The 72,089-nt window shown below is 36.5% G+C and overlaps 2 protein-coding genes and 1 long non-coding RNA gene across 3 annotated transcripts; 2 read left to right on the forward strand and 1 right to left on the reverse strand.

Moving 5' to 3' along the window:
- Positions 1-3,387: 3,387 nt before the first annotated feature.
- On the reverse strand, positions 3,388-4,441 carry LOC149668541 (uncharacterized). Its single transcript, XR_016367893.1, has 2 exons — positions 3,721-4,441; positions 3,388-3,630 (listed from the first exon to the last, which is right to left on the reverse strand). It is a non-coding gene; the product is annotated as an uncharacterized LOC149668541 (long non-coding RNA).
- Positions 4,442-25,953: 21,512 nt separating this feature from the next.
- LOC149668542 (uncharacterized protein F54H12.2-like) lies at positions 25,954-27,264 on the forward strand. Its single transcript, XM_089840812.1, has 2 exons — positions 25,954-26,532; positions 26,647-27,264. The coding sequence occupies exons 1-2, from the start codon at positions 25,954-25,956 to the stop codon at positions 27,262-27,264; spliced, it is 1,197 nt and encodes a 398-aa protein (XP_089696938.1).
- Positions 27,265-37,914: 10,650 nt separating this feature from the next.
- LOC149668543 (actin, alpha skeletal muscle-like) lies at positions 37,915-38,127 on the forward strand. The gene is given in 1 exon segment (XM_089840825.1): positions 37,915-38,127. A coding segment is annotated over 1 exon segment (192 nt). The 5' UTR covers positions 37,915-37,931; the 3' UTR covers positions 38,124-38,127.
- The last annotated feature ends 33,962 nt before the right edge of the window (positions 38,128-72,089 follow it).

A 72,089-nucleotide genomic window follows, 5' to 3' on the forward strand; every position in this document is an offset into this window, starting at 1 on the left:
CAAGAGTTGTAAGTCAACCGAGTCAACAGTCAAGACATAATCATCGCCCTCAAGGACTACCATTACGGTGTTATAATTGTAATCGACGAGGACATCGCGCCAGCGAATGTTGCGTATCGCGCCGAGAAGAAACACCTCGGTATGAATCGAGAAACAAGTGGAAGTCAAACTACTACGTATCAGCGTCTTGTTCAACACTGTCCGACGACTGGATCATTGATACAGCCGCGACCCACCATTCTTGTCATCGTCGAGAATATTTCACAAAATTTGCACCTGCGTCAGAGTAAGCAGCCTGTGGAGAAGGTAAATCGAAAATTGAAGGAAGGGGAAATGTAGAGATGCAAATTGGGGGACGCAATGGAGCACTAGTAACTCTAAGGGATGTTCTCTTTACTCCGGGAATGAAGCGGAACTTAATATCAGGACGGTTGATAGATCAGGCTGGCCATAAAGGGGTAGTTTACAAGTCAAGATACGTCGTTTACGATCAGTTTGGACGGTATCACTTTGCAGCCCCATTATCAGCGGCTAATTTGTACACTGTTAAGGACGTGAAATTGTTATTACACGAGAGAGGTTCATTGAAGTGAACGGAAGGCACCTACAAAGATTACTTTATGGCGTCAAAGACTAGGACATCTAAACGAGAATGATTTGAAATACATGGTTTATCACAACATGTTGGAAGGTATGGGAACAATCACTGGATCATTAGAACCATGCATACTATGCAATCTTAGTAAATGCACCCGAGCAGCGCACAAGAACTGTATAGGCATCCAAAGTCAAGAGTTATTGGAATTAGTCCATTCGGATGTTTGGGGGCCTGCGCCTGTTATGTCTTTGGGTGGTGCCAGGTATTACGTGTCCTTTATTGATGATTTTAGTAGGCATATTTGGATTTACCCCATGGCACATAAAGATCAAGGCCTACAAAAATTTAAGCTATTCAAGCAAGAAGCGGAAGTTCGTTCAGGCAAGAAAATAAAATCTATTAGAACGGACAATGGGCTAGAGTATTGTAACAAGGATTTTACCCAATGTTGCGAGACATTTGGGATTAGGCATCAACGCACGAACATTTACTCCCCGCAAATGAATGGGATCACGGAACGTATTAATCGGACTATTCTCAATACGACTCGTACACTTTTAGAAGCAAAATTGCCTATGAATCTATGGTCAGAAATAGTATTAACAGCCGTGTACCTCAAGAATAGATCTCGACATGCCCTTCTTGGTGACAAGGTTCCAGTGGAGTTTTGAGTCAAACACAAGCCCAGCGCCAGACATCTTAGAAAGATAGGCAGCCTCTCGTTTTCGTATATTCCCGGACCAAAGCGAAGAAGCAAATTACATAATAGAGCCGAATTGGGGGTTCTTATTGGATATGCCCGTACGACCAGAGGTTACAGGATTTACTATCCAAATGAAAGAAGGGTGCAGGAGACGAAACACGTCAGGGTTGAGGAAAATATATTGGGAATGAGCTATATTAAGCAACCAAATAATAACAAAGATTACGAAGATTTACCTCAATTTGCTTGGCCAGAAGAGTCCGACCCCGGTAGTGATGATGAAGATGAAATTAACATAAGGAAAACACCAGTAGTAACGGCGGCGTCACCGATAGAGGGGGAAAGACCACTTCCACAAACGCCACCAAAACCAATTGTCCCAGTGCTGGAGGCGACCAAAGAGGGCAAGGAGGTTGCCATAGGGGGAGCGGAGAAAGAGAAAGACGAGACAGGGGGAGCGGAGATACCAGAGGAGCCACTATTACAAGAAGCTAAGCCACAGTTACCAGATGGATGGGAAAGAAAAGTTAGACCAAGGCAGAAAGGACCGCGCAAGGACGTATATATATTAATCAAAAATGTCTTGATTAGAATCAAGTCCTAAAAAGTATCGATAAGACTGAGGTTATCACTTGACTGAAGGATCAGATATTAACTTTTCTTTTTAATTGAAACTTAAAGGCATGCTTAAGAAAAACAACGTTCCATTACCGTTTTCCGTTGAAATAACTTATTTTACAGGTAATCAATTTCAAAAATTTACTTATCTCGGGTTTTCGGGCACAATTCCATTCCCCCAAAACATTTTATCATTACATTAATCACTTTTGAGAGAGTACGTGTATGACATTCCCTCATTTGTGCCCGGCATGCTTCGCAGTGGATACGTTTTAAAACAATGGCGGAAAATTAAGTAGGGACAGTTAGATTTTTACTCGTGGTTATGAAAAATGATGTAATGTCTAGTGTACTTCAGTCAACAGTCATACTGTTCATTCTCATAGCTCAGGACATGATTAATGCTGCTCACTATTTCTCTCTCTAGTTTCAAAAAATGGTTAGAGACCATTCAGTGCCGCGGGTCGCACATGAATATATTTCAACTAGAGTTTACATCAATTCTCCGTGGTCGTACTATTAGCGGGTTAAGCACTAATTTGTTCAGAACATGTCTCGAAAGTGTGCTTGTTGTAAGTTTTTAAAGCAGTGTTGCCAATGTGTGGGTAATTTCCCACATCGTGGGAGATTTAGGTTTGGTTTTAGGCTCTGTGGGGAAAAAGTAATATTTTTCCGAAATCAATCAAATGTCGGAATTTTCCTGTTCAAGGGTTAATAGTGCGAAATTTTCAAAATTTTATCCGGTTTAATAATTTCAAGCGACATTTTGAAATAAATTCGGTGATTTTAAGTTTGGCACTGAAAAAAAAGAAATCATATTTTGAGAATTTTAAAGCTTTATAGCATTTGTACATATTGTCAAAGCCATGCGGAGTGATATTCCATATTAAACTTAGTATGATAAAATAGTCCAGATAAATATGACTGTAAAAAAGGGGGTGTGGGAAATGCGGCAAATTTTTAAAATGGAAGTGGGAAAATCCACTTTCTAACATTAGCAACACTGATTTGAAGGTTTTGGTCATGGCTAAACAGACCGCTCATTCAGTTTTCTATTGTTTTAAAGCTTATTTTGACACATTATCTCTCAAAAGTGATAAATGTAATGATAAAATGTTTTGGGGAATGGAATTGTGCCCGAAAACCCGAGATAAGTAAATTTTTGAAATTGATTACCTGTAAAATAAGTTATTTCAACGGAAAACGGTAATGGAACGTTGTTTTTTCTTAAGCATGCCTTTAAGTTTCAATTAAAAAGAAAAGTTAATATCTGATCCTTCAGTCAAGTGATAACCTCAGTCTTATCGATACTTTTTAGGACTTGATTCTAATCAAGACATTTTTGATTAATATCTGCTCCTTCAGTCTTCATTTTAATTAAGATTGTTAAGAAACTGTTTTACATTTTCAAAATCTACACTAAGCAGAAACATATAAAAATGGGACCGTAACTTTTTCTCAATCAGTCATTTATTTATAATGATACTCCAAAAAATAAAAACGTAACTCATTGAAAGTTTGTATTCTTATTGTAATTAACATAATACAATTTTTTACAACCCTTTATTGAAACGCGAGGCGCTCCCCTAAAAATTCCACAAATAGGACCAAATTGACAGTTTTACACAATTTTTTAAAACGCTGATTTAGCCTATGTCTGTTTAACCTTTAGCTCAAACTTTTCATAAGCCCAATATGAAATTCGGATGTCCTTAAAACTTCTCAACGACGATCCGAGATTTTCAATTTCGAACTTTTTTGTAGCATTAACTAACGTCTGTTTGATATTAAGCTTATAAACCTTAAACACAATATAGTCAGGGCAATGCCGACTCAATTTTTAAGGGCTACCCTAAAAGTCCACAAAGGTGATCCAAGATTGTTAATAAATACGCCTAAAAAGTGCCCTCTTCAAAATATGTAGCCGGGGAAAAGAGAGCGTGATCGAGTGGGCTATGCTAGTGGGTATTTTGGTAGTAAGTAACGGGGGTTGGGACTCCAGGCATAGCCCGCTCCATCACGCACTCGACAACGCAAAGCAGCTCGTGCCAGCGTGGGAAATAAGGCGGTAACACAGGGCAAATGACGAGTTTAAAGATCGCCTGGTACAGTTCAAAAATTAAATCGGAGGGGGGGGGGGGTCAGTGGTCCACGAGACTACTAAAAAATTCAAGGGTAACCAGAGTCCACACATTAAAATTCTAATATTTTAATTATCCACTTCCTTAGCTTAGCAGACGACGTGCTCTGGCCAATGGTCACGGACCAGTTTATTTATTCCAAGTCAGGAGGGTCTCTGGCCTAATGTCCAGTTTAAAAAAATCCTTATTTCCCACCCTGACTCGCGCTATAGGGCAAGCAGCTTGCGACGTGTTGCGCGTGATCGAGTAGGCTATGGTCCGGTCAAAAGAAATCTTCAGTTCAGCCAAGAAGTTATATCAGTATCTCAGAGAGAAGATATAAGGTGCCTTTGTATTCGCGCGCCATAGTCCCAGTCCCCATTTCAAAATACAAGGGGGGACGTAAAAGGAGGCGCCGGGCTATTTCGCTCTAGTCAGTCGGAAATTTTCCTCTCTCGCGTCGTCGCGCTGACGTGAGTTTTCAAGAACCAATGAGATGCTGGTTGTAATTTAGAGACGGGGATTGACTGCGGACCTACGTTAGGACTGGAAATAAAGCTGGAAATCTGGCGAATTTATATCTTCTCTCTGAGATACTGATATAACTTCTTGGTTCAGCGTTGTAAATAAGGCGGTGGCACAGGGAAAATGACCAGTTTAAAAATTAAATCGGAGGGGGAGCAGTGGACCACAGGACCACTAAGGAAATTCTAGGGTAACCAGGGTCCAGACATTATCTCAACTATTTTAATTACCCACTTCTTTAGTTTAGCAAACGCCGCGCCCTGGTCAATGGTCATGGACCAGTTCATTTATTCCTGGGCAGGGGGGTCGCTGGCCCAATGTCTAGTTTTAAAAAAATCCCTATTTCCCACCCTGCTTCAGTTGGGAGTCTGACTCCTGGAGCTCCTAAAGTCTAGAGATGCATATGACAAGGATTCATTTCTCAAAAGCGAGAATGGCCAACTCTGTTGTGTTAGAGACAGCCTGGCAGCCTGGTATTTTTTTACTTCTAAACAGGCTGGGAAATAAGGATATTTTTTAAACTAGTCCTTTGGACCAGTGACCCCCTAGTGTCTGAAATTATTTACTGGTCTCCGGACTGGTCCCAGCCTTTGCTCTCCAATAGATTTGCAATTAATAAACTGGTCCCGAGGACCAGTAACCCCCACTTCTTGAATTAAAAAACTAGTCCAAGCAATTAATAAACTGGTTTTGGACCAGAGGAAGTGTGCTATTTCCCAGCCTGCTTCTAAAGTTCTAAGTCAGCTGGGTTTTCACCTTTAAAAGTTAATACATCCCTTTAAAAATGTTATTAAATGAATGAATCTATACGGTTGCAGTTATGTCGAAATGAGAGCAATTAAATATGTGTCTTTGATATTTAGCTCTGATAATTTCAGAAAATTAATAAAAAGTAGTGTTATGTATTTAACCAGAATTTATTTTATTAAAATTTATTAATAATTATTTAATTAAAAAAATTGTAATACTATTTTATGTTTTAAATTTTACAAATAAAATTCAAAACAGTAAACATAGGGCAAAGGTTATATTGTATTATAAATAGCCAGTGGGATTGATTTTAGCTATATCGCAATTAGAGCTCGACATTTTCTATCCATTATCCACAAATTAGTAATTAATTTGAATGAAAATAGGTGGATATCTTTTATTAATTGGGAAATAATGCACACACTTTACATTTAAATTTTAGAAGTTAATTTATTATTTACTTTTTGTATGTAATATTCAGCATTAATTTGGCTAAGACAATTAACTAATTACCTACGAGGAATTAACTAGTATATATGTTTAAAATTATAATTTAATCGTTTCAAAACTAATATGGTTTTGAACCGGTTTTAATAATTTAGTTATTAAAATTTGTGATTATCGATTGGTCAATATTGAAAATTAACCAATGGTGGAACTAATTTTTTTTAAACTCAATGAAACTGAAATATCAATGAATCATCTACTGAAAGAGGTATCAACCTATAATTTTTTTTTCAAAAGAAGGTAAATAAGGATTAGATGGCTTGCTGCTTCAAACAAGATTTTTAACCTTGAATAGAATATTTTGTTAATTTTAGTCAAATTTAGATATTCGGTAATCGAGTTGATATGAATAAAGCCGTTTTTGCTCATGTCTATTTTAAACTTTAATCACAGATTTCGCTATCCATTTCACAAGCATAATAAACACTACTGAAGGGCGCAAATCTATCTGTGATCGGTAATGGTGACCAATATAGCAATTTGCCCAATTAATCAGTTTGAACTTCATTTGCACATTTCTATTCGTTAATTTGAAATGTTGCGAGAAATTTGAATGGAATATAAGTAGATATCTCTTTCAGAAGATAATTTTTGATGTTGATATTAAAGATTCATTGAGTTAAAAAAACTGGTATTGGTATTTCAAGTAAGCTTTGATATCAACATCGTTTAATTTACGATATGGGCTTATGATGGTAGTCTGTTTATAAGATTAAATCGTTACTTTAAGTGTCACTAGACAGTATCTACCTCCAAAATCGAGGGTTAGTAACTTTATAACCATCTCCAAGTCACAGGATATCCGAGGGTCAATTTCTTATATCATAGCTATAGCTATAGCTCAGTCACTTTTGGCAAGGCCTAATACCATTTTGCTTAACTGGCGCTGTCAAATTCCTTTTAAAGCATAGATCATATAGTATCCACCCTTGATTTTCATTTCGCAACACACATTGGATTCGTAAACCTCGACACGCATCACGATTAGAAGCATTAAAAGGCAAAAACAACACACTGACCGCATACATTTTTAGTAAATAACATGTCTGACTACAGCTGTTTTCGGCCCTGAAGCGACCAAGGCTTAGCGCAATTTCACGCGTTTCACCGCCTTAAAAAAAGTGGCAAGTTTAGGAATAGATTGTGGGACAATAAAAAGGTGGAAAATTATGAAATTAGGCTTATATTAAAGCTTGAAACCTACTTTATATTATATTTAAAATACATCCATCAGCAAATCCTCAAAAAATATGAAAATGACAACGAAAAAGGACCCACTCTCAAATTTTTTCCCATTAAAAAAATGGCGGCCGCCACAAACTTGGTAATATTGTCACGGCGACAATATTAAAGCAGTCTTTTCTCACTACCGATAGGCCATTTCAACCAAAAGGCATTAAGAAAAAACAATCGGATTAATATGACGCAACTATACGTAAAAAAGGCCAATATTGGTCGCGCTGATAATTACTAGTAAATCAGTCTATCCATGCTTAAATAACGCAGATTGGGGTAATTTTGAAAACTTAAAATTAAACATACTTAAACTTAAAATTAATCAATGAAAGCTGGAAAGCACAAACACTAAATATGAGGCTTTCGTTTAAAACCGTTTTCAAATCAAACAAACGTATAGTTATATCATGACGGCTACAACAAGATGGTCATCTGTAAAATATTTTCCAATGTTATTTCTATGGGAAAATTTCGAGGTTTTCGTCAAAATCTATGATTATTTTTATGGAAATGAAAACCACCCTTAGCAACTTTATTTTTTATAAGAAAAACTAATGGATGGATCTTTTTGAACTTTTAACCACATATTTAGGGCCCGAATTGTAGTTCTGTGGAATTTTTTCAAAGCAGTTAATACGATACAAAAAAAGTTATAACCAATCAAAAAACCATCCTTATACATTAAAGTCGGTATGAAGTCTTATCTAAGAGAGCTATCGCTCTCCTAGAATACAATCCACAGGGAGACCGTTTCCGATCAAAACAAGAGTTGGAAAAATATCTAAAGGAACAAGGCCTACCCTACGATATAAGAGCGTTTGATTTCTCAACGAAAAAGGCACCTACTACCTTGGTATCGATGATATTGGAGAAGGGTTTGAGGCTAACGTTACAGATTATCAAGTCTCAAAAACTTATCAGGAAGCATTGGCGTCGCCGCAACGAAGCAAATAGCAAGAGGCTATGGATGAGGAGATGGCGGTGTTGGACGAGAGGCAAGTGATGGTGTTAACTGATAAACCCAAGAATAAGAACATAGTACGATGCAGATGGGTGTACGCTATCAAACGCAATCACAAAGGTGAAATCAGCTGGTAGAGGGCCCGAGTAGTGGCACAGGGGTTTAGTCAACAAGAAGGAATTGATTACGATGAGACCTTCTCTCCAGTGGTCAACTTTTCATTAATAAGACTATTCTTCGCTATTTTCGTTATGACGCTCAACTGGGTCCACGCGCACATGGATGTAAAAAAAGCTTATTTATACGGTACATTGGACCGAGATATCTTCATGAAGCAAATTCCGGGCTATGAACGCGGCAGTACGACAACGCATTGTTTACGGCTAATAAAAGCACTGTACGGACTTCAACAGAGTGGTAGACATTGGTACATGACTTTGGATAATACGTTTAAAGAATTGGGTTTTCAGAAATTCATTGGGGCAAATTGTATTTACTACATACCCTATAAAGCCGTATTATTAGTTTATGTAGATGACCTAATTGTTCTCCCGTTAAACAATGATATGTTAGACAAGGTGTTCCAATTGTTATCTAAAAAATATGATCTAAAAATGTTGGGTCCGATTAGTAGCTTACTCGGGGTACAATTTGAGCAGAAAAAGGATGGTTCACTCAAGTTAGTTCAACAGAGGTATATAGAGAACATTGGTAAACGGTTTAATATAGTTGCGGACGAGCCAGTTAGCTTACCGATCAGTTATGGAATCGTATTAAGTAGGAAAGATTGTCCTATCACTAGTGAAGATAAAGACAGAACGCAGGATATCCCTTATAGACAGCTAATTGGCTGCTTGCTATTTATCGCGCAAGGTACAAGACCGGACATTTTGTTCACAGTCATCGCTCTATCGCAATATAATTCCAATCCAGGTTATACACACTGGCAGCGCCTACGCCAACTAACAAGATACGTGTATACTTGTGTATACTAAAAATATGAACATAGCTTTGAACGTGTATTGCGATAGTGATTGGGCTTCTGACCGAGACACGAGAAGATCAAGATGCGGCTACGTAGCGTTTATAGGGTCAGCCCCCATAATTTGGAGATCACTGAAACAAAAGTCCGTTTCCCTCTCAACAATGGAAGCGGAATACGTGGCCATGGCGGAAGCTGTGAAGGAACTATTATGGTTAAACCCTATTTTGAAAGAAATCGAACAATTTATGCCTAATTTTAAAGTAGAAAAACCTAATTAGTACTGCGATAATCAGTCAGCACTTAGTTTTGCTCGTAATTCAATTGAAAACCAGAAATCTAAACATATAGATATTAGGTATCATTTCGTCAGAGAGGCCATAGATAATGGTGTGTTCAATGCAAAGTATGTTAGATCAAAGGAAAATGTTGCCGATGTGTTAACTAAGATCTTAGCAAAGAATATTTTTATTAATTGTTTTAATATGTTACAATTAAGTTCCTAGTGTGTGTCGAAGAAGGGGGAGTGTTGGCATAGTAGGCCAATAATAGGCTTTGACACAAACGAAGAAAAAAAACAAATAACAGCGATAAGGGTGTAAAGAAAAAGAAATCGGGGTGGTCAAATGATTGTTAGATCTTTCGTTAATTTTTCTAGTCAGTTCTTTTGTAGCCGCTGTACTCACTCTTTAGTCATGTTATCCATTATTAATTAATATGTTATTTTACCTTAATAAATTGAGTTGTTTTATCAAACACGCTTGTTATGATTCGTCCACCAAGAGCGTTTAAAGCTCTTTCATTTAGCAAGGATAATGTGACTACCGGTTTACCGTAGCCTCTTAGATCAGGCGCTCGCTCTTACAATGCCCAACCAATCAGTGCATTAAAGGCGAAACGTGAGCAGCGGGTATTGGAACGCGCGCGAACAAGAAGGCTTAACCAAAGGCTCAAGGGTCAATTTGTGGCAATATCCTCACCCTTTTATTTATTTTCTTTTTTTAATTCCATCCCATTTGTTTGAATTATAATCATTGTTCAATCTATTTCCATCTCTCAATGTATCCGATGTTCGTAAAAAAGCCACGAACAGCAGTCATTCAATAAATAAATTAATTTTTGGCCTATTGACGCTATTAGGCCTATTTTTTCCTTTGTGGACAACTTTGCCCCCTGGCGGCCGATTCCTACACCCTCTTAGAAAATACGTTATGAAAAGTTTAGTCTCTCTCGAACGGTCCTAGTGGTTGGTAAGCTTTCGTTCTCGCAATATTTCATAATCGTAATTAGGGTAATTTTTGTTTGTAATTAGTATTTAAAGCATGATTTAGGTGAACTTAATTGGTTTATTAGTTGATAAAATACGGAATTTTGAACGTTTTATCGGTATTTATTATGGGAAGGGTTCTATCGTAATTGTAGTGGCAAGTTTTCCTTGCGGCATATAAATATAAATTATAATTTCATCGGCTCCCCCCCCCAAAGCTCAATTTTCTTGTGTACCCGGGGCTCCCAAGTGGAAAATTTTTGAGTCTTGAACTCTTGATCCTGGAAGCCGCGTCATACTCACCATGCCCTCACCTAAAGGGAGGGAAGGAGGTCCGAAGCCACGGGGGGGGGGGTGGAATGCCCCCTCAAAAATATATCCAGCCCCCTCAAATAGGATTTCGGTTTGCCCCTAAACGCCCCCTCAAAATTTTACAATGTCCCCCCCACTGAGGTGAGACCTAGCTTTGCGCGTGCTGACAACCGATGCTGTAACAGAGTATATACAGAACAAGCTGTCGTTCGAGATAGGTAGTTGTCTATCCTATAGAATGAAAACAAATTTCAAGCTCACACGCATTCTTTATCCATGGGTTGAACTTGAACACCACCCAAACACCTTAGTTCTTTTCTTAGATCATAACAATGCCTAATAAAAGAGGAACCAAATCAGCGCCTTCCAAAAGTATTGGCATAATTGAATTTAAGGCGTTCCTCGAAGCAAATGGTTCGACTAATTTGAAATAGACCAATATCACACATTTGGAAGCTTGCAAGAGGTCACTCGCTAATCACTATTCAATAGGTTTATTTTAATTGTTCCTAACGCGAAATTTTGTCTGTTCAAATCAACACTAGGCTTATAAATGAATCCAAACCGTTACGATGTTTTGATAATGTAACGGATAAAGTAGTCCTAATGATTTTGAACAACGACTGCAGTCCCATCCGAGAAGTTCGTAATTTGGCCAATGACTTGTTTAAAACGGTCATGAAACAGTTGAAAGACTCCAGGGAGACTTTAATATCAGCATTAACTAGGGTTGTAAATTTTCCGGAAAAATAAAACGCGGAAAATTTTCCGCTAATCGGAAAAAAATAAAACTAGCAATTAAGTGAGCTTTGAGTCAATTTATCAAACTTTTAAAGATTAAATTTTAATTTATAAACAAAACTACTTGTTTGTTGCATGCATTTGAATAAGTCTCTTCTCCTAGGACTAGTCAAATTCATGAGGACTTAGTTTGCCTTTCTCTGTGTTTAACCAAATGAATTTAATGCTTCTGATTCACTATCAAAGTCAGTTTCTTCATCTGATAACTTTTAGTTTCATTTGGGTCTCTTAACGGTTAGGTCTCTCTAACGCCAACCCCAGGCAGGCAAGCGATAGCCAATGAGTGAGCTTTTGCTATAGAGAACAGGGGTCACTAGACTCTTTGCCCTCGGACAATTTTTTCCCCTCCGAATTCACCGAAAACATTATAATGAATGTTTTGAAAAGAAAGTCAATTGAAAAATTTTAAAGTTTTAACGTTTTAACTTTTTAATTGAGAAACCGGTAGCGGAAAAATACGGAAAATTTTCCGGAAAAGTATAGCTCGGTCATTGTCCGGAAAAGTACAGCTCGGTCATTTTCCGGAAAATTTTCCGAGCCGCGGAAACTTTTCCGACTTACAACCCTAGCATTAACCAATCCTTCATGCGTTAGTTAAGTATATTTCTACTAATTTGAAACTATCTGACTCCTTCAAGTTCGTTTTTATTATCTAATCTTTTATCAACGGTTGATATTTAAGGAATGTTGTAAATGAAGATGAAATTGTTATTCTCTCTTTTTCTTTCATTTAGAAAAGTCTTGGCCAAGTCCGTCCCTCCGTTAGTAATGGACGTTGATATTTCAAGTCCCAAGGGTGCTTGTAACGATATTTTTGAATTGGAAGACTCGTTTACTGATTTGGGGGAAATTGGCCAAACTTGATCAAGCGCTGGATCTTTCTTGAACATGTCCGATAGCGCGATAGTTCCTACTGATAGGTCAACTCCGATAAAAACTGCGGAAGCGATAAAGAAAACTCCTGAAAAGGACATTTTTAAAGTACCATTTGACGAATTAAGTGACGAGGAATTTGTTAAAATTGATTCGTATAAAAATGGAGTGCCTAAACTATTGACTAAACATCGGAAAGAAACCAAGAAAGAGAAAAGGTACGCCGCCCTATTTCAGATTTGACCCTTTATTAACTTTAATTGATTTTCTTTTAGCTTCATTCATACTCGTACTGAACCTTTGGACTTTCCATCTTCGAACAGCGAAAATGAATTGTCACAAATAGAGTAGGGAATAAGAATTAGGCAAATATTTTTCTTTAATTAGGTCGTAATCTCGCTTAATTTGCAGGCCAGTTGAGTCTCCGATCAAAGTGCCAGGCATCCAGTCCAATGTAGGTGATGAAATTGCTGAGGAAAGGGACGCGAACGTGTCTTTACAAAGCAGCGTAGAAATTGAAAACGAAGGTACTACCCTCGATGACGGGAAACTTATCGTTCCTGCCGAATCTGATCTTAATACTGCCTTAGCGACACCACCCAAACCCGAAGATGTCCAACCTTATAAATTTGACGTTTTTCAAGTACCCCAATCCATGGAGTTCAGTGAAATCCCCGTTAAGTTCATCTCAAAGTCAATTGTCTCCAAAAGTTCAAGCGTACTTTCGTTTCCATACAAAGAAGGTGGGCTTTTAGAAACGATACCTTTAGAGCCGATTAAATAAATATGTTTTCATTTGTTTCGCAAAGAAAAACGCGTTAAATACAGGATTTTTCGGCTTGGTGCGACCAATTTTTTAACCGACCGTGGTAGACTAGAAATTTTCTATCAAAGTTTCCCCTCTTATCCTGTGTCGGGGGAAACCACGAAGAGAAAAATTTATTTAAAGAGCTGTTTAATGGTCGCGCTGCACCTAGAACAAAGAAAGAACTTTATATAAAATAAGACAAACTATGGTGATACAATAACACAAAATCTTTAAAATGTTACACAACCATTTTGGAATATTATATGTTTCGTTTGATGTGACATTTTCAGTTAATTTATTTTTTTTTAATAACGGATATATCAAGCTCCAATAAGACACAAAAACGTTTTAAAATTTGCTTAGCAGGTTTTCCATATATATCAATATAGTTTAGAATATGTTTCGAATTGCTAGGACAATCCTCGTATCCAATAAGTAACATTTACTCGCTTTACCGCGTTTAACGGTCGGTGACCCAATTTGTGACAAAACTTATGACTTCTATAGATAAAAAGATGGCGGAGACCCATATTAAGCCATACTCGAGTTCAAATGGTTCAGTTCCATTGCGCCGAATCCCAATCAAACGAACCCAATCCCATTCGACCTAAAAACCCGCACTTTGGCGGATTTATTACTCGTTTCAATGGGACAACCCTATTGCACCGAAAAACCCGCACTTCGGGTTTTTCCCGATGTAATTTAAATAAATATATTCCCGGGAATGCAAAGATTTTATCTTTGCTAGCAAAAATTAAATTAACTTAAAACAATTTAAGCCCTATGTAAAATTAACACTAGATCCAAACATTTTCTAAATAATTATTTTAAAATAAGGATTGTAAGAACAAATTAATAATAAATCAGCAAAATATGCCACAATAAAACCAATTGCTAATATTTATTTATTTTGTATGTTATATTCATCACGAAAATACTTTAAAATAGCCGTTTTAATATACTCGAAGTGTATAACCGTTCCAAAGAGGAAGAGACGTCCTCCTAACCAAACATAACCGAACAGTAATATTTTGGAAAAGGCATATTATTTGAGAAGTCAATGAAGATAAACATCAATATTTTGGAAAAGGCGTTTCCAAGTCAGTAAAAATGTATTTAAAACGCTTTCATTAAAAAACGACATTAATAGAAATTAAACTACATAGCATTTTTGGGGTCGCTGTTATCAACAAATAGAGTCGTTTGAATTGTAAATACCAAACCCGCCGTTGGGCTAAATTCATTAAAAACATTGGCGGGATTCGGTCTAATGGGAATTCGGTCTAATGGAATTCTGCTCAATGGAAAGATACCCTCCAGGTGGCGGTAACTTTTTTGGTTTATTTTTGGGCGGAATTACTCTTAGCATTAGCAGTTTAACAACTCTTTCTCTTATAATTCTGAAGACTTGTAAGACAATTCAATTGCCACGAATCTTAAATATTAAGATTTTCAAGGTTTTATATAATCTAGAAATTAAGTACCTTATTGTAACAATAACTTTTATTCTCATTCCAGATTGTGAAACTATTCACTCTTAGCCTTAATTCTTAGCGTTAACTTTTTCTTGTAATTACATTTTTTATCATTATTATTATTCTTCAAACTGTATTTTTTTCTTTTTACGATTTGCAATTCCGTCAGAGTTTTTTGTTGACACTGGGATCTTCCTGTGCGCCCAAAAGGTTTTCTGTGCCTTTTATTTTGCCAATTCTTTGTGTTTGGCAAGTGGGTTCTCTGTATTCCCAATAATTGGATTTCTTTGTGTATCCAAATTGCAAGTTCCAGTGTGGAATTAAGGTATCTTTGTGACCTATTGCAATCTGTGTCAAATATAGTACTACTTGTACTGTTTGAAAATTTACAAAAATTGAAAAGAATTTGCTCTTTTGCGTCCATTAAGAAATTTTGAAATGGTTTCTCAGGAGAGACTTAGGAAAAAAATGGCGTGAATTAAACCAAAAGAAAAATAGCTGTAGCTAAGTTAAAATTACTTGTTCAAAGAAAAGCTTCGCAAAAAAAGCAAGCTAAACGACTTAGTAACAAGAAGTACTATTTGAAAAACAAAGATAATTTTCTTAGAAAAAGTAAATAAACCCTATGTATACAAAAATGTGGTAAAAGGGCTATGGCACCAGGTGGCACCACTAATGTTGGTTTTTGCTCAAAAAAATAAAACCCAAACCTAAACCAACTAAACAAGATAAATTTGGTTTTGCGAAAAAGCTCCTCAATGCCGGGATTTTCAAAACGAAGGCATTTATATTCGGCTTACCACGCCCAACTAACGGGGGTTGTTAGTGTATTTAAGGATTTTGTTGAGAAAATCAAACAAATTGGGTCCATTGATCTTGGCAATTTGTCAGAAGTTGTGGGTGGGAAAAGGCTTCACAGTAGCATGAAAGAGGCCTATTTTCATGAAACTTCCTATTATCTGATTGGATATAATGGTAAAATATTGAAAAATGACGATGAGTCACATTACGGCAAAATTTTTCAATTGGATTCTGATGGTCGTGTACGAAAGGTTCTGAGAGACCGTGCTACCAGTTCGACTAAAGAATTGTTTGTTGACGAAATGGGAAATTTCGTTGACATAAAAAACAATAACGATACTAGTAACGTAGAACGAGTTTTACAAGTTAATGAGTCGGGAGCTGTAACGAATCTTTTTAACATTGTTGAAACTGAAGAGAAGAATCCGAAAGCAAATTTTGTGATCAATGAAGGGGGTTTATTGAAACCCAAAACAAAACTGTATATTGGGAATGCAGTGATATTTGTAAAGTTCGAACTCGAGCTATTGCAAAAGTACTAGCTTTCGTAAACACAGTTGCCAATGCTAATGAAAAATCTTTGACTAAAATTTTTGAGTCTGATTTGGACCTTTGCGAATTAAGAAAATAATTTTGCAAAAAATCAAACGTGTTTATACCACCAGATGGGGACGAAATAGTGGTGAGAATTGTTCCGTTCCTAGGACACACCTCTTACTGCGCTGATAGAGAAGAATGCCAAAGTCATTTGCGTTCTTTCGCTGAATTGGCTCCACATTATTCGGGAATTAGAACTATTCTGAATAAGATCTATCAAGTCAAAGCGTTTCTCTACGCGTTAACTAAAATTTCAACTGAAATTGAAAGTGGTGATTACGATTCTCTGACGAATGTCATGGTGCAATCGAGAAAAATCCTAGCCACACGTGGGAAAAATTTAAATAACGAAGAAAATAATGCTCCCACAGGAAGCATTAACGCTCCTCGGCCGACTCTCGATGAAAGTGAAATCTTGAGTCTTTACGAGAATCAATTCGCTCGGGCAATGCTAAACACCAACGAGTTTCACGACACGCCTTGCGACTGCTGTTTTAGATTACTAAAAAAAACTGATTTAAGAGCTGTAGAAAAACTAGTAAATAGTGCTGTTTTTGATAACGAGGCCTATCTGATTTTAAGAGCTGGCTGGATAATGAATAATTCCGACACGAGAGAAGCAGACATGGTTCTATGTCGTTATTGCGCTACGGATTTGGGAAAGGGTAATGTTCCCATCAGAAGTTTTCTGAACAACTTGGCGGTTGACAATCCTCCGCCAGATGTCACCAATTTAAACATGTTCGAGAAAGTTTTAATTCAGCTTGTGAAGCCGTTCCACACTGTGGTGCGGTTAGGCACTAAAACCAATTCCAACGTGAAGTTTGGTACGGTTAAAGCTTTAAAGGGAAGAGTAATTTATCTTCCAATTCCAGTGGAAAAAAATTTGAAGATGATTCCTAAGACGTTGCGAAAAAATCACGAACTGCATATCTTGGTTAATGGCGTTCCCACTGCGGACAAAAAGGTTTGGCAGCAGATTGTTTGCCTCGAAAAAGTGTTGAAAGCTTTCAGTGTGCTGAAAAAAATTAATCCTTTTTACAAACACATTGATATTTCGACAATGAACGAGGATTATATTTGTGGGACGCAAAATATTGATGGCGGGGAACATTCATTGATTCCCGATGAATTACTGAGCGTACCAGATCCACTTGCGCTGATCAACGATGGCTGTGATGCGGTGCCACGTGGTTCCACTGCGCTTCCAGTGGATTGCAGTCATGGCATGCAAGTTGACCAAAACGCGTCAAATATGAGCGTTCAGGGTGAAAATCAGTTGACCTATGCAGCAGATGACTACGCAATTATAACACAACCCGAGGCTTTGTTGCGAAAACGTTCTGAAGGCGAAGCCAATGATCTGTACGATCATTACTCTATTCATCCGGTGAACGTCCAATCACCGACAGATTTACTGGGCGCTTACCAAATGAAGCGCGTCGAGGCGGAGCCGGTTAGCACTTGGGACAAAAAACTGGAACACATGAGCTTCGTTCATTTGTTCCCTCGGGGTCGCTTTGGCAAGCACGATGATAGACCATTTGGGAAAATAACGGAAACCGAGTATCGTTTATCCCGTATTTTGAACAAAAGTCCAATTTTTAGACGAGATTACGCCTATTTGTTCCATTCTTATCAAGAATGCGAAATGAAAGCGATTTCTAGCAGTTTGAACTACGTTCTTCGTGATAAAAAACCCATGCCAATTGGAGTTGGAACTTTGCTCAGTCGGGTTGAATCTGGCGATAAAGAACTTGAGAGTAATTTAGCTACTTTCTTGGGTCATATCCGAGGAACGAAGGACTACTGGTATAAAGTTCTTAGCTATGATTCGGGAATTTGGTCCTCCCACCTGGCTTCTAACTTTTAATCTGGCCGAGTACGATGATATGGAACTGCACGATCACTTGAGAAAAGTGAATTTAGACGTTCCAGGAGTAGAGTCGATGACGGTGTCTGAATTGTTGAATTTAGACCCACTTAGCGTCAATTTGCACTTTTACAACAAAGTGCGCTCGGTGTTAAACAACTTTTCTTGTGTAAGCAAAATCCAGTTCTTGGCATGATAGAACATCATTTTTGGAGGGTTGAATACCAATCTCGAGGTTTACCTCACTACCATATGCTTTTGTGGGCCAAGGACGCTAAAGATTGGAACTTCTTCGACCGAGACTAATTTGGATTACGTGCAAAAACACGTCACGTGTTCGATGCCAAGAGCATCGGTAAGTCCGGAACTACACCGGCTGGTAAAAAAATTCCAAACTCACAAATGCACCTCCAGTTGTTATAAGAAGGTGAAAAATTCTAAAAAAGGATTGAAAGTGTGTCGTTACGCTTTCCCTCGAAACGTAACAAACATTGCCACAATGAATTCTGTTAGATCAGTTACTCGTCACCGTAAAATGAAAAAGGTGCAGAAACGACTGTACGACTTGCCGAGAAAACAGCACGAAGTTTTAATCAATGATTACAATCCCGCGCTACTTTTGGCTTCCAAAGCCAACATGGATTGCAATTTATCGCTGACAAATCGGAAATAGTGCCTAACTATGTCACGGCTTACGTGACAAAAGGAGACCGGGCTGCCTCGGATCAAAAGAGAATTTATGATCAGATAATGAATCACTTCTCCCAAGAGGGAGAAAAATCTAGAAACAAGTGCCTTTTTGTGTCGGGACCTGGTGGAACTGGCAAATCGTTTCTTATCGACACTCTCGCCAGCGCTGTAAGGCGACGCTTTCAAAATCCTGCTAGCGTTGCCATTGCCGCGCCAACGGGTTTGGCGTAACGTTACACAGATTACTAATGTTGCCGGTAGATCATGGGCGTATCGCCGAATACCATTCCCTGAGTTCTGAGAATATAAGCAATATCAAAGAAACTTTGGGTAATTTAAAACTGTTAATTATTGATGAAATTTCTATGGTCTCATCAGTTTTACTGACTCACGTTCACTTGAGGCTGAACGAATTTTGGGAAATGTACCAACCATTTGGTGGAGTTGTATTTATTCTTATATTGGGAGACTTTTTCCAATTGTTCAAGGAAATCCCGCGTTTATCAAAATCACTTCCGAAGAAGCCAGACTTAGATTCAATTGCATCGGAGGAAGTGATCTTTGGAACTTTTTTAAATACGATGAACTAACGCAAAATGTTAGACAAGCCAACGACCAAAGTTACGGCGACAATCGAAGCAGAGTTAGAATTGGAAATATTTTCTCATGTCGTTGTCGGGAACAGTAGCCGTCGTCACAACAGAAAATATCTTCTATTAAATAACACGAACTCGTAAAATTAAATACGTCACCGCAACAAATCTAAATTTCTCACTTATGCACAATTTTTGAATTTATTTCGAAATGTACAGTTCACGATCGAAATCACTGCGTGTTGGAATCTACTCTTAAACTTATTGGGTGTAATTATCCACTTACTCTCGTGCGAATTGAAAAAAAAATTTAACTTGACAAAAACGGTTTTAGTTTCATTAAAAAACTTGCCGATAGAATAGCTTTTCGTCATCTTTATGACAGTTTTAACTAAAGTCGAAAAAAATACAGATGTGGGCGTATTTTGCAATTGAAACTTGAAATTATACCGAAAATTAAATTGGATTTCTTGTAAATTGGCGATAAAATGTTAATTTTAAAATATAAAATTGTATTTTCTCCGAAAGTTGAATGGTTTAATTGTAATTACGGCTTGAAAGCGTTCAATAAAACCTAACTTATAATATGTCGCCTTAATATGAAATGAGTGAAAGGGGTAAGTCTCATTTAAAGTGAATCTTTTAGATACAATTTACTGAGGTAGGGGTTATTTTAAAGTTTAAACTATAACAAATTCCATTAAAATAGGTTAACATCTCACCAAAATTCTAATTTTTGAAATAATGTAAATAAATCACCCAAAAATCGGTTGTGATATTCGAAATGGGCGGGGAATTATTTTCATTCCCCTTCCACATTATAATTACGTAAGAGTTTGGTCCACGAGCCAGTTCACGCGAAGAGCGCGCTTCAATTCCTCAGAAATCTTGGCGCCACAAGATGTATTCGAAGAAAACTAACTTCTGAACATGGGGAAGATTTTGCTAATACGTATGATACAAACACGCTTCCGTTTTATTGATATAGAATTTTCTCCCCAAAATTTTGTAAGAAAGGCTTAACTAAAGCTAAATACCTATTATTTTCCACAAACTCTATTACGAGAATAACTACCTTGTTGAAAACCCGACCAAACGTAATATTTTAAAAAGATATGTAACGCGAGCCCGTATATAGCAGAATTCAGGCTTAGAAAGGGTAAAAATTCCCCTACAAAACCCTTTCCCTTCCACTCTTTAAAATTTAAAAGTACAACTCTTCTAGTCTGGATTTTATTTTTAATTAAAAATATTGATTAAAAAATGCATTACTCATCAATTTCATTTCAGTTACCCTGGCAACAGAAACATTAGCGTGAGTGTTTGGTTAACAAAATTAGCTATTAAAATGATATTTTAAATTCATTATGCAAACTCGATCTGTTCGGTCCGAAACTTGACATACTTAAACGTAAAACGGTACTCGAAGGAGCATAGTAAATTGTCTTGAAATTTATTAAAATTATTATAATCGGTAATTTTACTCTCGATGAAAAAGAAATTAATTTGAAGCGAGATATTTTTGCAGCTGCCAATAATTATTTATTAAACCTTTTTGTCTATTAAAAATGTATGGAAAAGGCGTCAGTTCAAAACGTATTTCGCGATAGTTGGCATTTTTAAAACCTTGGTGATATCGAATTTTCTTCTCAAAGTTTTGTACGAAACACTTAAAAGGTAGGGTGAAAGGTAAAATCAAGTGCTTTTTACTGATTTTTCTACTAATTATAAGACCGATCTGCATAGGAAATATCTCGGAATGATTTTGAAATTCAAATTAGTTTGAGACTTCATTATAGATAATTGGAAATTAGCACCTTCGACCAATCGCGTAACGCCCCTCCCTGCCTTCTTGTAAACAAATAGCCAAGGCTTAGTGTTCAAAATGGTGGTATGCATGGTACCAGGTTGTACTAGAAGCGAGAAGACAAGGAAAAGAAAGGCAATAGAAAACGATGAAAACCCTATTAGCTTTAATGTATTACCGAGAGATGAAATATTGAAAAGAAAATGTATAAGTGCAATATTTCAAAAGTGTGACTGTGATGAAAATATGAGAAAATTTAATGTTTCACTTATAAAAGTTACACACTTAAGAAATAGGCCTAGGCACAGTAAAAATATCACAAATTTTTCGTGTTATTATTTTATATTTACTTAACTAAAATATCACAAACTCTTTTTGTGGCACTTTTTGACTTTTGACTTAATTTCCTATAATTTCATGAAAGGTCCAATAATATCCTATAATTTCATGAAAGGTCCAATAATATCCTATAATTTCATGAAAGGTCCAATTATATCCTATAATTTCATGGACGGCCCTATAATAGCCTATGATTTCATGGACGGCCCTATAATAGTCTATGATTTCATGGAAGATTCTTTAATGCCCTATAATTACATGAAAGGTCCTATAATATTCTATAATTTCAAGAAAGGTCCTATAATATCCTATAATTTCATAAAAGGTCCTATAATATCGCATAATTTCATGAAAGGTCCTATAATGTCCCATAATTTCATGAATGGTCCAATATTATCCTATAATTTCATGAATGGTCCAATATTATCCTATAATTTCGTGAATGGTCCAATATTATCCTATAATTTCATGGAACGTCTTATAATATCCTATCATTTCGTGAAAACTTCTTTAATATCCTATAATTTCATGAAAGGTCCTACAATATCCTATAATTTCATGATAGGTCCTATAATATACTATAATTTCATGATAGGTCCTATAATATACTATAATTTCATGAATGGTCCTATATTATCCTATAATTTCATGAATGGTCCTACAATATCCCATAATTTCATGAATGGTCCTATAATACCCTATAATTTCATGAATGGTCTTATAATACTCCAGGGAAAGCACTCGAAAATAGTATTTCGATTTAGCGGGCAGACCCGCTTAATGTGGTCCTGCTTCTTGCAATGATAGCAATGGCGAATAAATGGCCATTGCCTACCGCCGGGTTTTTTTGCCCTCTGCCACTGCCTATGCCACCGCGACCGCGTCCTCTATTGCCACGAACGCCACAAAAATAACGTTTGTAATGTTAATGTTTTGGCCTTCCATGCTAGTCTAAAATGGCAAACAAGGAATTTCATTGAATCATTTACCATCTATTGCTCACTATCTTGTTTAAAATTTGACAATAAATTTAAACATTTTACCCTTTATTTTTTATGACTTAGCTTCAAAAACCGTTAATTAATAATACTAACCATTAAAAATACAATTCGAAACATACTTACAAGGTGTCAAAACATGGTTGTTAGAGAGAGAAAACACAGTAAATTTCCGCCAAAAATTAACGCCTAAGAACAGAAGCATGGAGCAATCAAACTAAGGGGAGTGGAAACAATGATTTAAAACGGTATTCACAGCGACCTTTCCAGTCGCAAATTTTGTTAATCCCGGGAATTACCCCTTTCCTATTACTAGTTTACCACTTCGTTATCTTACAATCCTGACGACTTGTAAGGCAATTTTAATTGCCACGAATCTTAATTTTTAAGATTTAAAAGGTTTTGAATAATTTAGAAATGAATTACCTTTGATTTTTATTCTACCTATTGTAACAATAATTTTTTATTCATTTCAGATTGTAAAACTCTGTTCACTCTTAGCCTTAATTCTTAGGTTTTTCTTTCACTTGTAATTACATTTTTTATTATTATTATTTTAAACTGTTTTTTTTTCTTTTTACGATTTGCAATTCTGTCAGAGGTTTTTTGACACTGGGTTCTTTCTGTGCTCCCATTAGGTGCTCTGTATACCTATTATTTGGCAAATTCTTTGTGTTTGGCAAGTGGGTTCTCTGTGCTCCCATTAATTGGATTTCTTTGTGTCAAAGTTGCAACTTCCAGTGTGTAATTAAGGTTTCTTTGTGAGTAGTATAGACCCACACTTCGTACCTCCGTAGGTGTAGAATGTAGGTGTAGAGTGTTGGTGTAGAATGTCAAGGTCACTGTGTCAACGACCCATGACGTCATTATGCCACGCCCACTTGGTAAACCCCGCGCGCCCCCTGGCGGCAGCTCGCCCCCTCGCGGGAAAGCACTGCGCGGGAATCTGGCAGTCCTGTCTCTTCTACAACTGTATCTGTGACGTCATTGGCGGGAAAACACCGCGCGCCGTCTATTGGGAAATTCCTATCTTCTACAACTGTATCTGTGACGTCATTGATAAGATACGAGAATGGATAGCTTTAAACGTACATTGACAAGGGTTAAATCTTCTACAACTGTATCTGTGACGTCATTGATAAGAGACGAGGATGATTGGATAGCTTTAAACGTACATTGACAAGGGTTAAATAGAAAATATCTCATTGAGAAAGTGTAATTATGGAAAATAAGTTAAGCCGAGTGTATTATAACAGTGAAAGTCCTCTCAGTTACGGAAGCGTAAAGAAATTGAAACAAGGAGTGAAAAATGTTTCGAAGAAAAAAATTAAGGCTTGGCTTCAGTCTCAGCCAACATATACCATTCACAAATCAAGGAGGATATACTTTCCAAGAAATCGTACTTACGTTACAACAGCCAATGAAGTATTTCAGTGCGACTTAATCGATCTACGAAATCTTAAAAAATATAATAAAGGGTTTCAATATATTCTAACTATTATTGATATCCTCTCAAAGTATGCTTGGAGTCTTCCTTTGAAAAATAAAACTAGTAAAGAGGTTTGGAAAGCTTTGCGGAGAGTTATTAAAGAAAGAAAGCCGTTACGAATTAATGTTGATCAAGGTAGTGAATTTTTATCAAAATTGTTTAAAGATTATTTAAGAAAAGAGGGGATAAGTCTTTATACTAGTGTAGGTGCGATTAAATGCGGAGTAATTGAAAGGTTTAATAGAACTTTAAAGGATAAAATCTTCAAGTTATTAACTAGAACGAAGAAACTAAATTACATTGATGCCTTACCCAAAATAATGAAAGCCTACAATTCAACTGTACATTCAAGTACTGGTTTCGCTCCTGTTGATGTCAATATGCAAAATGAGCATTTAGTGTGGAAATGTCTGAATGGTAAACAATCTAGGGCAAAACCACCAATGTTAAAGGTCGGTGATCTTGTTAGGCTATCAAAAAGCAAACCTTTGTTCGAAAAGGGTTACAAAGGGTACTGGACCAAGGAAATATTTATCATTTCAAAAATTCTGTACAGAAACCCCGTTTGTTATATTGTAAAGGACTTTGATGATGAAGAAATAAGGGGAGCCTTTTACAAATACGAACTTCAAAAAGTTATCTTGTAAAATATAAAGAATAGTAATTGAAGAATAAAAAACATTTAAAGTTAGCGAGTCATGTCGAACGATTCAATTTACGTAACTCTCGTGAGTACGGCTTCTATGAACGTGTTTCCGGGAAACACGCAATCTCATTTTAAAGTTCAATTACCAGCTCCATTGAATTTGAATGGAAACTGGCATGTGGGTTTAGCCGAAGCATTTTTTCCTAAAGCTTGGGATAATGTGTCTGCAGACTATCTATATTTTAGGGCTGGAGTCTACGATTATACGGATAATATTTGGGATCAGTCAAAGGTGCAATTTACCGGCGGAACTTTACGCGGAGATGGTTAAGACGCGTACAAAAATTTATTAAAAACTATGAACAATGCCATACCACCGGAAATACGATCTTCGGTATACATGTTTGTAACATATAGTGACGATAATGAAAAAGCTTTTTGCGCCCTGAGGGCTAAAAATGGGTATGAAATTCAAATACCTGAGGAGATGGGTAAAATCCTAGGTCTGAGTTCCATGGAATGGATAAAAGAAAGATTTACGTTTCCCGAAGAACTCGTTAAAAGAAAGAAAGAGGACCCTCTCGTCCTAGATAGTTCCAATAATTTTTTCTATATCAGGAAGAGAAAAGGTCATAAAAATGCTCGAGAGCTGATATTACAAATTCAACCGGGGCAATATACAAGCATTGAAAACGTCATCGAAGCTATGACCAATGAAATTCCTACGGAACATAGATCTAAGATTACAATAAACCTGAATCCCGACTGAAAAGTAAATATCAAATGTGTAAATGATTATTATCTACTGTTCACGAAAGAAAAGTCTGGTCTTGGAAGATTGTTAGGGTTTCACGAGGATCAAATGGACTCTCCTCTTAGAAATTCAACTAGTAAGAGTATAGCGGATATTGACAAGGGAACTGCAAGTTTATATATTTATACAAATTTAATACTGCCTCAAGTAGTTGGTGATGTCTATGCTCCGTTACTAAGGGTTATACCTATAGTCAATGATAAATCAACAACGTTAGCCGTCCATCGGTTTCAAAACATTGACTTTACCCCTTAAGATGTCCGTCATTTGAAATGATAGAAATAGACATGAGAACTGATTATGGAGAGAATATTATGTTTAAGTTAAACAAATCAGTCATAAAACTTCATTTCATACTCAAACATGACACGAAGTAACATATACCTAAATTACTACTTGAACCAAACCGGAAGTGGTCTTAGTCACTTCCGGGGACCAGTATTTCAGAGAGGAAATGGTCTTGGAAGCATTTTTAAAAGCTTAATAAGATTTATAACACCAGTTTTTAAGCCCGTTGGAAAAGCATTAGGAAGAGAAGCCCTAAGAACTGGGTCCAAAATAGCTGGTGATTACATTGCGGGTAGAAACCTAAAAGAGTCTCTGAAATCTAATTTGAGTGAAGCTGGAGCAAATTTATTACAAAAAGCGAGTCAACACTTGTCACAACCGCAAACTGGTTCGGGTCGCCGTAGAAAGCTGAAGACTAGAAATCGAAGCATAAAGAAAAAACGAACCAAGACTGACTTTTTGGACTAAAAAAAACAATAAACATGGTTGAGGGTATGATGTCAGAACTGGATTTATTCGCGGTACCACTGGCGAATTACAATGTAGAAAATAGTGACTACGTAATTTACAAACCTTTGGCATCAATTTCGGATCAAGGCCCTATTGAGTTCTTTGTTCCAGGATCTAATGATCTCTATACGGACTTGGCTAAAACATTGCTACAAGTTAGAGTAAAATTACTCAAAGATGATGGTTCTGCTTTAACTGCTCTAGAAACGGACGTGAGTCCTGTAAATTTGTTACACGCCGCTCTGTTTAATCAAGTAGATGTGTTTTTCGGAGATACTCAAGTTAATACTTCGACAAACGCTTATCCGTATTTGGCATTCTTTGAAACGCATCTAAATTACGGTGACAGTGCAAAAAATTCCTATCTGTCTGCAAAAATGTACTACAAAGATAATCCAGTAGATGCCGCAAAAATGTTTTTAGCTGCGAATAACAATGATAACAATGGTATGTTGAAAAGGAAAAATCGCGTAGCCTTCTCAAACCCCGTTGATATGATCGGTGATTTACATCTTGATGTGTGTCGAATGGACAAGTTTCTTTTAAATAACGTAGATGTTAGGTTTCGATTCATAAAGTCAGTAAACGAATTTGCTATTATCTCAACAATAGCAAATCAAAAATTTAATTTTAAAATATTAGACGTAACTTTACTAATTAAAAAGGTTAAGGTAAATGCGGAAATAATGTTGGCTCACGCTATGGTTCATGAAAAACTTAACGTTATTTACCCTATTAACCCGACCGTGTTAAAATACTTTTCTATTAGCAGTGGTTTAACGGATATTACACGCGAAAATGTATTTATGAATAAAATGCCAGCCCGGGTAATTATTGGTTTAGTTAGAACTGCAGCCTTTAACGGTGATCTGAGTTTAAATGGTTTCGAATTTGCTCATTTCAATTTAAACTACTTGGCCTTAACAATAGGGAACCAAACATTTCCCAACCCTCCGTTTACGCCAAACTATAACGTTAACGAGTATTCCCGAGAGTATCTTTCAAATTATACGGCTTTGGACTTGTTTAAAAGAAATAAAGGAAACTGTGTTTCTTACGAAGAATATAAAGAAGGTAACGTTCTCTACGGATTTGATTTAACCCCGGAAGAACAAGCTAGTGCTGACCATCTATCACGGAATAAACAAGGAAACTTGAGAATATCAATGAAATTTAAGTCTCCGTTGATACATAATGTAACGGCTGTTGTTTACGCGGAATTTGAATCGGAAATAATAATTTCAAAAGATCGTACCGTGATTTACAATCCCTCCGGAGAATGAACACTGTAGAAATAAACGAATTTTTAAAGTGTGAATCCGTCACAAAACCATTTTCTCTCGGTGTTTTTGCCTTTGACCAAAAACCATTACCACCCAGACAGAAAAAATATTGTTTTTGTTTGAATACGGAACCAAAATCAAGCCGAGGCGTTCACTGGTTAGCAATCTACGTAGATAATGGAATAGATACCTTTTTTGATTCTTACGGAAATGATCCTTTTTACTACAATCTTGTAGACCTTAACCTTTACGCTAGTAAATGGTATTTTAACCAAGTACCTATACAATATCCTTTGTCCGAAACGTGTGGACTACATTGTATTTTCTATTTATTTAACATGTGTAAAGGCTATACCCTAGATATGATTATTCACGACTTATATAATCCTCATGATTTAATGTATAACGAAGCAATGGTACTTTTGTTTATGTGTAATCATTTATTAAATCATAAAGACATGTATTGTAATCAATAAACTTTATTCGTATAAATCGATCCATTTATTTTCCGTCTTTCGTTTTTTGTTTTGTCGTCTTACAGTTATGTTTGATTCTTCTTCTTTTGGTTTGGAATTTTATTTAGGTTTCCTTCTTAGTTCAAGCGGCGAGTTCAATTTTTTCAGTTCTTGATATTCGTGAATTACTTGGGCCATACTGTTTTTCCTATTCTTTTTAAGCCTTTCAGGATTTGGTAATACAGTAGGTATTGGAGCAGTAAATGTAAATGCCGGAGTTGCTGCTGCTGTTGCTGCTGGTGACATCACATTTGTAGGTGTTGATGGCATTATATTTGGAGGCATTGTAGGTATTAGATTAGGTGTCGATGTGGGGACCATGGAACTGACAATGGTTGTACAATAGGGGGTTGACTTAATTTTACGGTCGGTGGTTCAACTAATTTCTTAACGTTTAGAAACTTTTGTAACGTTGTCAAATATTCTCTCAATTTTGTTTCGGATGTTCCTGGTTTTTCAAGAATTTCACTCATTTCTTTGTCTAAATCAGATAATTCTCTGTCTACGGCCGACACAACTGTCGAAGCCGGAACTGTTATCATTTTTTCATTGTGCAGCGTTAATCGCCGAAATTACACTAGGTACCAATGTTCCTAGTAGTAAAGGCCAGAATCCTCCTGTTTGATTCGTCATCAAACGACGTTTCTTTTTTAATGACAAAGATTTCAGAGCTAATCTTCTTATAACCCTTCTATGACTCCTAAGTTTTGCCTTTTGTGCCTTGGTGATTGGCAAGCCTCCAGTTGTAATATTATGACAAATATTGCAAATAGCTTTTATCTGAGCATTGCTACTATTTTTAAGAATTTTTTTTCTTTGTTTACTATGTTTTAAAACGTGTAAGAATGGATAGTGTGGACGAAGTGATCGGGGTACCATCGTTATGGTAAATAATTTATTTTGGCAAGTTTGCGTTAATTTAATCCTCGACAAAAACTATCATAGGACCATCAGAAGGAAGGGCATTGCTCCTTAAACGTAGTTTATCACCTTGGTCCTGTTTACAATCAATTAATATATAACTATGCGGTTTCTCCGTAGCCATTTCATAGGCTTTAGCTAAAAAATGTTTCTTTTTGGGAAACGTTTGCCGTCCTAGGTATTCAACAGCGGACGAATCTCTTGGAGACTTATAGATAATTATATAAGAACAATTAAGACTTATTGTCCTGGCCTCTTTCCCCTTAGCGAAGAGGTTCTGAGTAATTAAAATCAACGAGGTATTGAGATGATGAGACCCCTTGACAAACCAATCAGAAATTTGACTACTACTATTACACTCGGATGATAGATCGTCGAAAATCAACAGATTATTTTTAGTCCTATCGAAGAATTCTTCGTCATTAGGCGGTAAACCTTTTATAAAATCGATATTTCCAGGAGCAGATGACAAAGGAGTCTCGGACGCTAGCTTCCACAATATAGAGGGCAATGGCACCCGCGTACGTCACAGCTGTAGCGGTATCGTTTGCCATAGACGCGCTATCAGACATTATAGCAGACGATGCTTTTGGTGGATTATATCTGGCACCAAAGTCTGCTGGGAATTTGTTTTGTAATAACGGACTAATGGTGGCTACTGAAGTTCGTCTTATCCGATCGCGACATAAATATACACAATATAATTATACTTTATTCAAACAGCTGTAACCGTTGGTATTAAGATAAAAGATAAGACTAGGCCTACATTTTGTGACTTTAAACCTACTAAATAGTAAATTAAGTCCAAACTAGCAGAGAAACCCAGGTAAGCCAAGGCTTAATTAACAATTTGTGCCCACTGGAATGATTGGGCTCGGGTTTTCAAATTATAAAGCAAGGTTTTAAAAGATGCCGAAACACAATCTTATATATGTGTTTTAGGGCCAAAATATTCCGTATGTTTTTGAATTAATTGACTGCTACAAGAGGTTGGAAACGAAATCACTGTCTCTTACTTTTTGGGTTTTAAAAGATCGTGAGTGATTTCTTTTCCCAACCTCTTGTAGCTATCATTTAATTCAAGACGAAATTAAGAAAAAAATTGGCACTGAAACACATTTTAGTTTTTTAATAGTGTACATACGTTACTCGCTGGGCTTTTCATTATCAATTTTAGTCTAAAAAAAGATTAAAAAGCCGTTGAAATCCATTTTTAACTCTAATACTCGTTAAGCCTAGGCTAATTATAAGCAGACGATACGTATTTTTAAAGAGAGGCTCCAGACGCGATTTCCCAGATCTCCTTTCGAGACTTTGCAGCCACGCTATTGGTTGGAAAATAAAGCTCAAATTTCCTACGAGAGGGGGCACTGGCGTAATGATTTTGGTTAATAACCGTGACGTTCGCGGATCCCATTGCCCTCTACATTATGGAAGCTAGCGTCCGAGACTCCTTTGTCATCTGCTCCTGATATTTCCAATTTTTCTTTTTAATTCGTCAAATTTTGGTTGATACATAGAATAACAATAAACTATACGATCTGGAGGTGGCTCAATCATTGATCGACTATTTTCCAACAATCTAAATACAAATGTCGATTTTCCCGACATAGTTGGTCCGGAGCAAACCATTTGATACGGATGAATAAATTTTAATCTGCATGCCATAATTTATACTAAGTGAATAAAACCTTATTTTAGAAAAACGCTAATATATACATACGAGCAAGTTTGGTGCAAAGAGCGTACAGACGACCGCATGGACCATTATCCCGCGAATTACGTTGAAGAAGTCAAGAAGTAATTGTCAAAAATTGCGATTAATTGAAAAACAGCAGCGCGTGTGTGCATCTAGGGACTAGAGTACGTTACTTGAAATAAACCTCAGAAACAGATGAAATCGTTTCTTGGGTCCCTGCCCCTTCATTTTATTAAAAAATAAAAGGAACGAAAAAAGAAATATCAAAAACAAATAAATAACAACAATAGCTCTTCATTTAAAAAAACAAACTCTTAATGAAACCTCTCTTAGGGTTGAGTTCGGGTAAGGTATAGGGTTTGGGTTACGGGTGGGGTTTGAGTTCGAGTTACGGGTTGGGATTTGAGGTTAGATTAGGAGTATAGTTTTAGGTTGAGTGTTTCAAAAGGGTTAATATCCCCCGCGAATTACGTTGAAGAAGTTAAGAAGTAATTGTCAAAAATTGCGATTAATGTAAAAACAGCAGCGCGTCTGTGCATCTAGGGACTAGAGAACGTTACTTGAAATAAACCTCAGAAACAGATGAAATCGTTTCTTCAGTCCCTGCCCCCTCATTTTATTAAAAAAAAAGGAACGAAAAAAGAAATATCAAAGACAAATAAATAACAACAATAGCTCTTCATTTTAAAAAACAAACTCTTAATGAAATATCTCTTGTCAATTAATTGTAAAGAAAAACAGAAAATAAATGTTACCATTAAACTTTTTTATTATTAATCTTAATTTTCTTAACCGATCAATTAAGTTATTAGGACATTATTTCTGTAGTTTTCATAATAACGCTGAACTGCCTATCTGAACGAGGTTGAATTCAGGGTTCGTACAAACCTAGGAAACTGGGAAAACTAAGGCAAATAAATAATTGACAAAAAACTTAGGGAAATTTAGAATTTATGGTAAAATTCAGTTGGAGCGGCGCCTGTACGTAATTAACTGTTAGAACGCGTCTTCTATTGTAGGTCTTGGAACAGTGTTACGGTTAATGTCTTCCCCATAAAACCGTGTTCGAAGGGATAATTATTTGACGGACTATGCCAATCAGTAGTTTGTTCGCAATCGTCAGCATCTTTTAATGAGAATAATGGTTGTAAAATGCAGTTGGAACACCAACTTTTGTTATAGTTCCAGACATTATAGAGTAGCGCGTCTTTTCTATTAACCTGATAGTGATCAGTTAACTGTTCATATTTAGCGTTTAAACAAATGTTTAAACTATGATGAAAATAGCAAGCGGGACATATTCGTCTATAATTTTGTGGGCAACCACAATAGCAAATTTTTACGTAATATTGGTAATGTAAATGATTTTGTTCATTTGTTAAGATAAATGGTGGCGTTTCTATCCGATTGCGATGCACTAGTTCAAATTCTTCGAATGTTAAGGGACTGAATTCGCCGAACACTATTTCTCTCTCTATAGACGATTTTGATATACTTATATCCAAATCTTCGAAAGTTCCAAGTGGTCGATGTTTCTCTACTTCGGCGGCTTTAAAAAAGACTGATTCTATTTGCCCCCAAAAAGTTTTAGGTATAAAATTTTTTACATCGTTAAAATTAAAATATCTTTCATTATGAAACTTATATTTAAAAACATGCATCAAATTTTTTATAGCGATATCTTGTAAAGACGTTACTTTAACGTCTTCTATTTTTTGTTTTTTTCTCGGAGATTCTATTATATTTTCTTCTTCCATTTCGGTCACAAGAGCGTGTCTCTTACTTTGATTCGCTGTATAAAATAACTATTTCCCTCTTACTAAATTTTCTAGTCCATTTGAAAAGTATAAAGTACTCACCTTTTTATAGAAATTTGTTATAGCAAGTTGATAGTAAAGTATTTTTCGGTCCGAATGATTCTCGTCCTTTATGGTATGCTGAACCGAGGTTCATAGATTTTTGTAGAACGAAGTCTATAACCTTGACGTCATACGTATATTTCAAATTATCTTTGACGCCAACCAACCTTGTTTTCGCTTTACAAAAACAGCTGTTAGTTATAACGAAGCAAAATATATTTTTATCACGGTATAGGCGCTATATTATTCACCTTCAGGTACAACGAATCCTCGGGTCCTAGCTAGTTTGATAGTATTTTATGGAACGAAGTCTATAACCAACAACTGTTCGTTATAAAGGAGCAAAATAAATTTTTATCATGGCTAACCTTGACGTCATACGTATATTTCAAATTATATTTGACATCAACCAACCTTGTCTTTGCTTTATAAAAGCAACTGTTATAAGAGAGAAAAATATATTTCGAATTATCTTTGACGTCAACCAACCTTGTTTTCGCTTTATAAAAGCAACTGTTTATTATAAGAGATAAAAATATATCCTTTACAAAAGTAACCTTGGTTCGCTTGTTAAGGACTCTCGATAAGGGGATTCGAACTCGTGATACATAGAACGAGTTTAAAGGCAGATACGTTAACGAGCGAGCCAATGTTACTTGAGGGTGTATTCGGTTGATGACTATAGTACCCAGGATTTATTAATATAATATGATTCTTTCCCCCCGTTACGAAAAGTATATCTGCTGGATAATCAAGTTCGCTACTAGCCATAAGTTACTGTATTCAGATCTAAAAACTATCAAATTCTCCCCGCCATAATAATAGTCATGTCTTTATCGAATATACCTTCTCTGTATACCTTGGCTAAAGAAGCGTCGCACGAAACTTTTAATATACTATACGAGTATGAACTCGCTTCTCGGCATGACCTTTATTCGGGCTGTTTACCCAGTCATATCGCTACTGAACTTGAAGAATCACTCGCTACCGCCGGTCAGTGCCTCGATTCAAACATTTTAAACTATCTTTCGGCACAAGATGTTTTCGACACTCAAGTTAAAGCGCATTATAAACTTTCATTTCTACAATACAATTATGTTATGACACGCCCCTCACAATTACCGCACAATATTCCCGATTGGTGTAACGGTAATCACGTTGTAAAAGACTATTTTAAATTAGAAAATGTTTTTGCGTGCCCCAACAAAAACCCTCATTGCTTAAGGTGTCACGAAAACGATTCAAAACGTATATTAAAACTTTGTTCCACGTGTTATTATGATATCGATATGAATATTGAGAAAGACTTTGATCAAGTGGCCCGTGTAAAATATCATTCAATTATAGACAGGGACGATATTTACGACAATATCGTTCTGGATAAGAGTAACAATTGGTGTAACAATTGTTACACTACCCCCTTATTCACTATTTTTACGGAAACCATTTTTAAAGAAACATTTAAAAATATTTACCACGCCGTTAAACGTCCCCTAATATTCGATGAAACAGACGTTGAATTCAAAATCTTAAAATACCCTCGCTTGTAATATTACCTTTAATGTATAAATTTAAACTTTACCCCCCAATTTCCCGTGTAATTTAAAAATCCTTTTTTGTAAATATTCCCTATATCACGTAATACGTAGTGTACATGTGTATTTTCACAAAGTTTCTGTAAGACTCAATATCATATCGAACATAATAATACGTGGAACAAAGTATTTAGTTTATTTAGTTTATTATTATTATTAGTTTATTTAGTTTATTATTATTAGTTAATTTATATATTGTGTATTTATAACATTAAAGTAAAACGAAATAAATTTCCTTACCTACATTCCCAATATCACACCAATATTATTACGATATTTTCGTTTGAATCAACTTACCATTTCTACGAACATCTGTCACGACAAAACGGAAACAGTAGGTGTATGAATTAATCATTTTTGAACATTTTTCTCCCAATGTTAGTTCAATATAAACCAACTAGTTTTTTTCTACCTTTATCTGCCTAGTGATATGTAATTTATCTTTGCGTATGAATTTACGCTTGTAGGTCTGTTGTTTGTACATTTTTTATTTAAATGAGCAATTATACAGATCATAAACAAATAACATTGAGATTACTCGAATATCAAGTATAGATTAACTTAGTTTTGAAGAAGTCAATATCGTTTATGATACAATTAAAAAGAAATGGCTCGTCAATTGGCTGGTTAAAACCAAAATCATTTCTATAATTTTCCAAAACGTTTTCATAATCAATTTTTTTCAAGGCTTTAATGAGGTTTTTTTGCACTCTTTCATTCCAATCACTTTCTTCTAATTCACATTGCACGTCGTGAGCAATCTGGTTTTGACAGGCCTCGTTTTGACAATATTTGGTTATTTCCAATAATATTTCAGTCAGATTCTTAAGAACAGATTCTTAAGAACAGCTTCTCTCATGGATTCCACGGCTCTCGTTTTCTCCACCAACTCATTGTCAAGCAGTCCTCTTATTTTTTTTAAGTGTTCCCAAGCAGCATGATTAAGGGAAATTCCCTCGCCAGTAGCGTACATGACGTTATATTTTTCACATTTTCCTCTAGTGTATTTTCTTATGTCCAATATACGTTTCTTTCCACGGGTAAAACATTCCAATTTCAAATTTGAAGTAGTAGGATATAACCAGACGGAAAAACGCGGCGAATTACCCTCGAAGAAGGTATCAATCTCGTTGGCATACTCAAAGATATTACACCATAGTTCCTTTTGTAAGCATAACTCTACACCCGTATCAGTCCTTTTCCAGTAAACCTCCGGGGATAAGACGTTACCGATCCAAACCTCTACTTTATCCGCTACGCTATGAACTTGACACATCTTCATTTAACAATGATATGATAAACCTTTGCCGCCACCCCTTAATATACGTTACGCAATACAACAATTCTTCGAATGACGTCACAATTGTAGAAGATTTAACCCTTGTCAATGTACGTTTAAAGCTATCCAATCGTCTCTTATCAATGACGTCACAGATACAGTTGTAGAAGATAGGAATTTCCCAATAGACGGCGCACGGTGTTTTCCCGCCAATGACGTCACAGATACAGTTGTAGAAGAGACTGACAGGACTGCCAGATTCCCGCGCAGTGTTTTCCCGCGAGGGGGCGCAGCCGCCAGGGGGCGCGCGGGTTTCCCGCGAGGGGGCGCGCGAGTTTTCCCGCGAGGGGGCGCGCTGCTGCCAGGGGGCGCGCGGGGTTTCCCAGGTGGGCGTGGCGTGATGACGTCATAGGTCATTGACACAGTGACCTTGACATTCTACACCTACACTCTACACCTACATTCTACACCTACGGAGGTACGAAGTGTGGGTCTATACTACTTTTGTGACCTATTGCAATCTGTGTCACATACGGTACTGCTTGTACTGATTATAACTTTGCACAGGTTGAAAAAGATTTGCTATTTTGTGCGATTCATAAATTTTCATAATGTTTTGTCGAGATAAAGAGCAAAAATAAACGCCCGTACCTTCGAAACTATGCGTTGTAGACCTCATGTTATTTGACACTTTTCACTCAGTTTGACCCAAAGAACAAACCCTTTAATTTATGATATGCCTATCAGAAACACAAGATATCAAACCCATGTTCTACAATGCCCTATATACCATTTGTTACTCAAATTTCAAAGACACCACTAATCTAAGACATCGAGTTTTTTTTTTACATTGGGAATTTCAATTTAAATCTTAAGGACGTCTAGGAAAGGGCAGACACTTTTAGGCTTAACATCTATAAAACCATTCGTTATAATTTGAATATATTCAAGATGTATTTTTTTCCAAGTATTCATGCTGCATTTTTTCTCTATATATTCATGAAGAATTTTTTTCAAATATTCATGATAGATTTTTTCTTAGTTATCATGATTGGTTTTTGTAAATTTTCATGATTAAATTCTTGAAAATATTCATGATGAGATTCTTAAAAATGTTCATGATCAAATTTTCAAAAATATTCATGCTTAAATTTTTGCAAACATTCATGATAAAATTCCTGAATATTTTCATTAGTGAATAAACGTAAATCGTAACATCATCTCCAACGTAGGCAGGCACTTGTTTACCTGGATTATACACTTTGGCGTTATTAAGTGATTGCCATGCTGCAAGCTTAAAAAACAAGGCAGCCTACCTACTCGGAAATAAAATACAAAAGGTATTGTTTTCTCGTTTCATGAAGCCCAGCCCCTATTATTATTATTATGATGATGATGTTAATGACTGTGTAAATTCCTGTGAACTACTTATATAGTTTTTTATATAAAATCCATTTCATTCATTTTTGAAGACTACTTTTTTAAATACAACGTTCTATAATTAACTCTAGATTTAACAAAAAATATAAGGCATTCTAAAAGTTAAAGAGATAGTTGTCTAATTTCAAAAGTGGTGGAAAATTTAAACTTCCAGACAAAAGGAGAAGTATTCGAATATCAATATTTTCATGTCATTAGGACAAGTGAGTCTTTTTAATTTAAATAATATAATAATTCGAACCATTATCTTCGGAGATTACCGTCTATTTCACAATGAGCATTAATATTCGCATCATTCTTCAAGAATTTGTCGTTGTTAGATTCTTCTCTAATTCATGTCATCGTGAATCTTCATTCCCGATTCTCCGCTACATTTCCATGGTAGACACGTCACCTATTCTGCAAACTGGAGTTCTGCCACGATATTTATTCTCCAAGCACTCAAAACATTTCCTTACAAAATCCAACCAAACGTTTTTATACCGAAAAGACACCCAAACATTATTTACCGAAAGACACCAAAACATTAATCACCGAAAAGCCACCCTCCCGGAAGCTACACAAAATATTGTTTCTTTAAGAGCTTAAAACATTTACTACAGAAAAGCCACAAAAGAATTCAACCCAAAACGCAAACTTCGCGCATTATAGAATATTTGCAAAATTTTTAATGTCGAAAACCCTTCCACTTTATCAATCAGAACTTTCTTATTATTCCAAATTCACAGACTTAACACTACCCTGCACACAAATCCAAAATTTCTACTTTCCAAAGCGCCATCAAAAACCTTTATTTCTAAGTTGGAACCCTATTGTCCTTTCAAAATTGAGACCCTACTGGCAATTAACTAATAAATCGTCACATTACTGAACGTAATTCTTAAAACATCATTTCTATAATTTCAGAGTAAAACTATGCTATGGCTTGAACATCCTGTTTTTCTGATCGTAATGTTTTACTACTGAGCTAAGTTGATATAGAAGAAATAAATAATCGTTAGGCTTATTTGCCAATGTTTTGATCGTCATGTTTTAGTCATAACTTTTGATTGACTGAACCGATTGACAATTTGAAAACAGTTTTGGAATCTACGTGACACGTTGCGTGCAACGATAGCATTGTTGATCCATTTGAAGTATTATTTCGTAACGTCATTATCGGGGCGTTTTACTATTTCCGCTTTGGCTAACGCCCTATTAGTACCATAGTGTGATTTATAATTTTAAAATAATCTTGAGAAGTAAACCTATTTAGAAAGTCCTATTTTGTTACTCTAGCTGAAATAGGAACAAAATGGCAGCCAAATGAAAATGTTCAGAAACTTTTGGCCGGGACTGTACCCCGACATCGCCAACAGAATGCAAAAGGAGATCACGGCCTTGGCCCCCAGTACGATGAAGATCAAGATCATCGCTCCCCCCGAGAGGAAGTACTCTGTCTGGATCGGAGGATCCATTTTAGCGTCCTTGTCCACCTTCCAACAGATGTGGATCTCTAAACAAGAATACGACGCGTCTTGACCCAGCATCGTCCATCGCAAATGCTTCTAAAGGGCTTCTTTTTACGCGGCGTTGCCATTCCGGCGTTGAACGTCAGGAAACAAATCATTCTTTTATTACTTGTCCCCCACGTTCCTATTTTTTAATTAAAATTAAAACCATGTAAATTTAATGAAATTTTAATTTTTTTTGTTGCACTATTGTTTCGCCCACCGCTCGTTTTCCTTAATTAAAATTAAACAAAAGGAGAAATAATAAAACTTGTTAATTTTTTTGGAAATTTCGAACATTTTATTTTTATAAAAAAAATATTAGTTCATATTCATTTCATTTCTTTGTCTCGTTTAAGACTTAACGTTAATTCTAAAATCATTAAGAGTACTTTAGAACGAAATATAAGTCATCAAATTGCTAGTATTTCTACTTGAAACTAATTTTAATGACTCTCGAAGCTTAGAAAGAGCATTAAAAAATTTTCAGTTTATTATTCTGCACTGGCCTGCCTTGTTATGATAAACCAATGGCCTTATATAATCGGCTTAATCCAGGCCCCAATGCAGAAAACATCAACTTTTGGAATGGTGGGAGGGTTAAACCAAGAATGTCACCTGTAGGTCAAAACAAGAAACTGAGGCTTTCTGTACATTTAAATGTATCGAATTTATTAATAAAAATAATTCGGACCCTTCTAATATAGCAAAAACACGTCGTAACTACGGTTTTTTTAACACGTCTCTCACACGTCTAGCGTGTCACCAGTTTTAACGTGTTTTTACACGAATTTATGTACCTTTCCAACACGACTCTTTTCAGTTAATTTTAAATATTAGTAACGTATGCTACTTGATAATTATAAAAATATAGTTTAAATCATTGTAAATAAAGCATTTTCATTTGCTGGAGTGCTAAGCCTTAGTCAAAATGAGTCCCAGGTGCCCCCCAGGCACGATTTGTTCTGTTTTGAGCTGTACCCAAAAAGGAAATTCTAAATGTGTAAGTATAGTTAAGTGAGTTTAAATTACTCCCAATAATTGTCAATTTTATTTCACATTTCTTACCATAGTTTACCTTCGTTAGAAAACAAATCCTTGAGATTGCTTTTTCTTAAGAAAATCCGCCGCCGAGACTTCATTTAAAAACCAATAAAGTACATTTATGTGCGTTCAAAACCTTTTAAAAGGTCTGATTATGACTCTGGATGTGGAAATGGCAAGAATATACTGAAGAAAGGGACGGTTCCTTCTGTATTTACGTGGGATTTTACCACTGGTACCAAAATATTTGACTCTACAGACACTGTGGCTGAAAGTTTAAATAATACCGAAGATCAGGAATCTGTTGTTAAAGATATGGTATCGGATATGATCACGGTTGTCACTTCAACAGAGGAGTACATGTCATCCGTAGCCATTTATTGTAATTGTGAATGTTCGAAGAAAGTGAAAAAGTTGGAAGTGCAAGCGATAGAGATGGAAGCGAAAGCGAAAAAGTTGGAAGCGAAAGTGGAAGAATTGGAAGCAAAAGGGAAAGAATTAGAAGCGTGCATCGCTGAACAAAACATGAAAGTATCTATCAAAAATTATCAACTCAAAAAAGTAGAAAAGGACTCACTTGATGCAAAGCATAGGGCCAAAATTGCTGAGCAGAGCTATAATGAGCTTAAACCTATAGTATAGTCAGAATAAAGGATCACAACAAGGATATTCTACAGGGCCGGTAGGCCCTTGTAGATATGACATGACACCCTTCCGTAATGTTAAAGGAAAATTCACAGTTTTTAGGGTTAGCGTCCCATAGAAAAAGCATTAAAAAATTTTCAGTTTATTATTCTGCACTGGCCTGCCTTGTTATGATAAACCAATGGCCTTATATAATCGGCTTAATCCAGGCCCTAATGCAGAAAACATCAACTTTTGGAATGGTGGGAGGGTTAAACCAAGAATGCCACCTGTAGGTCAAAACAAGAAACTGAATGTGAAAGATCAGTTTCTTCTAGTTTTGATGCGTCTACGACTTGGCCTTTTTTTAAAGATTTAGCAGACCGCTTCGGTATTTCACCAAGCATAGCGTCCAATTATTGCGTTACTTGGATAAATTTCATGTACTTTCGCTTACACACAGAATAAAAATGCTGTAAAATAAACACTATGGTAATGGCAATAACGTATGCCATCAAGATGATGCTAATTTTATTGCACATCCTCCCTGTTTTTAATACCGTCAACAATACTGTTTTTCTAAACAGTGGAACTAACAGTTTTAAGAATTAACTGTTCGTGTATTCAGGGGCGTTCGTAGCTTTTAAAATAACCGCTTCAGAGGTTGTTTTAAAGACAGTCCTAACCGTTGATTATATTGTAGGGGTCAATGAAAAACCAGCACTATATGCTGTTTTACTACCAATAAATTACAGTTTCATAAAATGTTTACTACTGTAAAACTAACAGCAAAATATGTGGTTTTAAACTCACTAAGCACTGTGGATTAAAAGATGGTTTGCTGTGAAAATAAAAACACATCATGCTGTTTCAAACCGCTTATAGTACACTAAAAAATAGGGTTGCTGTAAAAATAACAGCTCTTAGAACAGTTTTAAATCCCGGAGCTTATTTTGATAAAGACGCTCTTTGCTGTTGAACTAAAAGCACTCAAACCTTTATTAAAAACATTAAGCTCTGTTGGTTAAGATGCAACTTGTCATTTATATAAGACGACTAGCTGTTTTTAACATACTGTCCATTAGGGCAGATTTATACTGGTTGCTTTTATACACTCTTAGAAAATGCGGTGTGCTTTAACACCTTTAAAAGTAGTTTATATGGGTCCAAATTTGACACCATTACAGGTGTTCATTTACACCCCAGAAAGGGTTTAATAACACCTATTTGAGCAATTAGTGTCAAAGATAAGAATAAAATGGTGCAACAGAGGTTCAGTTTAACACCTTTTTAACTCTTATATCGAACTAAAAGTTAATTTTTACTCCCTTATGAGTGTTGTGCAATTCCTTAAAAGGTGCAGCATAACACCTTTCCGAGTTAAAATAACGCTTTCTTAGTGTCGCATGACAGCTTCCTGAGTGGTTGATTTGTCAGCAAATGGCGCTATATGCTTAGCATGGTTCAACCTTGAGAGAACAGTTCTAACAAGCAAGGGTAGTTCTCGCATTATTGCGAAACTACACAAAAAGTTGGCCACTTGATCGACTTAAAATTCAGCTTGAAACTGCTTGGTAAGTTGGTCATTTTCACCGACTTAACTTCTGAAAAAGGCAGAAAGTTATAAATTAGTATAAATGCATCGGGTATTAAATTGGTTTTGGAGGCCCTAATATCCCGGCAGTAGATACAGACATATTCGTTAAATTTAATAATCTCTTTTCACGAAGAGTTTTTCGAGCACCAGAAACGCGTTTGACCTAATCTACTCTACTATATTTAAAAAAGAAAATCCATGGAAGTGCGAGAACTTGGAACAGTTTGACACTAACGACGTTTTTGAATCGGAAATTTCTCTATCTGTAACTAAAGTCGACGATTTAGAAGTTAGTGTATGGATTTTTTTGAAGGGGCTAACTTTGAAATTTGGGGGCGCTATAGCCCCATAAAAGGCCTAGCGACGCCACTCCAAGAGTGTCGCATAACGCTTTTAAGAATGTCGCCTAACACGTTTTGTACATTTTCGGTCAATTTTAGAATTAAGTAGGTTGAAATTATAATGAAGAAGAGAAATTGCAAAGTTAAAAAATTGGTTTTAAAATTAGCGATTCACTGACTTTCCAAAATATTTTATTTTCATATGGGTCCTTTCATAATAAACGCGGACCTTTTCCAAAAGGCTTAGCATGGCTAGGTAAGATTAGGTTATAATGCTTCAAGGTTTAAATTAAAGCGCTTCAAAGGTTTAAAATAAAGTGCTTCAAGGTTTAAAGTAAAGTATTTAATGTTCAAATTATAGTATGCAAAACTTTAATTTACGGTGGATTATACAGTAAATTATACGTTAAATTTATACTTAATAGTGTAACTATCTGTGTTTTAATTATACACTACTGTATTCTTCACGGCAGAATCCTTTTTTCCCGGAAAACAGCAACGTTCTATTAATAATAACATATCCTGCACTTCCGTTTGAGAAATAAAAACTAGCTGTTTTTTCCACAGTCGTTAACATAAAAAAACAATGTTTTGCTGCATATTTAAAATTAAGGTAATGTAATTTCAAAATACAGCGACTACCTGTATATATTAAGGCTTGTTAGAGGTTTTTCTGGATAACAGCATTAAACAATCAAAAACATGGTAGAAACTATTGTTTTTTTGACATTAGTTTCTCAGTGTGAAGCAGTTAATACCAATGTTTAAATTCTGATCGCTCGGCTCCTACGCGATTTCCGGGAAAGACACCCTACGAATTGTGGACGAATAAACCATCACCATCGATCAAACATTTACGAGTTTTTGGAACAGAATGCTTCGTACACATACCAAAACAAAAACGCAAAAAGCTATCGAAGAAGGCGTACAAAGGAATTCTTGTTGGCTACGAAGACGATGATGGATATCGTGTCTATCTCGCTGAGCTCAACGACGTTTTACGATCCCGAGATGTGACGTTCAGTCCTGAGAAATGTGTCATAGACTCTCAGGTGTGGGTTCCAGAGGACATGTTAAGGCAGAACGAGCAGGCGTCAGACTCGGACGACGACGATGATGCTTTCCAGGACCCGACAGACGAGGTGACAAGTCAGGGCGAGCAGATGAGCAGTGACACTGAGACGGAAAACAGAACGATTTCCTCAAAGCGTAGCCCTGATGGAGAACTCAAGGAGGAGCCGGGCACCGACCGTGTTCTACGAGACGATCCAAGTTGATGAAGCAGCTTCCATTTAATGCTCGGCAAAAACAAGACAAAGCGTTTCTAATCTGTGATGTCCTACCTAAGACTGTCCACGAAGCTCGGTCAACTGCCAACCATGAAGAATGGAACTAGGTGATGGAAGATGAACTAGCATCCATGAAAAAGCATGAAGTCTACGACTTGGTCGATCCTCCCTAAGGGCGTAAAATTGTCGGGAATCGATGGGTTTTCCGCACGAAGTGCAATGAAGATGGTATAGTTGCTAAATTCAAGGCTCGGCTCGTGGCAAAGGGTTACACACAACGTGAAGGAATCGATTTCGACGAAACGTTTGCCCCGGTTGCACGTTTTGAAACCGTCAGAATCTTCCTCAACATTGTCACCAAAAAGAAACTGCAGTTGAAGCAATTTGACGTTAAAACTGCTTTCGTTTATGGCACACTCACTGAAGAAATTTATATGCATCATCCAGAACGTTTTGATGACAAAAGTGGACGGTTTTGGAGACTACGTAAGAGCCTCTATGGGTTGAAGCAATCTCCGCGATGCTGGAATGAAAGAGTCGACCATGTTTTACGAGACTATGGTTTCAAACGAGCTGAAAGAGATCGTTGTCTCTACGTATATTCAGTCAAAGACATCTTTCTTCTCCTCGTGCTCTACGTCGACGACGGACTGGTTGCTGGAAACACCGATGCTGCCATTGAAGTTTTTTTCAAGCACTGAACCAAAAATTTCGAGATAAATATGGGTCCAGCTTCAACGTATCTTGGCTTAAAAATCAATTACTGTGCCAATGGTATTTCTTCATCAAAGCGCCTACATTACGAATATTCTCAAGAGATTAAACATGATGAATTGCAAACCGATGAAGACTCCAGCGGTCGCTCTAGATCCAAAGAACGTGGGAAAGACAAACTTTGAGTCAACCACTTTGTATTCATCAGCAATTGGAAGCCTACGATACGCAGCATTGGGCACAAGGCCTGACATCGAATTCGCCGTAAACCGTGCATCTCAGGCCATGGCAAACCCATCCAATGAGGACTGATCTGATGCAGATTATGGTGGCTGCGAAAAAACGAGACGGTCAACGTCGGGCATAGTATGTTTCCTGGATACCATTCCTGTCATATGGGCCAGCCGGAAGCAACTATCTGTCGCCCTTTCAACTACCGAAGCCGAACTGGTTGCAGCAACGGGGGCAGCTAAGGACGTAGTCTGGGTCGAGAGTATCAAGGCGTCTATTGGTCTACACGAGCAAACCAATGTCCCAGTACAGAGAGTTGATAATGCTGGAGCCATCAAACTGATTCGAAATCCAGAATATCATCGTCGTGCCAAGCATATCAGCATTCGCCAGTTCTATGTACGAGAGTTAGTGGAACAAGGACTATTGGATGTCGTCTACGTATCCAGTGAAAACCAGGTGGCGGATATCCTCACGAAACCGTTGAGTAAGGATATATTTGAGCGGCTGCTGACAAAACTAAACCTGAGAATACTTGTGTTTGTCTGTGTGTGTGTCCGTCCGTCATTACACTAATGCGCTGCGTTAGAAGTTCATTTTGTTTCCTCTCCGTGTGACGTAGTCCAGGAGAGGTTCTGTAACGGCCGTGTCTGTGTGTCTGTCTGTCTGTCCGTCTGTCCGTTGTTACACCCACGTGACCGCGTTCGCAGTTTGCGTATCGGAGCAAACGTGTTCCCATTTCCGGACCGCATTGACAGTTCACAGAAATTTGGAAAATTGTATTTCTCTCCGTTGGCTGCTCTATACTTGAGTTCTCGCACCACAATGTTTGGTCTTCGTCCATCCCACATGAACACCAGTCTGGTACTTTTCTGGCTTCCAACACCACCATCTTCAGTTCTTTGTCAATCCCACATTGACACCAGTCTGCACATACTGGCTTCTAAACACCACCATCCACTGGTCTTCCGTCTATTCCACATAGACACCAATCTGTATCATAGGCTTCTACTCCATTATCATCCCTTGGTTTTAGGATATACGCGGCGATCAGCTAGGGTTACGAGAAACGTCTAGCCTCCCTAAGGTGTTATCGGCCACAAAAGGTTTTCGCAATTGCGCTTTTTCCTTACTATTATAAGGGAAACGATTTCCATATATATACCAAAATTTAAAAAGAATCGGGTAAGAGGGGTACGCTTCAATTTAAACGTCAATATTAGCAAAGTTTGAAAAAATAATAGGTATAACTTTATTTTAATCGATTTAACTATTATTAATGTTGATTATTCAAGATTAAAATAATTAAAAATAATTATATTTATTTAAATATTAAAGATAAACCTCTCGTGCAAAGAGAGAGATTATCATTGCCACCTATATCTTCCAAGGCCCGTGCGGCGATATATTTCCTTCATTGCCTCCTATGTCTATCAAGGTCCGTGCATTGTGATATATTTCATTCATTGCCTCCTATATCTATCAAGGCCCGTGCATTGCGTTATACTTTTCAAAACAACAACAAAAATGGGAAGCTCCTCTCAGAAACATAAAAAGGTCGACGTTTTCATTGGATACTTAAGTTTATATAATCTTCTCGACACGGGGAGGTAATATTTTGGTTTTCCCAACTTGTGATTATACGATTCTAGTCGGTTATTCGTTGATTTCCCCAAATTAAAATGCTGTCGTCGATATGCGTGGACCCACATTTCTTTCATGGACAGCCAGTTATCTGCCATATATTTTGAAAATTCGGGATAACTTTGCAGTTGCTCATCAGCTAGCATAGCTTCAATGTTTTCTCGAAAACTCGTCTCGGTAAAAGAATACTCAAGTTTTTGAGCATGGGTACGGGCGGCCAAGCACGCAGCTGACGTCATTTTCATTGACGAGATTTTAGCTTTCATGGCTTTTAGAACATGAAATAAGCAAATTTAGATATGTGCTGAGGGAAAAAATTGCCGCAACACTGTAATTTCGCTTAGATCCTCATCCACCATGATGGATTTCGTACTTTTCCAGTTTTCATTGTTTCTTCGGAACGTCTCAAATAGTTTTTGGACGAAATCTTTTTTAGTATTTTTGGTTAAACATAAACCAACAATTTCGCTTTGCAAGTTGCCATCTACAACCATAATTATATAAAGAGGCATGGCGCAACGGTTCACACAAAATGTTGGATCGCGAAGTAAGTGTTCGGGATATTTAGAAAAGACTTCCCGCATACGGCCTGTTTGCCAAAATACCATCTCCAAGTATTTTGTAGAAGGCTCAATAGAAACTTCTACAACCTATGTCATATATGAATATTTTAGGCTACTTCGAAATTATAAATTTCCCATTATATTGTCAGAAAAAATAAACCTCATAAGAAATGTCACATCTATAAAATTGGAAGCGATTAGCCGGGGGTTATTTTTAAAATTTATAAAATATGAACTTTATCTAAAGCCTGAGAAACAAACAATGCACGCAAAGCTAGGAAAGATTGGGAGGCTCCATACTAGTTAAGGTCAAGTCAATATAGGAAGGGCCTGTAGTATTAAATATTATCATGAGTTAATAATATGTTAGCTCCCTATAATTTACTCAGGCTCCATAGGCGTAATGTATCCAGCGACTTCTCATTTCGCCCGCGCGGGTAAAAAATCCGAATGTTGCGCTCTCTCTTGTCGAAAAAAAAATCCCGCTCGTACGGCTCCTCGACCTCGAGTCGTCGGCTGCTTTTTCACCAAGGGAGTGTTTTAGTCGTGAATGTTTATGTTTTAACAATTTAACATTAAATCATGGTGCTTGTGTCAGTACTGAGACAAAAAAATGCAGGAACTCAATGCAATTTGCCGATATTGATAAAGAAAGAGTTGTTATTGAGACTTGAAACCAGAAAATTATACAACTGAGCTAAATCCAATCCACTTAACTGTTTTCTTAACCGAGGCTACTGAGCGAAATATTCGGCTGCTTAAATAGCTCCGATATCATTGGCTAGCTTCCACTACACGCGCTTCCGGGGAAAACCGGAAAGAAGAGTAAATAAGATTTTCGTTCACGTGGCGGCCGCAGAGCGTCGCATATAATTGGGAAGCCGGTGGCGTGGGAGAAAACGCTGGAATATAAAAATGAATTGCCTGAGTAACTTATATGGAGCTAACATTATTAACTCATGATATTATCAAATAAATAATAGTGACATTTCTTTCATTTCGATATACGATAGCCACTCAAATATGGTTATGAAGGAAAATTTTGGGGGTTCTTCCAGTCTTGATATTCTCCCAAAGCTATAGTGTTAGAAATCTTTAAATTGCATCAGGTTTGCATACGCTTTTAATTTAATGAGAAGTTGAAATATAATTAAAGATTAATATTTTAAATTGTACCGTTCGATTTCAACTATCTTTTACATTTGTAAGTCTTAAAAAGTTATATTTAATCTTTGTGTTACGATGCTTGACAAATCAGAAATTAATAGATCCTTTTAATTGTAGGTGTTTCACTAACAGTGCCAGTAAATCTCTCACACTTATCGTTGGTTAATACGCGTTAGGAGAAAAATCGAGACTGGTCGCCGACGAAGTTTTCCACCCTGTATAAAACTTACCATTTCTGGGTCAGTTTTTTGATCCTTCTGAAGTTCTATTAGAAGCCGCTGCGCAGAGTCGGCATTTCCACCCTCTACATCTTTCGCCGACTGATTAATTTTAGATTTGAAGTTTTGCAGCGATTTTGGAATTTCAAAATATACAATTTTTTATTGAAAACTGATATAGTTGAGAATGTGTCCGAGTCGGGACCACCTCTGATAGAACAAAACCAAAGTTGCATAGACTTTCGAAGGCTTCTTGTACCATTCTTGAGTGCAACGTGCAATATTGCATACCCTCTTAATATTATATAACATTCAAATATTTTCCAAAAGTTGAAGTTTTATTGAAAACTGAAATAGTTGAGAATGTGTCCGAGTCGGGACCACCTCTGATAGAACACAACTAGAGTTGCATAGATTTTCGAAGGTTTCTTGTACCATTCTTGAGTGCGACGTGCAATATTGCATACCCTCTTAATTTTATATAACATTCAAATATTTTCCAAAGTTCAATGTTTATTGAAAACTGAAATAGTTGAGAATGTGTCCGAGTCGGGACCACCTCTGATAGAACACAACTAGAGTTGCATAGATTTTCGAAGGTTTCTTGTACCATTCTTGAGTGCGACGTGCAATATTGCATACCCTCTTAATTTTATATAACATTCAAATATTTTCCAAAGTTCAATGTTTATTGAAAACTGAAATAGTTGAGAATGTGTCCGAGTCGGGACCACCTCTGATAGAACACAACTAGAGTTGCATAGATTTTCGAAGGTTTCTTGTACCATTCTTGAGTGCGACGTGCAATATTGCATACCCTCTTAATTTTATATAACATTCAAATATTTTCCAAAGTTCAATATTTATTGAAAACTGAAATAGTTGAGAATGTGTCCGAGTCGGGACCACCTCTGATATAATAAAACCGAAGTTGCATAGATTTTCGAAGGCTTCTTGTACCATTCTTGAGTGCGACGTGCAATATTGCATACCCTCTTAATTTTATATAACATTCAAATATTTTCCAAAGTTCAATATTTATTGAAAACTGAAATAGTTGAGAATGTGTCCGAGTCGGGACCACCTCTGATATAATAAAACCGAAGTTGCATAGATTTTCGAAGGCTTCTTGTACCATTCTTGAGTGCGACGTGCAATATTGCATACCCTCTTAATTTTATAAAACATTTAAATATTTTCAAAAAGTTCAATGTTTATTGAAAACTGATATAGTTGAGAATGTGTCCGAGTCGGGACCACCTCTGATAGAACAAAACCAAAGTTGCATAGACTTTCGAACGCTTCTTGTACCATTCTTGAGTGCAACGTGCAATATTGCATACCCTCTTAATTTTATATAACATTCAAATATTTTCCAAAGTTCAATGTTTATTGAAAACTGAAATAGTTGAGAATGTGTCCGAGTCGGGACCACCTCTGATAGAACAAAACCAAAGTTGCATAGACTTTCGAACGCTTCTTGTACCATTCTTGAGTGCAACGTGCAATATTGCATACCCTCTTAATTTTATATAACATTCAAATATTTTCCAAAGTTCAATGTTTATTGAAAACTGAAATAGTTGAGAATGTGTCCGAGTCGGGACCACCTCTGATAGAACACAACTAGAGTTGCATAGATTTTCGAAGGTTTCTTGTACCATTCTTGAGTGCGACGTGCAATATTGCATACCCTCTTAATTTTATATAACATTCAAATATTTTCCAAAGTTCAATATTTATTGAAAACTGAAATAGTTGAGAATGTGTCCGAGTCGGGACAACCTCTGATATAATAAAACCGAAGTTGCATAGATTTTCGAAGGCTTCTTGTACCATTCTTGAGTGCGATGTGCAATATTGCATACCCTCTTAATTTTATATAACATTCAAATATTTTCCAAAGTTCAATGTTTATTGAAAACTGAAATAGTTGAGAATGTGTCCGAGTCGGGACCACCTCTGATAGAACACAACTAGAGTTGCATAGATTTTCGAAGGTTTCTTGTACCATTCTTGAGTGCGACGTGCAATATTGCATACCCTCTTAATTTTATATAACATTCAAATATTTTCCAAAGTTCAATGTTTATTGAAAACTGAAATAGTTGAGAATGTGTCCGAGTCGGGACAACCTCTGATATAATAAAACCAAAGTTGCATAGATTTTCGAACGCTTCTCAGGCCATTCTTGAGCTCGACGTGCAATATTGCATACCCTCCTAATTTTATATAACATTCAAATATTTTCCAAAAGTTCAATGTTCATTGAAAACTGAAATAGTTGAGAATGTGTCCGAGTCGCGACCTCCTCTGATAGAACAAAACCAAAGTTGCATAGATTTTCGAACGCTTCTTAGACCATTCTTGAGCTCGATGTGCAATATATGTATCTGTAACTGTATATCCTTTAAATTTTATGTAACATTTAAGGCCCTTCCTTAGATATTTTGGTGTTTTTGAGTTGTAAGTATTTAATTTTTAAATACTTCTATAACAAATAAAAACATGCCATTATTACCACTCATAGAAGGAAATTTGCCCTATCTATATCTATTGAAAAGATAAAATTAAATTAATTAGTTTAGGATTTAATAAATTCTAAACATACTTCTTTTTAAAGTTTCTAGCTATTGCTTTCGTCGCCAAATCTATCAAAATAACGAATTGAAAATCCTCCTTTTACTTGAAACAGGTAGTGGAATAGTTTGGCGAGAATATGTAATAATTTCGAACATCTTGAATTAGGAACGACAGAAATTAAACTCAAAGATTGAAGACATGTATTGAAAATTTCTGAATTTGAATTTTCTCTATGAATTATGAACACATTATCATAGAAATATAATATGTTATGTATATCGAAGTATTCCTCCATTTAGGAAATAGTTATTTTTTTTAGAAAATTTTAATTAGAGATTTGGTGACGAAACAATTGTCGTTCATTTGTTCCTGCATTCTACAACGCTGACAAGTCACACCAAGTTCAATGAGAGTATAGGAAGTTTGTTCAGCCTATTTCTTCCAGATGGCGCCGAAAACGGAAAGAGGGGGTGGGTGGGTGTGTTTCTCTCCTTTTCCTCCCAAAAAGTAGTTCAGCACTCCCACAACTCAAATGCCACGCCGTTAGTCCCCATGTCAAAAGAGAAGTTCAGCAAAATAAATCGACTCATGTTTGCTGAAGTGTATCTTTGGTATTATTGAAATAGTAAATGAAACGGACTCTAGCGTTCCTATAATGCTGTAGTTCACGCTGTGGGTTCTCTACAAGAACACGTCAGTTCCGGAGATTTTTGAAATCGGCTAGACTAGTTATAAGGAAGATATAATTTAGGCCAAATTAACCCCTTAACCATTAATGCTAAAGGTTATGTAATTATATTTTTAAAATGTTTCAATTAGCCCCTAGCTCTTCCGTAAATAAACACCTTATATTCAGTAAAGTAATGAGCAGTCAACAAGATGGTTTATTTACAAATACATGAATGTACATATTATCAAATATAAAAATAATTCAGGGTTTTGGAGACGTTTTCCTGTCCAATATTTGAGAATAAACTAAATTTCATGATCTACTTTGATATGTTAAGCTTTCTTTTAACAGGAGTTTCAACCGAAATCTCACTATTTTCTTGGATTCTTTTTTTCTTATTGCTCGCTTTCATTTAAGCGTCGATTATATACTGAGGATCCTTGCATCTCTTTCCCAATGGATCCTGGGGTTCAATTAATTCCGGAAGAATGCAATCTTTGTAAAATGTTTCTAGAGCTGGGACCATAACACTATTCCAAATTTCTTTGTCACGACGAACTTTTTTGTAAAACAATGGACTTTCGTTGTCTACGAAAACTATAAAATAGCATGTATCTTTTTGGCAAATGTTCAGTTGTCCCTGTATTTGATAATAGTAGCTTTGGGTTTTTTTAGTTGCAATTCTCCATTTTCCAATTTCAAACAAAAGCTTGAAGTTGATTGCGCATGTTCTGCCAGTGATTCCCCGTTTCGTTTGGCTGAAGGAACGCATTTCACTTCCACTAAGGCGTTTTCTTTTTCAATAACTCCTATACATTTGAGAACTCAAATTAATATAGTCATTTGATGGATATAAAAATAAAATATAAATATGAAATAAGATTAAATTTTTAAGTCTCACCATCTGGATTCTGGACTAGCACCTAAAAATCCGTGAGTCAAGTCTATGTAAAGTCCACTTTCTCTAATCGCAAGGCCTGTTATTTCAGTAAATTTGTTCTTTGCTACGTTTTCCTTTTCTTGGCCATAACGCATATCTTTAGTTGTAATGAGGTCGCGGTAAACAACAGATCGAACCATGGTATGGCAAGATGTCATGGAGCGCCTCCTAATGACCTCCCCAAGCCTGGACACCGTGAGTCGGTGGTGGCGGTGGCTAGCGTAGAAAGGATTTCCGTGTTGTCCCCTTGAAAGTCGTTCTATGTTATCGCGCTCAGCTGCTGAAACCTGTAACGACCAATATTTTTGAGTTGTGTTATCGGTAGTCATCTGAAAATGAAACTGAATATTATTTGCCTGCATATTTTGTAGCTTCTCTCGTGCCGCGATATTGAACTCCGCTTCTGTCATTGGCGGAGCATCCGCAGTTGGTCCATAATCAGTCTCGACAATTGGGAGAAGCTTAGGTTTTGGAACAGGTTTCTTTGAGAAGAGGCGCTTTGGCTCTGGCTGTTTTTCTGTGGCTCTGCCTCTACCTTTTTTTCGATGTTCTTCCGCTTTCTGCCTTTTTGACTCCTTCTTTTTGCAATGTCTTTTAAAAAAGGTACCTGGGCTTCTTCCTGTCAGTGCTTTATGCGGTGATGTTTGCCAACCCCCAGGTAATTTTTGGTAACTTAGACCGGCTACCTAACATCGACCTTGATATCCTCCCTTCTGGCTGAAGTTGATTCGTTTTCCAGCATTTAGTTTGGCCATTATGCTCATAAACAGCTCAGCCCGGTTGCTTGTGTCATTTGAGAGTAGCCTGTCTGCTTTCGCAACAAGTCTGTCCACCTGAGCCAATATGAAAGGGTAAATACCAGACAATCGCAATTCTGGAACATAGTTTTCTCGTTTTGGTCCTCTTTTCTTTTGCAGTAATAATCTCTGCATTTCGCGTGTTCACCAAACACGTGGGCTGGCCCGTTTTTCAAATCGTTCCTTAGGTCTTGAACAGGTTGTTTGGTAATTCCGCTGTGGGATATAGAACCCCGCGCTGCTGCCGTGAGGCGTGGTATAGCTACTCTCAGTTTCTTACGGCTCTCCAAAGTAAACCTTTTGGTGTCACTAGCTATCTTATGCAAAGCGCCAGTATAGTTTTTTACACAGTGGTTGGCGCATTCGATTTTGGCGACAGTATAGCCATATGGTACCTTTTCTAAAATACGAGAATACACGCTAGAATCGCCGTCAGCTATGAATCTTCTGTACTGTAAGCCGTGCATCTCCTTGCTTCTGCAAAATCCGTCAACTATGATGTCGGGTTCCATGGCCGTGGAAGAACCTTCCCAATTGCGGTAGCATCTATGTGCAGTAGGTGAACGACCTAATTTTGCGTCCCTAAAGCATTGGTAGCAATATTTGTTCCGCACGCCTAAGTACAACAATTTTTTGGTTTCTTGGCCAATAATGCATGCCTACAATAAACATTTCTTACTTTATATATAATTTATAATACCAAATTATTAAGTATAAAATCATAAAATTATTTTCCTTAAACTTACAACTTCAGATGCGGCGGTGTAATTGTGACCGTAGGATCGTTTACACCATCCTCCGTCTAAGTACACTGTAATATATGGTATGCCATCGTCTATTTGTCCTTTTCGAATAGCTATATCTCTTTCTTCTTCGCCGGCTGCTTTCATATCTTTATGAAGTTGTTCAAGCCAGAGCTATCATTAACGACATTGCTTGAATGTAACACATCAACTGATATTATTTTATGCCCATCTATTCTCTTACATCACCCAATCCAACTTCGATATTATGGTATCTATTCCAATTTATAGACGGAATATCCATATATCCCAAAAAATCATTTAGTTGGGAATGGCCAGCACCACTTGAAATGGTAGCCCACACGGCACTCGTATTTATATCCATTTTGTTCTTATCATCGCTCGATTAGCTAATTGTCCGTCTGCATGTACGGCATTCGAACACAAAGGTTGATTTCAGGCCAGCTCGTTTCTCATCCTTGAGATCCAAGTAGCCCAAGGTACAAATCTTTTTATGTTCGATTTGCAGGTTCGTTGACCAATTTAAAACGTGGTTTATACCGACAATTCTTCGACCTTCAACCACAAACTTCTTTTCTTGAACAGTTTCTTCTACCAATAATCTAAAAAAAGAAATAATTATTATTATTACCATGAATCTATACAATCAGGAATCCATAAGCTAACAGGAATCATTGTGCCCCCATATGTCCCATGTTAATATCTATGCGGGTTTTGTGGGCCGGGCTTGAGTACTCCGTCATATTAATGAATGATGTTATTCTATAGTTTAGCTTGAATACCAGTAATTAAATCAAATACCTATACAATTCATAGCAATTTAAACCAATAAACAAACGGCAATGTGGACTGTGGAAATAGCAATCAACGTAACCCTCCGTTTCTAACGTGGTTACGTTGAGAGAATCTGTGATGTAAACCTAAAAATTATTTGACTAATTAAATTATATAACGACACTGTCCTCCTGGATTAACCAGTACCACTGTTACATATGAATTAAACAATCCACTGTTGGTAACAAATAGTTTATAAAATGATAACGTAACATCACAGTATGACTGATTCAATAGGATCAAAATTGTTTTAACGAATAATTTAGTCCTCTACATTGGTATAGTTTCAGGAATTATATCACACACCTTCACAATTAGTAGCATTTTAGTGAGATTAACAAATAATGAAACCGTGTATACCTGTCCTCAAATGAGAATGTTGAATTAAATGCGCTAACGTAAACATCATTTTTTTAACTGCCGTAGGGAAAACACATTGAACATTTTGTCATCTTTCCTGTAATATTTTGAAGTTGAATTCTTCACAGGGTGAAAACACTACCGTCGATTTCTAAACCATAATAATTTGGATAGATATGCCATTTTTTACTTAAAACTAGAAGCGCCAACAAACAGTCATGATGAATACTAGTTACGTAGCGTAAAACCTAGGCTCTAGGGTTAGGATTTGTAGCATGAATCGAAGCAGACTGCATATTTTTGTAATTCCAATCCAAAAGAGTGCTGGAAATAAGCTTTCTTATAATCTTTAAAAGGAAAGACACTATAAACACTATATTACATAGACAAACTAAAATACAACTTAAGCCTTGGCCGTAAAGAACGTCGAAAAGCTTACTTTAAATGATATAAAAACCTCTTAACTGTAATTACTTTTTCTAGACGAAAATTCGACCTGATAACGACGTATTTCTTATTAAGGGTGCTACAGCTAATAAGAAAATACATATAAAGGTGCTCAAGCTCGGATGAAATACCAAAGTAATTTTTTAGCGTCTACTGCTAAGAAATTAGGAAAGTCAGCAAGAAAGCCAGCATTTGCTATTTGTCAACGTAACTTGTTTGCACCCTTCTAGTTGTCAACGAGAACGAAATGAAGAAATAGGTTTAAGCGCGCTATAAGGTTGGGCTGACTTCCGACCCAATAGTAATTTTTTGACGTACTTTGTTAATTAGTTAAAGTACAATACTTAGACTTCAATAATCAAAAAACCGAAACAGGTAAGTTTCCCATTTAATAAATGCTTTTTAATTTAGAAGTATTCCGAAAACTAACTTCGCTATACTTTTTCCGTATGGCCTATGACAATTGCGTTAAAAAAACCCTAAAAGGTGTGACTTTTTCTTTAACATTACGGAAGGGTATCAAGTCATATCTACAAGGGCCTACCGGCCTGTAGAATTGTGGATAAATACATGGTTACAATTTCAAATATCCCTATTTTTATTTGATTTTCCCAATAAAAAATAAAAAATTCTAGAGGGAACCATTCCTTTAAGGATTCGAAAGAAAGTTTTTGTAAGGGTAGAGGAAATAGCTACAAGTTTTCTATTTGGACTTCCAAACAAGTAAGTGAAAATTAAATTTTAGTACTAAATGTAGTCGGATAGTGTTTTTCCCTTAAACAAAATTTATAATTTTTCTATTGATTTGTTTTTATTAATAAAAGTTCTATTATCAGATAAGTATATTTAAATATAATTTACAGTGTGGCCATTTGAAGCCATTTAAATAGCTTTTGTAATTTAGTCAATCGAATAAAACACTCTTCACCCTTAGTAAAAATACTGAGATCTGAAAATACTGTATTGACCTCAAATAACTGATGTTTAGGGTATAAACAACATGTAGGGAAAATCGGACCTATACTAATGTAGTGATCCTTTCTAAATGTTCATTCTGCGGGCAAGAAAGAAAAATAAGTTTAAAGATTTAAAGAATTAAACAAATAAATAAAATTATGGTTAAAGTCAAGATGCAAGCGAATGGCTTTCTTGAATTTACTAATGCTTATATTAGATATGCAAGAATACTTATGCCACTTACCTTGCATGTTGACCTTAGCCAATTATACAGTAAAGGTATGAGCTATATTGCTATATGGCTTCAGAATTAGCTCATTGTGAATATTTACGCGTAAGTTCTTCCTTTTGTTTATTTAAAAAAATTAGACACAATGGAACCACAAACATATCAATACCGTTGTTCGATATGTGGGACAACCAGAACTATTTTATTAAAGGCTCTCTCATATTAGAATTTTGCATTGGCCACAACAAAGATTTCATGTGTCTTGTCCAGTTGCTAAATGTGCTAGTGCTTTTCAAAACGTTCACTCTCTAAAAAAACATACATTTAGAAAACGCGGCTCGCATATTAAGTTCAACATTGTACAGAACATTGAAAATAATTGTGTAGATAGGGAAAACTACAATCTAACCCCTGAATATAACGAAAATGAATTAACCCCTGACGATTTTGATAATGATACAACCGAAAATAGCCAGGATAGACCACATGGTACAAATGATATACAAAGACTTCGAAACAACGTAGCCCTTTTTTATTAAAAATAAGAGAACAACATACTCTTCCAACCGCAGTTGCTCAAAATATAGCAAATGACTTTAATGGGATATTAGAAAGCGTCTTAGAACTACCAAGAGAGAGTATTTTGGATAATATAGATCTTTTAACTTCCATTACTAGTTTCGTTAAATGTGAGCACATGCTCAACTCGTATTGTAAAACGTCCCTTAATTTGATTGAGCCAGAAGAATATATTTTAGGGGTTCAAAATATAGGAAACAGAGAAATTAAAGATACAGTTTTAGTTTTACCAATAAGAGAAGTTATAAGAGTGCTAATAAGTCAAGATGATGTTTGGCAAGGAACATTTCTAGATAAATCAATGCTAGAATTAAGAAATGGGGCTGATAGTAATTCATTCACTGATTTTACTGATAGCGAAATATTTAAAAGGAACACTTTTTAAAACAACGTCGAATAATATAATTCTAAGGATTCAATTATACTTGGACGAACTGGAGGTTTGTAATCCCTTATGTGCATGGCAAAAGAGGTAAAAATAAGGTTAGCCTATTTTACTTTACCATAGGAAATATTAAGGCTTGCCGAAGAAGCAAACTTAGTCAAATATGTTTACCTGCCGTATTTAAATACAAACACATCTCTAAATATGGCTATGATAAAATTTTACACCAAGTTACAAATGACTTGAAAGCTCTCCAAACCGAGGGAGTTTTTATTGAGAAACACAACAGGGTCGTTCAATGTATAACAACAACCATTTCTGCTGATAATCTTTCGGCTCATTTATTTGCTGGTTTTACTCAAAACTTTACATACAACCGTATTTGTCGGGTATGCATGGCTCTTAAAGATGAAATTTCTGTTGAGTTTGATGAAAATAACTTTACGTTAGGAAACGAGCAGATTCATAACTATCACGTAGGGGAAGTTGAAAGAAATGAAGACAATGCTAAAATTTACGGGGTAGATAAGAGTTGCCCATTTAGCAAAATACCAAACTCAGTGTAACAGAGTCATTTCCCCCTGATATAATGCACGATTTATTTGAAGTCGTAGTACCACTTATAATGAAGTTAGTTATAACAAAGTTTGTGAAGAACGGATTCTATTCATTAGACTACCTTAATTCTAAAATTGAATCTTTTCCACTTGGCGAGCTATATCGTAAAAATAAGCCAGTTTTACTTAACAAAAGAATCCTTCATGACAATGGTAAAATATGTGGAAGTGCCTCGCAAAAAATGCTTTTTTTATATTATAACACTTATTTTAGGCGATATTGTCCCAGTTGGTGAAAGCCATTGGGATCTTTTTTTGCTCTTGACGGAAAATTTGCAAATAATTGTTTCGCCAGTTATTTAAAAGATTGGTTGTCTTACTTAAAATATATAATTTTAGACTTTTGCGAAGCACTTAAACATCTTTTCCCTAAATCTTTCATTCCCGAGATCCATTACTTAATGCATTATCCAAGGTTAATTGAAGAATATGGTCCGCTTATACGACATTGGTGTATGCGCTATGAAGCCAAACACCAATATTTTAAAAACATTGCGGCAAAATCCCGAAATTTTAAAAATATTGCAAAAACCTTGGCTAACCGTCATCAAAAGCTACTTTGTTGGTGGCAAAGTGGACCAAATGGTTTTGAAAACGATTGTGATGAAGGGAAATGCACCGAAACTCAAATTCAAAAATTAACAGGGAATTTAAGGGAAATAATTCACACCCAGTTGGGTGGGTTAGAAGATGAAACTGTTTCAAAAACAAAACATTTGGTTAGGGGATGCGTTAGATTTGCTCCAAATTATTTCTTTATTCTCGGACGGATCGCGGGCGAAGGCATTCCAATTTTTGCCTAGGTTATATATATTTTAAAAATTAAAAAGGACTGGGTTAAAAGTGTTAGAATGTATCAAACTATAAGCTACAGTAAAAATATGGCTGCTTATTCCGTAAAGGAACTAAACACGTGGGAACTCTTATATCCGAGTGTGCTATTGTCAAACAATAATCTCACCAAAAACATCTCTGTAAAAATATGCCAAGTTGTTTGGCCGTAAAAAGAAGTGAGATCTAAAATACGGCCAAGTTATTATCTCCAGGTGAACCAACATTTTATTCGACTTAAAACTTCTCAAGAATGTTTTTCTGACTTGGCCATTAGCATTTCAAAGATTCGCTTAATGCCAGATATGGATCGAAATTAAAATATTAAATCAAATTGGTTAAATATTCTTGAATAAGCTTGTGGTTAAACTTGTAACTTCCGTTCTTCACCTTCACGGGCGCAAAGAAGAAGGATGCAAGTTTGGAATGCTAATGGCCAAGTCAGAAAAACATTCTTGAGAAGTTTTAAGCCGAATAAAATGTTGGTTCACCTGGAGATAATAACTTGGCCGTATTTTAGATCTCACTTCTTTTTACGGCCAAACAACTTGGCATATTTTTACAGAGATGTTTTTGTTGGGATTTCACTCCATTTTGTACGTGCATGTTCTTGTAGATTTGTAGAAGTAGGATTATGAAGTGAAACAAACATTTGTACGAATCAAAACACGCTTTGAACCATTTCAGACGAAATGAAAAGGAAATGAGTAAAAAATTTATTTACTAAAACATTAAGTAAAAAGCATAAATTTTACAATACGAAAGAATCATATTAGTAAAAAATATTATATTAAAAGACGAAAAAATTAAATTATAATGTGCTATTACGAGGGGATCTAAATTATAAAACCCCCATTTCAGGGGCTAACAGGCGAAAATTCCCGCTTTTGGGACTTTTCCCTTTCTTTGTATGCTAAGTCCTACTTGTATGCCAAATTTTATCATTCCCGCAACACCGGAAGTGCCCTAGAGGTTTAGATGATGACTCTAATTCTAAACCCCCAATTCAGGGGCTAAAAGGGGAAAACTCCCGCTTTTGGGACTTTTTCCTTTCTTGGTATGCTAAGTCCTACTTGTATGCCAAATTTTATCATTCCCGCAACACCGAAAGTGCCCTAGAGGTTTAGATGATGACTCTAATTCTAAACCCCCATTTCAGGGGCTAAAAGGGGAAAACTCCCGCTTTTGGGACTTTTCCCTTTGCTTGTATGCTTAGTGGTACAAGTATGCCAAATTTCATCATTCTAGCACCACCAGAAATGCCCTAGAGGTTTTGATGATGTGTCAGTCAGTCAGTCAGTCAGTCAGTCTCAAAAATGTTTCATTTTCACATAGGATTATCACAGAAACCAAATGAGTTAGAAAGCTGGAAGTTGGAGGACTTCCTAGGATTAACACTGTGCCCTTGAGGTGCAAATATGAGTGGTGTACTATTCCCCAGTACCGAGTTAAGAGGGGGTCAAAATGAGGCTGAAATGTTTCGGGTAAAGGATTGCTGGTAGTGCACGACAACTTGGCGGGTGCACCCAGATCATCCTCCGCTCCATTCTTTCAAGTCTCTGGGAGAAGAATAAATTAAACTTGAACACTGGCTTTGTTTAGCCGACTAGTTTAAAATATTTTTTCAATATATCGAGCCGACTACTTGTAAATATATACAATATGCATCGAATTTCTAGCATGAGCGACGAGGATTCTTTTTACAAGTACCATGTAACTTGTGACGAAAATAAGAAAATAGTTAAATCAACCATTTCCGGAAATGATTTGGTTGAGCAAATGTCAAATGTTTGCGAAAGACATTAAATTAGTTCAAGTGTATGACGATTCATGGAATGACTGGCTGGACCTGAACGTATCGGGAAGCATTCCTTCCGATAAATCAAAATTACGTATTATTTAGTACAGGCACTTTGGAATTTAATCCCAACAATTTTAGTCACAAGCTGAAATTTGGCACGCAGGTAGTATTTGACGTAAGAAAAAATATACTAAAAGTCCCCACCTCTAGGATGCTTGCGTCGTCGCCATTTTCTAAAATGGCTGCCAAAAAGGAAAAAAATCCAAAAATTAAAAAAAAAATTAATTTTAAAACGGAAGTTCCTGAAAATAAATTTCCTGAGGCAAATTAGTTAATGATTTCGACGTCTAAAATATTATGAACGAAAAACAAATATTAAACACCATCTTGAAATATGGCTGGCAATTCACAAGAAGTCTTACAACTAATCTTATCATCGGTTTAGAATTTTAAATACATTACAACGATATAAAGCATATCCAAATAAGGTTTAATGGACATTTAAATAAATTTTGTGAAAATGATTTACAGAAAATTTTAAGTGCAAAAAATTTGCTTCGATATACAGTCTATAAAATGAAAAAAATTCCACCTAAAATCTTTTTAACCATCTCTTCATTTAAAGTGATGGAATCACCGTTATCACAACTGTTTCCCCGACAGTGTGCGCACATAGCTGAGCACACAAGTCCCGCCTTCTTGCATTCTTATTTCCTTTTCCAAGATACTTTGCACGCACAAGTTACCAGTTTTAAGAGATTATCTGGAGCTGGTGGAAGTGTTGATACAATTGGTCTTAAACCACTACTTGAGTTTCGTTGCCACCCCCATTCTTCGGGATTTAAATCAATTCCTAAACATTGCTGTACTTGTAGTACCACCTGTAGGAATGGTGTCTTGCTGCCGCATATATTGGGGGGGGGGGTAATTTTACCAACTCGAACGCTGATTTGACTGATAGACGTGCCACAAACCGTTTATACATGTAATATCGGCACTGGTCGAGCGTGTTCGACATTTTACCGCCGCAAAATGTAACCAAAAATCTTTCTTCGGCTTTTGCTACTTCTTCGTGTGACTGACTAACATGATTAAATACAGACATAAGATTTCTTAATTCTGCATTTACTTCCAGTAGTTTCAGCGCAGCTTTCTTGCCCTTTTCATAAAGTGCTTATGTGGTATCACAATCAGTTAAGGCGTGAGCAAAAAGAATATGATTTTTAAGTTCTCCCAATCGGTTCTGAAGGCAAGACAGTTTAACCAATGTAGAGGAAGTGTTTTTAGATCAAATCTGTAATATTAAAAGTACAAGCACATCAGTATCTTCTGCCACAACGGTGATAGGAATACTAAGTGTTTGTGCTTCTGTAATTACAGTTGTGACAATTAGTCTATAAGCGTCCGCTTCTGCTTGATAGCTTTTAATTCCTGATGTAGATAGTTTTCCACGCAACAGTGCTATTAATTGACCATTATTGTGCGAATTTCTTAAAAAAGCGGCTTGCGTAGTGGATACAAAAGTTGTTTCTTTTACTTCTAAGTTTGCTGAAATATTTTTGGAAATTCTTCTCATCTGTTCTACTTTTTTGGTAGAATTAATGCTACTATAACCATCAAATACTACTATAACTTGGGAGCCGTAGTGAGAAAGCAAGTAAGATTTGTATATGTCAAGGACATCCTTGAATGTGGCTGGCTTTGGCCAAACCACCTTATGCAGTAGGGGGCCACCATCAACTATGTAAAGAGTCCCTTCAATTCTTGCAGGAGAATCTTTATTCGCAACATCCAACAAAAGCTTTTCCAGAGAAGCCTTGTTTCCTTTCCTCAGAGAAACATCGTCAAACAGAGACGGTGCTCGAGGAGCGAGCTCATAAGTCAAATAATCTTTGATTTCATCACTAGATTCAATCACACACGTAATTCTATTAAAAGCAGTTGAGAATTTACATCCACAATCTCGTCCCTCATTTTAACTCCATTCATCATAGAAGCTAAAGTTTTTACTTTGTTGGTGCGTTTCAACTTTAGCTCCGCAAAGTTAACTCCAACCATGGAAGTCATTGCTCTCATTCCACCCTGCTTAGCATGATGGCAGTTTATAGTTTCATCAGCCACCATTCCACTGAATAAAGACACAAGATTTTTAGACTGTTAGAAAGGATCGTGATCTTTTAGCCAATTCACAAGGCTTTTGGTGTCAGCTTTGTCACGTGACTGTCTACTGTCACGAAGCTCGACGTGTTGCTCAGAGGTATTACTTGAAACCACACTTAAATCCTCAACCGCATCAGTAATTTGAATACAAGCTGGCATGGCCTGTACCCATGTTGCTAATGTACTTTCTAGGGTTGTAAGTCGGAAAATTTTCCGGAAAATGACCGAGCTATATTTTCCGGAAAATTTTCCGTATTTTTCCGCTACCGGTTTTTCAATTAAAAAGTTAAAACTTTAAAATTTTTCAATTGCCTTTATTTTCAAAACATTCATTATTTTGTTTTAGGTGAATTCGGAGGGGTAAAAAAATGTCCAAGGGCACAGAGATAGTGACCCCTATTCTCTATAGGAAAAGCTCACTCATTTGCTATCGCTTGCATGCATAGGGTTACTGTTTGCTCTGATGACGGTATAAGGCGTTAGAGAGTCGAGACCTAACCGTTAAGAGACCCAAGTGAAACTAAAATTATCCGGCATAAAGGATAGTGATCGTCTGCGTCATTGTAAGGGAAACGAGGTGTTATGTTGTTAATGTTATTAAGCTTGTTAACCCTGTTTAAAATCACAAATTATGGGAAAATCAACCAGTAATATTTGGCGGTACTTTAATAAATCTACTAAAGATGGCAAAATAACTGGGGAATGTTTAAAATCTTTAAAAGTTGGATAAATTGACTCAAAGCTCATAGTCAGTGTGGTTATGTTTAAAAAAACAGTCTCGTTTGCATTTTGATGATAGAATATAGTGGCTGGTATCATTTTATTCAGAAAAATGAGCCGAATAAGAATTTCGATGGTACTAGTTCGTGGGAGGTGACGCTTGGGCGCTAGCCCACCTAATGGTGTTTAATTTTTATTATTTTTTATATATTTATAATTAAATAAATTTTTATTATTTAAGTATTAAATGGGTTATTTGGGGTCTGAATTATCTTAATAAACGCTCTAAACTTGATATGTGTTATAATTCGCCGCCAGGGGGCAACATAGCTAATCCCACCCATCCTCAGTGAACTTCGTTAATACTTCGAAGAGATATGTCATGTGAGGTATCAAACGTAAGGTAACTTTGCAGAAATGACGCCACACTCGATTTATAACGATTCAACAACATATTTTATGACCATAATAGTGTACAGGGAACCTGAGAGTTACCAACCCCTCGCTTTTATTCCGTTTTTCAACTCGTTACCCTATAACAATAAAATTCATACTTTTAAACCGGGAGGGGCGGTAAAACTTTAAAGGAAAAATTTAAATATAAGGGATAAAAAACAACCAATTCAAGGTGTTGCAGAACAATGGCAAAGAAAGTCAAAGTAAAAACTGAAGTTGGTATAGTAGAGCTGAAAGAGGATCGTAACCTTTTCACGCGCCTTATTCTGTTATGCCGATCAAGACCAGATATGAATTTGCAGGACTTCATTGGTAAATTCGAACTTACAGTCGTTCCTAGAGCTCTCTTTAGCGCAGATGGATCTCTAAACCACGGCGGTGACAAAGCAAACTTAGTGCATCATCTCGTTGCGCTAACGAAGCCCATTGAAAATACAGTCGGAGCTTCGAATTCTGAGAGTTCTAGGCGATAGACAGAGACCAGTTTCGATGTTGCCATAGTGGACGGCATGGCAGAAGTACATTGTATGAACATAAAAACCTTGAAGACATGCTCTGAGCTGTCTGATCATTTTTGTGATCATATATTTTCCAAATATGGACATTTTGATGAAATTCACGTTTTGTTTGATACTTATATCGAAAATTCTCTTAAAAACGCTACACGTCAAAACAGACAAAAAGGATCCTTGGTAATTAGATATAAGATCGAGAACACCACGCAGATACGTTCTGTATCATTAAAGAAATTGCTTTCCCATATCAAAACGAAAGATGAATTGACCGTTTATCTAGCGAAATCCCTCATTAATGAGGGTAAACGAAGAGGAAAAAACATAGTTGTGGCATTCAGAAATGAAGCTATCGCTACTCATATTGGAACTACCGGCTTGAATAGTTCACACGAAGAGGCTGACTTGAAGATAATTCTCCACGCTGTGACTTGCGCCCAAAGAGGAGCAAATAAACTTTCCATTTATTCACCGGACACTGATGTACTGGTTTTAGCAATTAGACGATACCCGCGGCTTCCCATCTCTTCAACATCTATCAGAACTGGAACGAAGATATTGCGCATTGGCATAAAAGCAATTTATGAAGCTCTTGGACCTTTGAAAGCTTCCGCGTTGCCTGGTTTACATGCCATCTCTGGCTCAGATGTTACTGGTTGGTTTGCGGGTAAAGCAAAAACCACCTTTTGGAATAAGTTCATGGTCGCTGAAAGTGATACCTTGGAAGCTTCGCCATCTCTTGGACATGGACAAAATATCAAGGAAGAAGTAGTTCTTGGAGTAGAAAAGTTCATATGCTCTGTTTACTCCAGGTCAAACCATACAAAACCCACTCTCGCAGAACTTCGATGGTGGTTTTTCTCTAAGAAGAGTGCCCAAGGTGAAACGCTTCCGCCAACTCTTGGAGCTCTAATGCCAGCTATTCGTCGAGCCCACTTTCAATGCATGGAATGGGAAAGAGATCAGCTGCAACACCCGAATTTGCCTCCCGAAACGGAATATGGGTGGTATGTAGAAGACGGAGCTTATGAGCCGGTTCTTTGCGATTTGCCATGTGCACCTGAAGAAGTCCTGGAGTTCGTCAAATGCAATTGCGAGCGTGGACATTGTAAGCCTCCTTGCAAATGTGCCTCCCAAATACCGTGTATGCGTTGCACGGAAATGTGTTTATGTGGAGCGGATGATGAAAAATGTGATAATGCATTTGTTTAAAATGAGAATGTTAGTGTTTCAAGTGGCACTGAAGACAGTGATTCGGATATATAAAAATAATATTTCATATCATTGCACATATATCAAGTATTATAAAAAATTGAACCATTAAAATATATATTCTAAAGTTAACTTTTTTTCTTATTCTCTCCCAAACGTTATAATTTTATTTAAACCTTTTGTATTACACTTGTGGTGTGTAAATGTCATTCTAAAAAAGGTGACTTTTCGTTTGATACCTCACACGACTTGATTTTCCAAATTTAACAAAGTTCAATGAGGGTGGGCAGGGTTTGCTTTGCTATCCCCCTGGCGGTAAAGTATGATACATATCTAGTTCAAACTTTATCTTAACCTAGTTCAAACCCCCTTTAGCCTATTTAATATTTAAAATAATAAAAAATTCTTATTTTTATACTTAAAAAATAAATAAATATAACAAATCACATTAGGTGGGCTAGCGCCCACCTATCACCTCCTACGAACTAGTACCATCGAAATTCAGATTCGGCTCATTTTTCTGAATAAAATGATACCAGCCACTATATTCTATCATTAAAATGCAAACGAGAAACATAACCACACTGACTATCACATAAGGGACCGTCCATAAACTACGTCACACTCTTATAGGGGGGAAGGGGTTTGTAAGTTTGTGACGGTCCGTGACGAGGGGGGAGGGAGGGGTCCTTCGATGCGTGACGTCACATTTAAAATTAATTTTATTACGAAGTCAGTAAGAGGTCGATTGACCCTTTTGTTATAAAAGAAAAAACACAACGTTTCAAAGTCCACCGTGAGATCGACCTCTACAATAATTTAACAAAATTTTTATTCCATCATCGCTTAAATAGTAGAAACTGTAAGCATTTCACATACTTACTCGTACGTGTAGCCAATTTAAAAAGCGCATTCAAAATAAAAAGACCTGTTCATAGCAGAACTAGCTACACGTACGCATAAGGACTGTTAAGTGTGCCCCTTTAACTAAGCTTTATGGAAATATTTTGGAAGGTTATAAAAAAGCACATCCAAACAATAAAGTTCTGAAGCTCAATCAGAGGCAAACGATATTTGTAAAAGCTTAAAACGGAAATGAACTTTGACTTTCAAGTCGAGAAAAAAATTTCTGTGTGGAAAAGAAGAAAGAATCTCTTTTTAAATTTATCAAATTAAATTGGTAAATTAAGACAAATCATAGTCGGTTGGGGGGGGGGGGTTAAAGAAATGTGACGTGGTTTTCAGGGGAGGGGTCTTAGAAAACGTGACAAAGCGTGATCTGGGGGGACGGGGGCGTTAGAAAATGCCATTTTTTGCGTGACGTAGTTTATGGACGGTCCCTAATTGCTAGTTTTATATTTTTCCGATTAGCGGAAAATTTTCCGCGAAGAGGAAAATTTTCCGCGTTTTATTTTTCCGGAAAATTTACAACACTAGACTTATTTCTGTTAAACCTCTTCCTTGAGTAAGGCCACCCGTGACTTTCATGGATCGCATAAAAAACCTGCTCTATGGTCATATCTGTCCAAACACCACTCCAAAAGCGATTCGAGCGCCGAACAGGGAAGAAACCGTCTCTTGTGAAGTTTTGAAATTCAGGAGAAGGCATGATGTCTTTTAGGTTTTCAATCTACTGACGACATATTTGAGCAGCTTTGGCGTATGGTAAATGAGCTGCTGCATGAAAAAAGGGTAGCATTTAACGTACAGAATGAAGGTGAAGCTCCCAATCTCCAGTTTTTTCGGCTCACACAAACATTCTCATCAACGCAACTTGTTCGTAATACTGAAGCCAGAGCATAGACGTTTCGCTTTTTTTAAGCACCGTAATCAAGTTCGCTAGCTGATTTTGAATGTGGCAAAGTGAGGTTGAATTTTCAACATTCACAACTAACTCATCTTTTTGAAGAACCTTTCTGTATAGTTCACAAACGTCTTTAAGCTCATCTTCTTTATTTTCAATATCCTCTAAAAGGACCGATGTGAGTGCAAGTTGGGTGAGGTAGTGTGCTCGAAGGGCCCGAGCATAAGCGTGTCCTGTAAGCATACGTTCCACGGAGGACTTGGAATAAATTATGGACCTAGTTCTTTTTGAGTTCATATAACACAGCTAGGCAAGCTTACACCAAAATAAACAACTGTGGTTTTTCGCATATCTGTTTTTCCGCTCTTTAGGGAACTGCTGTAACGGTACGCCGCGTTTACGAGAACCGCTGTATCGGTAATTGCTGTAATGAGTAAACTACCATTTCGGGAACCGCTATTTAGAGAACTGTTTTTATGAGGACCGCTATTATGAAATCCGCTCATAAGGGAACTGCTCATGTGAAGGCTTCCCGGTTTAACTCGGGGTTCTGGCTTTATATACTATTTAATAAGATCATCATCCTAGCTTTGGCTGTAGATTAATGGTGTTTACGCCGTGAGTATTTTTTTCGGGAAGATTATTCTCGAAAAATCTACAACTTTGACTGTATATTTTACGTCATGGTCTTACACAACGTTAACCTGGGTTTCACGGGGAATTTTAATTTCTCTAGAATAGTCTAGCGACCCTGTTTTTATGGGTATTTTTAATTTTCTGGAATGATCTAGAATAATCGGTAGAGCTGGGTTTTTAGGGGGAACCATAATTTCTCCCAGCTGTGTTTTTGAGGGGTTCTTTATTTTACCCCAACGTCATCAGTAGTTTCTTACCCTTTTAACCATTTGATTAATACCGGATAAATTAATGGTTCAAATTTTAATCTAATTAACATATTAAAATAATGTTTATTTCTTAAATCGTAATTCACCCTTTCTTCGTGTAAAGAGAGGCTTGCACATTTGTAGAAGTTGGAACCAGAGCTAGGATAAAGTTTGTAATCTAATTCACTCACCATTAAGCGTTGGCACCTCTTACATTATATCTTCTTCTTATTATAGGCTCTCGGCCTCCTAATGCTCTTCCTGCAGGATATAATTCATTTAATCTCTCCCTTATTCTCCATCGCGGAACATTAAAATTTATTCCCATGCTTCTAAGACCTCCAATAACATACGTTTCACCCACGTTGTGTGTATCACTTAAAATGCGCAATATGTTTTGATCTAGTTCTTCGTTAGATATTTCTTCTCTTTGATTGATATCCATGATTTGCCGGCGTCGAAACAATGTCCAAAAACTTCAGCCGTTCTTTGCCATGAGAGATGCAGCTGCGTTCTACACCACATTATCTGATTTCTTGTTATTAGGTAGGATGGTCGCCCAATATTCCCCGAAAGAATTACTGGACAAGTATAAGGGTCATATATAATGTCCGTTTGAAAGTTTAAAGCAACTCTAAACTCATCCAAAATTTCCATTAGTCCATTGTATAGAGAACTGAGAGCTTCAACTAATCTAATAGTTTCTTCATTCTCTTGTACGTTTAATACACAGCTTATGAGTTCTCTAATAATGGTAGAGTGTGCTTCAAAGCGCTTCTGATATATTTATATCACGTTATATCTTCATTAAATCGGCACCTTAAAAATGATTCGTACCAAACTTCAAACTCCCTCAAGTAATCGTCTAAATCGTTACAATGACAAAAATTAATACTGCAAAGTATAATCAAAATACTGAAAACTAATCTTAGATCCATATTTTTATACTAAAACAATCGTAAAGAACGAAATATTCAAGTGTTAAATATCAAACCGACATGGTAAAAATTCTGAAATACAACAAGCTCCTTTCATTGGTTTTTACATTGTGGGGAAAAAGCTTCATGTCTGATTTTTGCAGAGTTTGTACGAAATTTTGAGAAAGTGACAGAATGTAGAAGAGCATCACCTAATCATTAAAGGGCAAGTCTCATTTAAAATGCGTTTTTGAAATAAAATTTAATGAGGTAAGGGGTATTTTTCTCATTAAAATGAGCCAACGACTGTTAAAATCAGTTAATATCTCACCAAGATACAGGTTTTAAAATTGTTTTTCAGCCCGGTTCATGAAATCATTTTATTTTTACTTCTGGAGCTTCTACGTCATAATTACACAAGAGCTTGACTGTCGCGAGTCGTGCTTGAATTTTAAACTTATGATCTAGGCCAGCAGCAACATTACGCAAAGTTTGTTGAAAATTTATCGTTTTCTTGTGAATTAAAATTATGTTAAAATTTAAAATCTAAAAGTTGTTTAAAAAACTAAAATTACGAGACGATTGTAGTTAAAAACATCTAGAGAAACTAGAAAAAGCTGTAAATCGATATTTTTATTTAGTAAATACATCTATAAATTACTATTTCAGGAATGGGCTGTAGACGATAAAAAACTTGACAGTTGAAATGTGACAAGCGAGGTTTTGTAAATCGATAAAAATTTGAATAAATTGTACGCCTATCTACATGGTCACTATCTTTGGCGCTCTCCAAATTAGCAAATTTTATTTACCTTAACCACATTGGCATTAAATCAGTTAACGGTTAAATCGTGGTTTATTTAATTTTAACTAAGAATTTTTAGTTGTTCCAAAGCGAGATGTGCTCTACGGGCCAACCCGAAACAAAACAAGTTCGCCAACAAAACACTGTATTGTTTTTCGCGGTATGTTATCGATTGGGCGTGTACAGCATTGTCCAAAACGGCATTTTCATAAACGCGTTTGCCATTATAGCCATTTCTCGTTTTAGCGCAATTTGATTACAGCGTTTATATCTTGAGCGTACGAAAGTACGCCCTTTCCAAAATATTGTTTTTTATCTTCATTAACTTCCCAAAATAATATGCCTTTTCCAAAAAATTATATTTTATATTTACTTCCGATATAACATTACTCCTTTTTGCATAATATTGTTCTTTGTCCTATATACTTAATATTATAGATATTTCCCTTTATATCAATCACAGTTTGGGCGGAAACAGCAACCGCTGTTTTGGGAAATAGCGCTGTATTGAGAAACGCGGAAACAGCAACCGCGGTTTTCCTTCCACGCGGTTTTGCAAACCGCTGTTTTAGGAACCGCTTTATTCCAAAACGCTCTTTTGAAAACCGCTCAACTACCCGTGAACCGTTTTTCGCTCCTAAGTCACAGAAAGACGGAAACTAAGATGAACTTCCTGTAGAGGACAAAATTTACGGCATTTAGTTTCTATCGTTGTAGAAGGTAAAATTTCGAAATTATTTTATCTTGTATTTATACGTACTAAGTACAATGCATCTTTAATGGCGTGTGTAAAATTTTACGATTTAAATGAGACTGGCCCTTTAGGGGCTCACCGACGCTATTGGGGGGGGGAGACCGTCCTTAGTTCAGGTGGAAAACACGAAGCTTTTTGGCTATAAGGAATTCCAAGAAACTTTCAAGGTTTTTCAACGCAGGATGTCACACGTGTTTCCTTATCGAAAGGCTTTTTTTTCAGTCTATTCAGAAAAGTAAATATGGTGTCCGGAGGGGGGGTTCTTTTCTTCAGTCTTGACCCTATTCTTTTGTATTTGTTACTTTTATTTTCAACGTTTTACTAGAGAGAGTAAGCAGCCCCTTTTACGCGTACTCGTAGTCACTTTCCATAGAGTATTGAAGATAATGTATAATCTCTCTAATTTGTGCATTTTATACGAAAGATGGTGCGACTACTTTTCGGAAACTATATGATTTTTCCGCGCTTCATAGCTCTGAAAAGCTCATTCTGAATATCTACTCCACAATCGTGAGTCGTTTGACGGCTACGGAACGTCTTCAATAATTGTGCCAGGCTTTAAACCTATAATATTCATCATGAACTATAGAAATGTTAGTCGTCAGTCTCCTGATTCTACTCGGAACGCTATAAAATTTCTAAGAAGCCACGAGTTTATAAACATTCTGTCAACTGCTGCATCACCTGGCAACCATGCGAGTCAAAGCCACACAAGAATTCAGCCAGAAGAAATTCCCTCTTTACCTAATCAAGAAATAAACAGGGCTAACAGACCTTCGATCAATTCCGAGCTTGGTTCTGTGGGTGCCGAAGTGAGAAGTTTGTTTCGATCGACGGGAGCTGCTGTCTCTACAAACAGGAGTCAATCTCTCGAGAGACCTTTCAACTTTGTAGGATCGGAACGTAAAAGTTCGAGAAGTTCAAGTTCTAGGTTAGTTTTGCCTGATTTTAATCCAATATTTTATAGGTCATGATAGTGTTTTTTTTGTTTTGTTTGGTTTACAGACCAAATTCTTCCAAAATACCGAAAGAACAATTTCCCGTTTTTGTGAAAAACATCTTCCTACTTCCGGATAAATCTATAATCGGAGTTCCAAGAGGGGGCATAAAAACCAGCCTGGAAACCCAAGGATTTGTCCTTTATGACCAGAATTTAAAAAAAAATGGAGTGTGTCAAAAATTTAGCAAGAAATAATAGAGAAATTCGCTAACAAGCTCTCACCGAATGAGGAGTAAGTTATGTATAAAACATACGTGGAATTTGAGAAATTGTCAGAGATATTCGAGGGAATCATGGTACAAATTTATTAGGCTTAATAATAACAGTGAGACTGAATGAGTATGGCACTTCCTACTTCCCTTGCTAAATCTATTAACAAAAGGTTTGTTGCCGTGTAGTTTTGCCTGACATTCCGGGCAACTCAAAAAACCAATATTACTCCTTGATTTTAGGTTTCATCTAAAAATTATTTCTTCAAAATCATTTTTACTTTCAGAATCGTGTTTTTAAAGTCTTCAGGATCGTCCTTAGTTATCCCACATTTGTCTCCTGGAGTCGAATTAAGTGGTGATGTTAT

The sequence above is a fragment of the Phalangium opilio genome, unplaced genomic scaffold (genome assembly GCF_054372755.1).
Source record: "Phalangium opilio isolate 3A_F unplaced genomic scaffold, DU_Popi_V2 ptg000055l_1, whole genome shotgun sequence".
In the NCBI taxonomy this organism is placed as follows: Eukaryota; Metazoa; Arthropoda; class Arachnida; order Opiliones; family Phalangiidae; genus Phalangium; species Phalangium opilio.

What these genes read in the sequence shown, in the direction of transcription:
- LOC149668542 (XM_089840812.1), top strand. Translation starts at nt 25,954, where the DNA reads ATGGTTGAGGGTATGATGTCAGAACTGGATTTATTCGCGGTACCACTG. An exon ending in ACAAGTTTCTTTTAAATAAC is followed by an intron (nt 26,533 to 26,646) that starts GTAGATGTTAGG and finishes CTAATTAAAAAG; the next exon opens with GTTAAGGTAAATGCGGAAAT.